The sequence below is a fragment of the Bidens hawaiensis genome, unplaced genomic scaffold (genome assembly GCF_021521415.1).
Source record: "Bidens hawaiensis isolate Kalapana, Puna unplaced genomic scaffold, B.hawaiensis_p1.1 tig00022235_1, whole genome shotgun sequence".
Taxonomy (NCBI): domain Eukaryota; kingdom Viridiplantae; phylum Streptophyta; class Magnoliopsida; order Asterales; family Asteraceae; genus Bidens; species Bidens hawaiensis.
The window spans coordinates 87,011-159,099 of record NW_027493451.1 but is presented as its reverse complement, the minus strand read 5'-3'; the positions used below and the strand labels follow the sequence as shown (position 1 = coordinate 159,099).

Below are 72,089 nucleotides of genomic sequence, written 5' to 3'. Positions count from 1 at the left end.
GCTGGCCGTAGTGGGGCGAGAAACTAAGGCGAGGTGGATGATTTTTTTGGCCCCCCCCCCCCGGCGATAATAAGGGCGATAGGTTTTTGTCGTCGTTTTTTATTATCATTTAAATATTTGATCGTTGTCTAGCGGTTGAAAAAACTAAAAATAAAATAAAACAAAACAATATATATATATATACATATGCATTTTTTCTCTAACTTCATATTCATTTCATACAAAAAATACAACATTATCTTCAACAAAACATACAAAAATGAATCATAGAAACAACCCGACCCAACTATTCCCTCCTTTCGGTCAATATCATGGTTCACAAAACCAACCCGAACCAACCATTCCCTCCTTTTTTTGTATTCTTTTTTAATTTTAAAGTATATTTATTTATTTGTATAATTTAATGGGTTTTTATTTGTTTTATTAATTATAAAAAGAAAATAATAGAAAAATGGTGACGTGGCAAGGAGGGGCTACAACACCATTACACCCTTAAAACAAAAGCCCATTATTTGCTGATTGAGCTTTACATGACACAAGTCGCCCCATTTTATAGCTCTTCTACAACACATAACCTTTACAGCCAGGGCAGACGAGGAGCACATGCACATGGTTTCCTTTTCAATTATTGAAGAGTTTTAAAGGATTTGTTTTAGGAATCAAATACAACTGTAGGTAAATCAAAGATTATGGAATAAAAATGTATTACCACATAAACGCCGCGATACATAATAGTTCGATAAAAATTAATTACTTATTGCCAGTATTGTAAAAATCGCTAGTCGGTAGTCGGGCGGTTGGGTGAGAGCTGGCGATTAATCGGGATTAATCGAGATTAACCAGGATTAACCGGATTAGACTTTAATGTATATTTTTCAGGTTTATATATACACGCACACATATTTATATGTAATTATAAGTTTTAGACATACGCAAATATATTTTAGCCGTAAATTGGCTGGAATCTCGCTGAAAACCGCTAATTTTTGCTAGAATCTCCCCGGAAACCACTTATTTTGGTTGAAATCTTATCGGAAACCGCTGATCTTGGTCAGAATCTCGCCAGAAACGTCGATTTTAGCCGGATTTGACCGTTGACCGATTAATTAGCGAAGTGGGGACTAGCGATTAATCATGGATTAATCAGTGCGTAGTCGGGATTTTTGCAACACTGCTCATTGCATGTCCACTCATTGATTCTCAATCTATATTTATCTTCACTAAAAAGAAATGAATCGTTGTAAATATATACAAAGATTACGTATGTTGTACTAGTAGGCTAGTAGCCACCCTTCACTTTCTTTCTTAACGGCAAACAAGTTATACTTCTTCCTAATATTCAACTTTGAATAATCTATAGGCATGTGTAGCGTTTTACAATATGTCATGTCTCAGTCACTAATAGGACGTTTTACAAAAAAAAAAAAAAAGTGAGGTGTTGGTAAAAATATAAATTAAAAGGAAAAAAACCTTGATTGGCTATTTGGCCAACTCTCAGTCTCCTCCGACCACCGAAAACGTTCAAACGCCCAAAAACACTCCGGAGATGGTGTTCCCAAGTGTTTTAACTTTTAACCCATTTTGCAAGTAAGAAACATCCACCAGTCCACCACAAATGGTCTAAATAATATTATGACTTGGAAATTTGGAATGAATAATCTTATTGCGTGATATAAGGAGCTACCATTCAATTTGACCCTTGGAAAGTATTGCCCAAATGATACACGTGGCATACATTCACAGGCAAAATATTGAAAACAAAAAGTCGTAAAATGCGCCAATAACACTATTTTACACTAACGCCAATCACGCTACCTTACACCTCATCTTCTTCCTTTTACCACCTCACCATTCACATAAATAAATCAATAATTATTTCCTCAAAATCACCTTCGCTCGTTCACCCAAATTTCACACTAATTGTTTAATTCGGCAGATGGAAAACAGAGCTTACGTATTCCAGCAATCTCACATTTGCTTAATAGCTTTAATATGTGCTTTCTTATCATTGTTCTTATTATACTTCAATAATAATATTTTCGAAAATAATAGGGTTGATAAAAACCGTAAAATCGATCCATGTGACGGAAGGTACGTATACGTGTACGACCTTCCGTCACGGTTCAACGAAGACATGATTACGGAATGTAACCGTAACCAAAAGTGGTTAAATATGTGTAAATATAAATACACCATCAACGGTGGATTCGGAAACCTATTGAACAACACGGGAGGCGTGTTTTCGGATCACGGATGGTACGACACTAACCAGTTTACGGTTAGTGTCGTATTTAATAACCGGATGAAACGGTATAAATGCGTGACTAAAGATGCATCCGTGGCTGCAGCATTTTATGTCCCGTATTATGCCGGGTATGATTTTGGGAGGTATATTAAGGGGTTTAATGTGAGTATTAGAGATGCTACTTCTATTGAATTATTAGAGTGGTTAGAAAGAAGAGATGAGTGGAAGATTAATAATGGGAAAGATCATTTTGTTGTTGCGGGTCGTATTACTTGGGATTTCAGACGGAAGACAGATGAGGATTCCGATTGGGGGAATAAGTTTTTAACATTACCCGCCGCTAGGAACTTGTCGGTTTTGTTAATCGAGTCGAGTCCGTCTAGTTTAAACGATTTCGCAATCCCGTACCCGACTTATTTTCATCCTTCTAAAGATTCGGAAGTTTTCGACTGGCAGGACCAGATGAGGAAAACGGAGCGAAAATGGTTGTTTTGCTTCGCGGGGGCCCCACGCCCCGATGATTTGAACTCGATTAGGAGTCGATTGATCAACCAGTGTAGGAATTCGAGTGTCGGGAAGGTTTTGGAATGCGGGGTTGATGATAAGAAGTGTCATTCGCCGAGTAATGTGATGAGAATGTTTCAAACCTCGGTTTTTTGCTTACAACCGGAAGGGGACTCGTTTACGCGAAGATCGGCTTTTGACTCGATTTTGGCGGGTTGTATCCCTGTGTTTTTTCATCCAGGTTCGTTTTACACGCAGTATACTTGGCATATACCTAAAAACTACATGAAATACTCGGTTTTTATACCTCATGATGATATTAGGAAGAATGTGAGTATAGAGCAACGGCTCGGTCAAATCGACACTAACACGGTAAAGATGATGAGGGAGGAGGTTATAAATATGATTCCTAGATTGATTTATGCTGATCCTGATTCTAAACTAGAGACTTTTGAAGATGCATTTGATATATCTTTGAATGCAATTATCCGCAGGGCGAGTAAGTTGAGACAAGATAAGATCGATGGGCGAACGAGTGAGGATTTAGTTGAAGAGTATGGTTGGAAGTACGCGTTGTTAGAACAAGGTAACGAGGCTGCTGTTCGCGAGTGGGAACCGTATTTCCCTAAACCAAAATTGAATAATGGTAGTGCAGATGGTTTAGTGAACAAGCAAGAGCCTCAAAGTTGATCAACTTCAATGGAGGTATGATTGATTATTGTTTTGATGAAGTTAGAACCAATTTTTGTAGTTGTTTTGTGCCAAAATATGTATCATTCTTAGTTTTTTGTATTTTAGTTGTTGATTAGCAATGAAAACTTTACCACAGCCATTAAGAATTGGGCCTAGGCCTTGTGAACTAAGTATTATGAGAGTTGGGCCTAGACCCGATCCATCATCTAACTACCTGTGCACAAATCGGGTTTTCCTAATACCCGGTTCAAGGTATTTTCTCCAAAAAACCATACCCTATGCACCGGGTTTGGTTCGGGTATAAAACTGTGTATTCTAAAACCGAGTATTTTATTACCGTATATCCGGGTATTGAAAATACCTTTTTTTCGGGTATAGATTGAGTTTTTTAAGGGGCTGCAATTTTTGGGGGTATTTTTCGGGTAACATCAGGTATTTGAAAATCCCAGTTTCGGGTTTTGAAAAAAACCCTATTTTGGGTATAGAACCTGTTCCGGTTTTCGGATATTATTGGGTAATCAGGTTCGGTTCCTGGTATGGTTTTGGTAGTGAAATGCATACACTATTTGTACCCTACATGTAGGGTCGGGTACGGGTTCGAGTAGTAAAAACCTGGGTTAAAAAAACCCGGATCCGGTTATTTTTCTGGGTCCAGCTTCGATTTTGGGTTTTTTGTGCACCTCTACCTCTTAGGCTCTTACCATTTTTGTACCTCTACATAATCGATGGTTAGATTAGAGGTGCGAAAAAATTGGTTTGTGGTTCGAAATTAGTTGGAAAACTGATTTGATCTACTCGCAAAACCGGTTTTGGAGTTAAAACCAATTTGTCGGTTCGAAAAATTAGCCGTATTCTCTAAAGGGTAATATATATGCGTTTATAACCCTTTTTTTTGTTCACATAACATTTTTTCCCTCATTTTGTTAGTACATAAGATATTAGACGTGTTAGTTTAATCACAATACTCAAAAACACTATCAAATAATAACATGATGTAGAGAATCGGAACTTAAAAACGCGCTTTAGTAAGAACTTAGAAACACGCTCTCCTGAAACTTGATAACACGCTCTAAATAACATGATGCAGATAATCGAAACTTAATTTATATTTGTAATCTCATTAGTTATGAAATGTACAAAACTTGGATCAAGTTCATAGTTTGCTTTTCACCCCAAGAAGCAATCGCACATGTAATGTAAGAAGCGATAGTCGGTTTGGAAGTTCATGACTCGAATCTCAATGGCATCACCGACATATGTGGATCCCAATTTTGGTTACTTCAAAACCATCAACTCAATTAAAGTATTTTATTCACTTTTGTGTTATTACCAAGTTAACAAAATTGTGAATATTATGCAATATATATTATTAGTTTTTATACCTCGTATTATGGGGTCGTTTTATATTATTTGTTTTTAGTATTTATTTATTTTTTAAATTTTTATCTTTTTTATTTTATAAAAGTTAATAATATACTTATTGTTTAATGATAAATTATTTCACAAATAAATGAGATGTTATAACCCGGTTAAAATCTATATAGGTTTGATGAGACCCAATACCCGTTTATTTTTTTTACTATAAAATTGGTTTTTTAATTATAAATAATACACATCTTTTTTTAAAACAAATCAGATATTAATTTTTAGTATATCTCTACTTTATAGGATTTTTATATTAAATATTTGGTGATATTAGTTTTTAATTTAATGAGATATTATAACCCGTTTAATAAATATCTGAGTTTAATAAGACTCATATCCGTAAATTCAGGTCAAATGCATGAGAAGCTTTCATTTAAAAATCAAGCAAATCTGGTGACTCCAAAAAAGGTGGAGCGACCACATCACGACATGTAAGATTTTTATGGTTTCGTTTATATATGTTAACTAGTTTTTATCCCCCGTATTACGGGGGTTGTTTTATATTATTTGTTTGTAATATTTATTTATTTTTTGAATTTTTATTATATGAAAGTTAATAATATACTTATGGTTTAATGATAAATTGTTTCACAAATAAACGAGATGTTATAAGCCGGTTTACAAGTTATATGGGTTTGATGAGACCCAATACGTCAATACCCGTTTATTTTTTTTACTATAATATTATTTTTTAATTATAAATAATATATATATATATATTAAATAAATCATATATTAATTTTTAGTATATCCCGTATTTTATATGGTTACACATAAAAGGAATATATCGGGTTAAATTTAAAAGAAAAAAAATCAAATCAAACGTATGTTTGTTAATCTTGAGTGTAAGAGTATATGTATGCCATTTGTCTTTGCTAGTGTTTGGTTTTATATATACAAATCAAATGTATATTTTTTTTAAATAAATCATATATTAATTTTTAGTATATTTTCTACTTTATAGGATTTTTATATCAAATATTTGGTGAGATTAGTTTTTTATTTAATGAGATGTTATAACCCATTTAAGAAATATCTGGGTTTGATAAGACTCATACCCATTAATTCGGGTCAAATGCATGAGAAGCCTTCATTTAAAAATCAAGCAAATCTGGTGACTCCAAAAAAAGGGGGAGCGACCATATCGCGACACATAGGATTTTTATGTTTTCGGTTATATATATTATTGATAGATTTCCCTTTTCATTATACTATATGATTATTGTATTTATTGAGAATGTAGTATGGTTGGTTCAGTTATAATATAGACGTGAATACATAATTGGTGTACAAAAATTAATAATACTCATTTTCTTTTAAATTATACATTTCACATAATGTCCAATTTATGACGATGGAATCAACCGTATCTAAAACGAGGAGTTTCTAATACATTAAGGGTGTTACTTTTAAGACAATTTTGATGAATCTTATACCAGACGATTAACGTGTTTCGTATGCATTGTTCAATAAGAAAGAAACTATAGAATTAGGTTTGTCGGATTGTGGACTATTATAGGAGGTTACCTTTTTTTAAAATGTTTTTATTCTATAAAACAAAATGACGTGTTATAAGTTTCGTATTGATAAAACAAACAATATTGATTAATATAGGTAGTTGGATATTAATGAAAAATAAACCACTACACTAATATAAACTGGATTGCTTAGGCCTTAATAGATGATTTTTTCCTAATATGAAAAGGTATACCGTATTAATTAAAAATGTGTCTATTTTTTTATAACACAATATGACGTAATTTAATATTATAAAAAACACATGATAATGAACTTTTTAGCGTATTACAAGGAAGGCACCATTAATTTGACCACGCCACAAGTATCCAACTTGGAATAATTTCAGGAGAAGATTACGTCATATTTCGCCACGTGGCATTCTTCTACAGGCTACCGACATAACTCTCAGAATAAGTCATAAAACAAACACACACCCACCCTATGCACCTGTCACATTAACTTACAACACTTGAGCTTATTCATTCCAATCCACCACTCTAATGTAATGTATATATAATAATAATAGGTCAACAACAAAATTTAAAGAGCAGTGTTTGAAGTAAGTCGAACGACTTGTGGCTAACCAATCTCCATAGATGGAAAAGGCTCGTATATGTATAGTAGCATTAGTATGTGCTCTATGTTGGATTAGCTTATTCTACTTCCATTTCCAAGGTACATCTTTCTGGACCACCAATATTCAAATTACTCCCAAATTAAATCAATCTAGAGTTTCCAAACCGAATGTCGAATCGGTTATTCCTAAACCCGAAAACGATAGCTTAAAGCTAAATTCTCCTAGGGAATTTCGGTTTATGAAGGCGATGAGAAATGTCGAAAACAAGAGTGATCCGTGCGGTGGGAGGTACGTTTACATTCATGATCTTCCGCCTCGGTTCAATGAGGAAATGATGAAGGAATGTTCGAGTATTAACAAATGGTTTGATATGTGCGAGTTTGTTAAAAATTTAGGGCTCGGGCCGCCTTTGAATAATTTTGAGGGTGTGTTTTCGGACGAGGGATGGTATGCGACGAATCAGTTTACGGTGGATGTTATATTTTATAACCGGATGAAACAGTATAAATGCGTTACTAAAGATGCATCCATGGCTGCAGCCTTTTTCGTCCCGTTTTATGCGGGGTTTGATGCTGCAAGATACCTTTGGGGGTATAATGTTTCGGTTAGAGATGCCGCGTCTCGTGATCTTGTTAATTGGTTACAAAATAGAGATGAATGGAAGATTATGAATGGTAAAGATCATTTTCTTGTTGGAGGAAGAATCACATGGGATTTTCGAAGATTAACCGATGAAGAAACCGATTGGGGGAACAAGTTTTTGTTATTACCGGCTGCACGAAACATGTCGGTTTTGTTAATCGAGTCGAGCCCTTGGGATTCAAACGACTTTGCGATTCCATACCCGACTTACTTTCACCCGTCTAAAGATTTACAAATTTTCGATTGGCAAAACCGGATGATGAAACTGGACCGGAAGTATTTGTTTTGTTTTGCGGGTGCTCCACGACCCGGTAACCCGAAGTCAATCCGGAGTCTTTTGATCGGTCAATGCAAGAACTCGAGTGTCGGGAGGCTTTTAGAATGCGGGTCGGGTGAAAGTAAGTGTCATTCGCCGAGTAATGTGATGAAAATGTTTCAAAGTTCGGTTTTTTGCTTACAACCGCAGGGTGATTCGTTTACCCGAAGATCGGCTTTTGATTCGATCTTGGCGGGTTGTATACCCGTGTTTTTTCATCCGGGTTCATTTTACACGCAGTACACGTGGCATTTACCAAAAAACTATACGAAATACTCGGTTTTTATCCCCGAGGATGATATTCGGATGAATATAAGTATAGAACAACGGCTTCGACAAATTGATCCTAATGATATTATTAAGATGAGGGAAGAGGTAATTAAGTTGATCCCGAGGTTGATCTATGCGGATCCTCGATCTAAACTGGAGACTACGAAAGACGCGTTTGATGTATCAGTGGACGCGATTATTAACAAAGTGACAAAGTTGAGACAAGATATGATTGACGGGCGTACGAATGATGATTTTATCGAAGAACTTAGTTGGAAATACGCGCTATTAGAAGAAGGCGAGTATATTGGCGTTCACGAGTGGGACCCGTTTTTCGCTAAACAAAAACCGGACGGTGGGAACTAAAACTCGGGTGGGTTTTCTGGAGATACAACAAAAAGTTCTTAGATGATACAGCTTGTGTTCATTTGATGTATGAAGCAAATTTGTTACTATTTTTGATTTTTTTTATAAAGAAAGTATTATTACAGGGCAAGGAATATAGATATGCAAAGGGTTAAGATAGAATATTGAACATATTAGATTTTCTAGTGTACTATAAAATATGGTACAAAGTCATGGACAATGTAAAGAGTAAGTACAATAAATGCAATGGCTTTTATAGTTTGTGGGGGTTCTAATGAGGAAAACAAAAGGTTTGTGCACATGTAGTGGTTGAATCATTTAAACTGAATCTAAGTTATGCTTTGAGATTTAAATTGTTTGATTTATGATTTGGTTTTCAAGGTTTGACGGTTTAAAGTTCGGCATGGTTTGAAATAGGGCCGTCCAAACTGCAGTGCTCGTGACTCGAACTCGCTCGTCGCTCACTCGTTTTTTGCTCGATTGTAAACGAGCCGCTATGCTCGGTTTGAAAACGAGCAGAGATCTGCTTAGTTCGGCTCGACTTAAATATATAGACAAGACACATAAAATATATGTATACAATTTTTAAAACCCTAAAATTTTTTCATATTCCGTCACTAGAGTGTCTGCCAACACAACACCATCACTAGCCGGCGTGCACTGCTGCTCGACTAGGCCCTATCATGTTGGCTAGGGTTGGAGGTTAATGAAACAAATAAATGAGGAACAAACTGTTAAAAATGTGTATTTATAGTTAAGGTTTGTTGGTGGTTATCGCGTGCACGAACCTGCTTGACATTTGGTAATTGGCATGAATGTGCTTTCGGGTCAAAATTAACATCATAGTCAAAGTTTGGTTAACCAAAAAGCATGTCGACGATAGTATGAATTTTGTTATTGTTTTTGGAATGATTGACTAAGGGCATCTCCAATGGGTTGTATTGAATCCCACATGGAGTTGTATCATATTTCAAACACTTAAAATTCACCATTGGAGATGGTTGTCAGTATTGGAACGCATCGGAAACACGGAGCGATGTTTGAAGCTTTCACACGGGGCCCAATAATAATGGAGATATAAAAGTTATTAAATTATTTATTTTTTAACCTAATCTACTATAACAAGGGCTGTAAGTTTTATATTTTTTACTAGCTTTTATCCCCGTATTACGGAGGTTTTTTTACGTAATTCAATTTTACTATTTATATTTTTTTTAAAATTTTAATTTTATTTATTATAAGAAAATTAATAATATACTTAGAGTTTTATGATGAAACGGGTTTCATAAATAAATGAGATGTTATAATCCGGTTTAAAAGTTATATAGGTTTGGTGAGATCCAGAACCCACTTATTTTTTTTACTATAAAATTGTTCATTTCATTATAAACTATGTATTTTCAAAAGAATCGGATATTAATTTTTAGTATAACGATATTTTATATGATTTCATATCAAATATTAGGTGAGATAACAAACAAAGAGCGTTTAAGGTTTCATTATATATATTTAAGATTTTTGGTGTTTTTTCTAAAACTGTAGTATGTTTTAAAATTATTTTTGAGCCTTGTTTATATCTAGTAACTGTTTTTTCTTTATTGATTTTTGTATTTTTTATTGTTTAAGTTATTTAATGTATATAGAATATAAAAATAACAAATTATAAAATATATAACTGATATAAATAAAATTAAAAGGAATAGTAGATGATGAGTTGGATGGTGAGCTGGCGGTTTGAAACAAGAACGGATAATGCCCACTGGAAGATAAAAAAAAGGTTTTTGAATGTTAGTTTGAAATCTGATGTGTCATGCTGAGGTGGCGGTTTGAAACATGAACAACAGTTTACCACTGGAGATGCTCCAAGTAAGATAATAACCTTGGTACTGAATTGAACAGTTTAAAAAACTCAAAAACCAAATTTTTGGTTTTTGGTTTGGTTTAAGCCCAAAACCGATTTGTGCTCCTCATTCTAATTACAACACTTAGTTAAATATTAATCCTAGTCTCTTAAATCGGTTTGTTGATCTATTTTTAATGCGTGATTTTGATCCACGAGTTTTCAGGTATGGTCGTATGGGTAATTAGGTTTTGGCTATTAAAATCCTATTTGGTGTTTTAGTTAGGCTCAATGAAAAACTTCTATTGGTTTAAATATTAACAGAACCTGTATTGGTTAAAGTATTGACAGTTTGCTTGATACAATGCTTAATCTAATCATATTTTTTTTTTGTTTTCAGCTCAATTTTCACAATTTGAGCTCTAATTTTGTAATTTTATATAAAACATAATATTTTTGATGAAGTGTTGGTGCAGGTCATTAAAACATATTAATATGATATATAACTATGTAAACTACAATTGTAACATGGAAGATGTCATAACGCTTTTCATTCTTTGTTTCTGGTCAGTTTGAAATTTTTTAATTGACCAGTTTTGATCCATACCCATTTAGCAATTTGAGCTCTAATTTTGTAATTTTATATAAAACATAATATTTTTGATGAAGTGTTGGTGCAGGTCATTAAAACATATTAATATGATATATAACTATGTAAACTACAATTGTAACATGGAAGATGTCATAACGCTTTTCATTCTTTGTTTCTGGTCGGTTTGAAATTTTTTAATCGACTAGTTTTGATCCATACCCATTTAATATATTGTACCTCTTCATCCAACAAGCTTATTATGACTTTGGAGTTTGGATCCATCAAAATCAACTACACACAATTTATATTGTTCTTGATATTTTTCACAAAATTACTACTAATTAAACTCACAAATATGATTTTGTTGTCCATTGAAAAAAAAATGATTAAGAGAAAGAGGAGGGGGGGGGGGGGCATATATAATGTTTGTAACATAAGGTTTTACAAGTTCGTAAAACATTGCAAATAATTTTATAAAACTTTGATTAGATAATCATATTTTGATTTAGTGTTTCATGGTCATTAACTTCACATCTTCCCCCTCTAACTTGTCATTTTCGGTCATCTTTATCGCTACACGTTAATACAATTAAAAATACATATCACATAAATGCATGTGGCTATATTTGTGAAATATTTCTCTTTGTTTCAAGGGAATCGATAAAGACCATTTACTAGTCGAAAAAAAAGGCATAGAGAAAGAAAACCACACAACGACATTTATGTCTTATTAACCCATTTTGGAAATCGTGTCATGTTAACATGTTTATAAAAAATGTTAATCCTGACTTGAACATACTTAAGATGTGTAAATTGTCATTTGAATATGATTAGTTATCTCATTTTATCAAATGTGTTAAAAAAGTGTTAACAGGTTGATAAGTAATAATCAAGTTGTAAACTTTAGATTAATTAATTGGTGAGTGGGTTGAATTTGTTAACAAAGGTCAAACGTGGGTAAGATTTCAAACCACTCCCCCCCCTCCAAAAAAAAAAAGAAAAAGAAAAAAAGAAATGAAAAACTACCACCTATCTTAAAAGTAGTTCTCTACATGCACATGGTTTAGTAATTTGTATATCTGATGATATAGTTTGATTCTAGTATATTTATAGATAATTTTTAATACATAAAATTCTCTTACCTTTAAGTAAAAAAAAGTTGATTTGCATTACCATTATCAGCACTTTCTTAAAAAACTCCACCCACTATTGTCTATGTCATTAATGAGATACATATTTGGGTAAAGTGGAAAACAGTTTTTTTTAAGAACAAATATATTAAAAAAGAAAAAAGAACAACACATAAGCATTATGAGAAAACCAAACATACAAGCAAACATACATTTGGAAACGAAACAAACAACCAGCAACCCATATTTGGGTTTTCACTTTCGTTTGGTATATCAAGCATATTAAAACAGAGAAAGTTTATGTTGGCTACAGCACGCGTGTTTGATCTAATTTGTAATCAGACAAGACAAAATACCTGGTGGTCATACAAGATAAAAATTTGATAGAAGTGACCAAAATTTCTAAGATAAGGTAGACTAAATAGACGTGACTTTCGTCCATTTGTACTAATTTGATTGCACCATTTTCTTAAAGATTTATTAATTATGACTTGAAAAGTTAATTTCAACCTCGTTTATATTTTAAGGATATTATACACGGTTCCATATTATCAAATCAATATTAATCATTTTATTGCTAGGCGCTTTCAAGTTAGCTGACCGGAGAGATGTGAGTAATTGGTTTAGATGGGAGGTACACAAAAATGCTAAATTAATGGTCAATTAAATTTTTAAAGATTTATACATGTCAAATATTATAAATTTACTAACATTTATATAAAGTGTGAAAATGAATAATTGCATCGATCCATTTCGAATCATAATCAAAATAAACCAATTTTAAGGTATAGCAGTGTTGGCCATGTGCGATCGCAAGGGATCGAATGGAATCAAGTTCGAGTGTATGTATGCGATTGCCAATAGAAAAAAAAAATAGGTTTTTTTTTTCTAAAAAAGGTTCGAACCCAGCCTCTGACTGACTTGACTAAGGAGGTCGAAGGGGCTGAGGATCATTGAGTTTGACCGCGTGGAACTAATGTTGACGAAATGGAGCAAACCCAAGGAGTGAGTACTCGACAATTCCAAGGGCGAGGATGTTAACTTTTCCAACACTGATTGTAGGATTGTATGAAGGTTACAAAATGGGTACCACCAAAGATCATTCGAAATGGCCTCAAACACCATCGATCAAACCGATCTCACAGATGAACATTACATGGGTTTCGAAATATTAATCCTACATCTAGTTAATGGAATATATTTCTCTTATCGAAAAATCATACTAACTTTTAGATCAAATATTCTAAAGAAAGTAATATCAAATCGTGTTGTTAAGAAAATGCCAAATAAAATGTATTTGTTACAAGAAAGAGTGTAGATGGAAGATCCAAACCGGCAACCATGTGATTATAACTTTCATTCAGCTCATGGAATAGACCAACACTTTTGAAATCACAAGTGCGTAATCATAATTGGTTATTACTTTTTCAGGACGAAAAGTGTCATAAAAGAGACAAGGAGTAATTAGAGCATGTGTAGTGGAGCGTGACACACAAATGTGACATCCCACCAACCTCTGCACACCAGTAAACATCTTAAAAATAAAATGGACGTTGCGTCGTCATCCACATATATATTTTTCTAATTTTATTTTCTTATTAAATTTAAGAACCCGATGGGCGACTGCTTCGTTCCCATCGAAGCTAGTTTGGTTTTGGATGAATCCCCTGCTCAAAAAGGGATATAAAACCCCGTTAAAAATCGACGATATCCCAATGTTTTCACTTGAACACTGAGCCGAAATAATGTCACAATGTTTTGAACAAAACCAGACGAAACCCAAAGTTAATTCAGAAAACCCCATTCAAACAACGATCACTTCGTGGTTTCTGGAAACACATTATGTTCACCAGGATCTTAGCGACTGCAAAGCTCCGTGACGGGTATGTCAGGCCGTTGTTAATCCAACGATTCGTTGATTTCACTTCGGGGAAGGCGAGTTCACCTCACGAAGGATATTATTTAGTACTAATACTCCTGGTGTGGTTGCATTGACTGAAGTTGTGACATCACATATTGGGATGTTGATTCGATTGACAACGCGTTTATACAAAAAAGGTTTAAAAATCTCGCATTCGGCTCGACAATCTCACGGTGTGGGTAAATCGTGAACTACATGGCGGTAGATGCTCAACAGTTGTCGGATATAGTGCCCTAAGTGCACGTGATCTGTCTCATGCCGGTTCAAGTCACAGGAGCATTAGTAATTCTTCATTTTACACTCTGGCTAGCCTATGTGTTCTGTCACACCCCGACCAAAGGCGGCGGAACATGCCGGGGTGCAACGATTGCTCATAAGCGCATGACACTATTTAAAGCGACAATATTTAACAAACTCATTTCATTTCACAACATCGAAAATGTCACATAATCAAATATTCATAACTCAAATACAACAAAATATAACGAAATATAACAAATCAAATATTGTTCATTTTTGCTAATATCCTAACGGTATTTGTGACGTTTTCTTCACCGAACTCCATAATCAACCTAGATGCAAACCTATAACATTTCATAAAATAAAGTTTGTCAACACAAAGGTTGGTGAGCAATTCATAAGTTTGAACAATAGATATATAGTATGAAAAGCCACAAAACTAGTATACAAAACAATAAATAAGAGCTATAAACCTGGATAAAATAGTTATCGCTAAACAAGTTAGCGACACCCAACTATAAGGGGTTGCCAAATAGTTTAGGATTTTATAGTTATCGTTAATTGCATTACGTTAACGACACCTTGCCATGAGGGGTTGCCAAATGGTCTAGGATTTATAGTTCCACCATCCAAAAGCGATAAACACATAGTCAAATAAGCATAGAACACCAAATCGAGCAATTATTCAAGTAAGGTATACAACAACGTTTGTGGTTTAAGACCCAAGTATAAAACATTTAGTTTAGATAAGTTGAAATGTCACCCCCAAAATAAAATATAGAAAACAGGGTATGAAGTTACTCACGTTCAAGTAATAAACTTGAAAGATTGATTATTTGGAGATTTGCCGGAACGACGAGTTTAACGTATGAAGCCTAAATAAAAGAAAGTCTTGGATTTAGAAAGGTTGTCTTGAAGATCTTTAAATAAAATAATTGTTGCAAAAACTAATCAATTAAAGTTCAAGGTTTAAAATGTAACTATTTAAGAATTTGTAATAATAACCCTTTTAAAAAATGTAAGTTTGCTCAAAACCGGGTTAAAGTATCTAACCTTAATATTTACTTAACCAATGTTAAGTAATAAGGTGGGGAAAATGCTAAAATGCAAGTTCCATTAGGCTAAAGATACTAAAGCGGGTTTTTAACGAGTGTTCGGGTTGTCGGTTCGGGTCTTGACCAATGGTCGAACCCAAAGTCAACTTTCCAAAATATTAATTGTTATGAGATAACTCATTAAAACATACTAACACTTAACCAAGTACGTAGATCTATTCTTTAGAACTAACAACGCACGTTAAGCGAGTGTTCGGTTTTGTCGGTCCAAACTATGTTATGAGATCAAGTTGGATCCAACTATTCCAAGTACTTAAGAAAATAATTAAAATCAGTTTGTAAACTATTTTTTTAAAGAAATATACAAGTCTTGATAGCTAAAAACACACTTGTGTGTCTTAAGCGAGTAAAAGTCGGTATAGTTAGGTTTGGTTCGGTCTCCATCTCACAAATAGTTCATAGATGGTTTCTACATGCCCAAATATCATAGAACTTGTATATTGGTTTATAAATGAAGGAAACTTAAATTTTACAACAAAAAAAGTTAACTACAAGTCTTTTAAGCAAAAGTTTCGGTTTAGTTCGGTTACCATCTCCCAACGAGTTCATAGATGGATTCCATATGCTTAATATCAAAGAACTTGTAAAAATGATTTTTGAGACTCAAATCTAGCAATAAACATGTTTAAACAACTATTTTAACAAAACTAGTAAACAAAAGTTCGGTTTCCGGTTTGGACTAGTTTCGGTTAAACCGAGGTTAGTCTTATACAAACCCACACCATGGAACTTGTAAATAAGATGAACAAACTAAAGGGTTAGAAGTTAGTCATAAGTGATATGTATAATAAGTTATGTGTGTGTAAATATATATCAAGAACACGAAGTCCTCCATGAAGCCTTGCCTTATGACATTCGAAACTTAACCAACCAGAGTCGGTGAAGTAACAAATAAAGGAAACAAGGGGTGTGTATTATATATATGTTGTACCACCATATTCAAGAGTTAGTAATGTTAGATGAACAAGTTAGAATGAAAGACTATAGTTAGTTTGACTTGAGAAGTCAAAACTTCAAGAATACATAAGAAATAACAACCTTGAATCTATGGAGTTTTGAGAGAGTTTTTGGAAATGTAGCAAGAGTAAAATGAAGAAGATTGGTGTGTATATATAGGGAAGGAGTGAAGGGTTGGGTATAAAGATTCTTTTATGGTTTGCATAAAAATGGGTATGTTTAAATGGTCAAACAATGCATAATATATAAAAACCAATATTTTATATATTTTATATATTTTAAATGACAAGATCCAATATTTTATATATCTGAAATGTTCGGGTTACAAACGGGTCGGGTTTACATAACAAAAGTGACCCGAAATTGACGAATGTCACAGTATTCCCTACTTTAGGAAATTTCGTCCCGAAATTAAGATGAAGACGACGATGCAAACAAATGTGGATACTTCTCTTTCATTGCGTCTTCTCGCTCCCAAGTAAACTCCGCGCCACGCCGTGATTCCCAACGAACTTTTACTAATCGAATACGACTACGCTTGGTTTTCTTCTCGTTGCGATCCATAATCTCAACGGGTCGTTCAACCATAATCATAGACTCATCAACATGAACTTCATCGAGGGGTATATGAAGATTACCCTCGGCTAGGCACTTTTTGAGATTCGAAACATGAAATGTCGGATGAACACCGGCAAGTTCTTGCGGTAGTTCAAGTCGATACGCTACTTTCCCAAGACGCTTAAGAATTTTAAAAGGACCAACGAAACGAGGAGCTAGTTTACCCTTCTTTCCAAAACGGACTACCCCCCTCCAAGGAGATACTTTTAGAAGGACAAGATCGTCAACATTAAATTCGATCGGTTTTCGCCGTTTGTCGGCGTAACTCTTTTAACGATTTCTAGTGGTTAGGAGATTTTACGGATTTGATCAATGACGTCGGTGGCTTCTTGGACCATTTCGGGTCCCGTGATTTGAGCTTCACCGATTTCGTTCCAACAAATCGGGGAACGACATTTACGACCGTAAAGAGCTTGAAAAGGAGCCACATCAATACTAGAGTGGTAGCTATTGCTGTAGGAGAACTCGATGAACGGAAGATGAGAATCCCAATTCCCACCGAAATCAAGAACACATGCTCGTAGCATATCCTCGAGTGTTTGGATTGTACGTTCGGATTGACCGTCCGTTTGAGGATGATAAGCGGTGCTAAGATCGAGACGTGTTCCCAAAGCTTCTTGAAGTGAACGCCAAAAATGAGAGGTAAAACGGGCATCGCGGTCGGAGATGATAGACAATGGCAAACCGTGTCGGCACACGATTTCCCGAACATAGATTTGAGCAAGCTGCTCGACAGAATACTTCTCGCAGATCGGAATGAAATGAGCAGATTTGGTTAATCGATCGATGATCACCCAAATGCTATCGTTGCCTTTTTGGGTTTTGGGTAATTTGGTGATAAAGTCCATAGCAATGTCTTCCCATTTCCAAACGGGAATCGGTGGTTGCTCGAGTAGACCAAAAGGTCTTTGATGTTCGGCTTTGACTTTCGAGCAAGTAAGACATTTAGATACAAACAACGCTACGTCCTTTTTCATACCCGGCCACCAAAAGGTAGCACGAAGATCGAAGTACATCTTATCCGCACCTGGATGAACGGAATAGTGCGAATTATAAGCTTCGTCGAGAATACAAGTACGATGGTCATCGCGATCGGGCACCCACAAATGATTGAGAAAATACAAAAGACCATCGGGTTTGGTTTCGAGTTGAAGTTCGGCTCCACATGACATTTCATCATACATGTTACCTTCTTCAACGGAGGTGCGTTAAGCTTGAAAGATACGAATTTGAAGATCGGTTTGAACAATGACGCTTAGAAGCAAAACGGATTTAACATTAACCTTTCGACTTAGGGCGCCAGCGACAACATTCGCTTTACCGGGGTGGTAGCGAATCTCGCAGTCGTAATCACTATGTAATTCGGCCCATCGTCGTTGTCTCATGTTGAGATCTTTTTGGTCAAAAATGTGTTGAAGGCTTTTATGATCGGTAAAAACCACACATTTTGTTCCATAAAGGTAATGTCTCCATATTTTAAGAGCGAAAACGACGGCACCAAGTTCGAGATCGTGAGTCGTATAGTTCTTCTCGTTGACCTTAAGTTGCCTTGATGCGTATGCGATGACTTGACCTCGTTGCATGAGAACACAACCAAGTCCTTGATGGGATGCATCACAAAATACAACAAAATCGTCGTTTCCATCGGGAAGAGTTAGAATAGGAGCATTGCAAAGCATGTCCTTGAGAGTACAAAAGGCTTCCTCTTGCTTCGAACCCCAATCGAAGGGTTGTCCCTTATGGGTGAGAGAGGTAAGAGGCAAATAGATCTTGGAAAAATTCCAAATGCAACGCCGACAATATCCGGCCAAACCGAGGAAGGATCGAATTTCCGTGGGAGTCGTTGGAGTTTTCCAATCCTTAACAGCCTCAATTTTAGCGGGATCAACATGAATACCTTTGTCGTTTACGATATGTCCCAAAAATTGAACTTCCTCGAGCCAAAATTCACATTTGGAGAATTTGGCATTGAGTTGTTTGTTTATAAGGAGCTCGAGAATGGAACGCAAATGATGTTCATGTTCGGTTTTGGATTTAGAGAAGATAAGGATGTCATCAATAAAGACAATAACGAATTTATTAAGGAATGGTTTACAAACGCGGTTCATGAGGTCCATAAACACCGCGGGTGCATTTGTTAACCCGAAGGGCATAACCAAAAATTCGAAATGTCCATATCGAGTACGGAAAGCGGTTTTTGGAATGTCTTCTTCGCGAACACGCAATTGATGATAACCCGATCGAAGATCAATTTTGGAGAAACAAGTTGCGCCTTGAAGTTGGTCGAATAAGTCGTCGATACGTGGAAATGGATAACGATTTTTTAATAGTAAGTTTGTTGAGTTCTCGATAGTCGATGCACATACGAAACGAACCATCCTTCTTTTTCACGAAGAGAACAGGAGCGCCCCAAGGAGAAGAGCTTGGACGAATGAAGCCTTTATCGAAAAGTTCTTCGAGTTGGTTTGATAGTTCTTGCATTTCCGATGGGGCTAGACGATAAGGAGCCTTGGCCACGGGCATCGTGCCGGGCACAAGATCGATTTGGAATTCAATCGGACGAACGGGAGGAAGACCGGTAACATCATCGGGAAAGACATCAAGGAAATCACGAACAATAGGAATATCTTGGATCTTCCTTTCCTTTTTGTCTTTTGTCACCGAGAGAGCTAAAAACGGAACGTACTTTTGGCGTAAGTACTTTTGCGATTGAGCACACGACATGAGATTTAGCCTTCGAGACGTTGTGTTTCCAAAGACCTTAAGAACCTTGCCGTTGACAAGCGGAATGCGAATGAATTTATCAAAACAAACGACTTCGGCACGGTGCAAAGACAACCAATCCATGCCTACTATGACATCGAAGCTACCTATTTGCATCGGGATGAGATCGATGGAGAATTTATGCTTAGAAAGAATAAGAGAGCAATCGCGGACGACGGAATTGATGGTAATAGAATTGCCATTGGCGACTTCAACAGAGAACGGTCGGGAAAGCTTAGTTCGAGGCATCGCAAGTTTCGACTCAAATTTCAAAGAAATAAAACTTCTATCGGCACCGGTATCAAATAAAATAGAAGCCAAATGATAGTTCACCAAAAACATACCGTTCACAACATTGTTTGCCACTTGAGCTTGATTTGCATTCATCATAAACGCCCTCCCTTGATTACCATGGTTGACTTGATGTGCTTGTTGTGGAGGTGGAGGTGGAGGTGGTGCTTGGATTGTTTGGATGGGTTGAATGAGTGGTGCATTGAGTTGGGGAATTTGGGGTTGGTAAGTTTGAACTTGGTAAGCTTGTGTTTGGTAGTATGGTATGGTTACGGTTTGAGCTTGGTTGGCAAAAGCTAAACGTGGGCAATTTTGACGGAAATGGTTGGGATCACCACAATTAAAGCAAGCTCGGGGTTGTTGGGGTTGGTTTGATGGGTATGGTGCATAGCGGTTTTGGGCATTTTGGGGAAAGTTTCTAGGTTGGGCTGGTGGGTTAGGTTGGTTGGGTTGGTTTCGTTGGGTGGATCGGCATTTGTTGGGGAAGTGACCAAATCGGTTACAAATTGTACAATGGCGACACGGCGAGTTCGTTGGGTGGTGAAGTTGGCAAGTGTTTGGGCTTGTTGTGGTGGTTGAGGTTGGGTGACGGCAAAGTTTCGGTAATTAGTCTTGGGTTTCTTCTTGTTGTTGTTGTTGTGTCGGGAGGAGTTGGAGTAGTTTATAGCTTGTGGTGCGGGTTCAATCTTGGCTTGGGGAGCGGGCTCGGTTTTGGCTTTCCCGATTGTTTTCTTGAGGGTTAGGGTACCCTCCTTCACGTGATTTTCCGATAGCCAACCGGCTAACGTGATGGCTTCCTCAAGGTTCGCGGGTTTGCTACTCATGACTGAGTCCCGGATTTTCATCGGTAAACCCCCAATATATTTGTCAATTTCACGTTCGGTTGGGGTGACCAAGTGAGGTACAAGAACGCTTAGCTCGTGGAAACGGAGCGAGTAAGCGGCGTTATCACTACCTTCTTGTTTTAAGTCCCAAAATTCTACCTCAAGCTTTTGGAGCTCGTGTTTAGGACAAAATTTCTTCTTCATCAGCGCCTTGAGCTCGGCCCATGGAAGAGCCATGGCCACATCCGTACCTTGGAGGTGCATGACACTACCCCACCTGTTAGGGCGGTTCCCCTAAACATGCTTGAAGCGAAGTTTGTCTTTTTTGCTTCGGGGCATTCGCTGTGTAAAAACACATTCTCCACAGATTCGAACCACTGCAACAACGTAGTCGCACAGTTGGTTCCATAGAATTCGAACGGGTTGGCACTAGTAAATTGTTTAAGCAGGTAGGATGCGGGTTTGGGCTCAATAGGTGCAACAACGGGTGCGGGTTGGTTTGCTTGTATTTGGGTTATTAGTTCGGGAATCACAGCGGCCATTTGCTTGGCGATGATGGCGGCCATACGTCGAGTGGAGTTCTTGCGCGGTTGGCGTCTTAGCGGAGGCATGCTAAAAAATTATAAAGAAAATGGGATAAGTTTTTGGGTAAAAAGGAAATGAATATAAAGGTGTATAAAATAAAATAAGATTTCGATTTTTGATTTGTGAATCCTAGAGTTAGTATGGAGAAGATGTTAGTGTTAGATAAAATATAAAACTTTGTTTATAAATAACAAAACCGAAAACAATAGTAAATGGTTTTTTTTTTTTTTTTGAGGATTAAAAGCTTAAAAATTGAGATTTATAGAGTTGGAAAAATCGTGCATGAACCACCATGACTTGATATTCCAACACTAAAAAGTTTTATAAAACAACATATTGGAGTCTAAACATGTGTACGAACCACCGAAACTTTTTCATGTTTTCGACTCAAATAACGATAATAACACAATAAATCGATATACAACGTCATGTCAAAACACTAGTCCACGAAATCACCGTAGTTCTATTGTTTTAACACCGAAAATTAGGATGGCGATCGGAACGCTCGCATTCGACTACTTAAAGTATTGACATTTATAACACGATTTATGGCTTAGAAAACGAGCATTATAACTCAACCATCCCAGGTAAGTAAATCACCTTTGATTCTTGGAATCTTTTTGTCAAATGGTCATTTTATAATTTCTCCTTTCCTATGATGGCTACAAACCCGAAATAAACGCAACCTATAAGGGATTTGAAACAACGGGATCCAAGTTAATCGTGTAATCCATAAAACACAATGAAAATCTACTTTTTGCGTTTTAAGGTAAGGATACCTTGGAAATACTATGAAAGTGTGTGTATGTGATCATTTAGGATATTGATGAATTTTAAACAAGTTAATAAATAAACATGCGATATGAACAATTAGATAGAGTAAACACGTATGAACACACGTATAGGACCCTAAACATAACAATTATAGGTCGTTACGTCTAACCACCTATCTTAATTGTCATGGCTCTGATACCAATCTGTCACACCCCGACCAAAGGCGGCGGAACATGCCGGGGTGCAACGATTGCTCATAAGCGCATGACACTATTTAAAGCGACAATATTTAACAAACTCATTTCATTTCACAACATCGAAAATGTCACATAACCAAATATTCATAACTCAAATACAACAAAATATAACGAAATATAACAAATCAAATAATGTTCATTTTTGCTAATATCCTAACGGTATTTGTGAGGTTTTCTTCACCGAACTCCATAATCAACCTAGATGCAAACCTGTAACATTTCATAAAATAAAGTTTGTCAACACAAAGGTTGGTGAGCAATTCATAAGTTTGAACAATAGATATTAGTATGAAAAGCCACAAAACTAGTATAATAAACAATAAATAAGAGCTGTAAACCTGGATAAAATAGTTATCGCTAAACAAGTTAGCGACACCCAACTATAAGGGGTTGCCAAATAGTTTAGGATTTTATAGTTATCGTTAATTGCATTACGTTAACGACACCTTGCCATGAGGGGTTGCCAAATGATCTAGAATTTATAGTTCCACCATCCAAAAGCGATAAACACATAGTCAAATAAGCATAGAACACCAAATCTAGCAATTATTCAAGTAAGGTATACAACAACGTTTGTGGTTTAAGACCCAAGAATAAAACACTTAGTTTATATAAGTTGAAATGTCACCCCCAAAATAAAATATAGAAAACGGGGTATGAAGTTACTCACGTTCAAGTAATAAACTTGAAAGATTGATTATTTGGAGATTTGCCGGAACGACGAGTTTAACGTATGAAGCCTAAATAAAAGAAAGTCTTGGATTTAGAAAGGTTGTCTTGAAGATCTTTAAATAAAATAATTGTTGCAAAAACTAATCAATTAAAGTTCAAGGTTTAAAATGTAACTATTTAAGAATTTGTAATAATAACCCTTTTAAAAAATGTAAGTTTGCTCAAAACCGGGTTAAAGTATCTAACCTTAATATTTACTTAACCAATGTTAAGTAATAAGGTGGGGAAAATGCTAAAATGCAAGTTCCATTAGGCTAAAGATACTAAAGCGGGTTTTTAACGAGTGTTCGGGTTGTCGGTTCGGGTCTTGACCAATGGTCGAACCCAAAGTCAACTTTCCAAAATATTAATTGTTATGAGATAACTCATTAAAACATACTAACACTTAACCAAGTACGTAGATCTATTCTTTAGAACTAACAACGCACGTTAAGCGAGTGTTCGGTTTTGTCGGTCCAAACTATGTTATGAGATCAAGTTGGATCCAACTATTCCAAGTACTTAAGAAAATAATTAAAATCAGTTTGTAAACTATTTTTTTAAAGAAATATACAAGTCTTGATAGCTAAAAACACACTTGTGTGTCTTAAGCGAGTAAAAGTCGGTATAGTTCGGTTTGGTTCGGTCTCCATCTCACAAATAGTTCATAGATGGTTTCTACATGCCCAAATATCATAGAACTTGTATATTGGTTTATAAATGAAGGAAACTTAAATTTTACAACAAAAAAAGTTAACTACAAGTCTTTTAAGCAAAAGTTTCGGTTTAGTTCGGTTTCCATCTCCCAACGAGTTCATTGATGGATTCCATATGCTTAATATCAAAGAACTTGTAAAAATGATTTTTGAGACTCAAATCTAGCAATAAACATGTTTAAACAACTATTTTAACAAAACTAGTAAACAAAAGTTCGGTTTCCGGTTTGGACTAGTTTCGGTTAAACCGAGGTTAGTCTTATACAAACCCACACCATGGAACTTGTAAATAAGATGAACAAACTAAAGGGTTAGAAGTTAGTCATAAGTGATATGTATAATAAGTTATGTGTGTGTAAATATATATCAAGAACACGAAGTCCTCCATGAAGCCTTGCCTTATGACATTCGAAACTTAACCAACCAGAGTCGGTGAAGTAACAAATAAAGGAAACAAGGGGTGTGTATTATATATATGTTGTACCACCATATTCAAGAGTTAGTAATGTTAGATGAACAAGTTAGAATGAAAGACTATAGTTAGTTTGACTTGAGAAGTCAAAACTTCAAGAATACATAAGAAATAACAACCTTGAATCTATGGAGTTTTGAGAGAGTTTTTGGAAATGTAGCAAAGGTAAAATGAAGAAGATTGGTGTGTATATATAGGGAAGGAGTGAAGGGTTGGGTATAAAGATTCTTTTATGGTTTGCATAAAAATGGGTATGTTTAAATGGTCAAACAATGCATAATATAAAAAAAACCAATATTTTATATATTTTATATATTTTAAATGACAAGATCCAATATTTTATATATCTGAAATGTTCGGGTTACAAACGGTCGGGTTTACATAACAAAAGTGACCCGAAATTGACGAATGTCACAAGTTCACATTGGTCGCGGTGTTGGTGATCTTGTTCGTCGCGTTTTACGGGACGAAACGAAACAATCAGTTCCGGTTTAATATCACAACGACCCGTGATTCGAGGTTAAATGTGACGAGTGAGATGTTGATTTATATGCGGGTATAAGTGTCATGCATGAAAAGAACTTTAGTGCATTCACTCGTTTCGTGATTCAGAGTACAGTTGGCTTTGTAAGTTTTTGTATTCGTTTGGAACGAATATGATTACATTATGGAGTTTGCCTTTGGTTATCTCAATGGTTACGTTCAGGAGTGGGATATTGTTCGCGGTGTGGCTAGATGTGGGGATAGTTTTCACAGCCACGTCGTTGTTTAAAATCTTGCAAGAATCGATACGAAACCTTCCCGAGTCGATGCTCTCGGTTTCTCAAGCGATGGTCTCGTTAGGACGGTTGGATGAGTATATGCCGAGAAATGAACTCGAAACACGTTTGGTGGAAAGACATGTCAACGATTAAAGTAACAGTAATACTAATACTATGAGTGATAGTAATAGTGTTGTTGCTATTGAGGTGGAAAACAAGTCGTTAAGCTGGCATGACGACCCGTTATAAGGTAAAATGATCAACAATCTAAACTTTGAAATAAAGAAAAGGTGAGCTCGCGGTCATTGTTGGAACCGTGGGCGCAGGGAAATCGTCTCTACTTGCTTCGATTATCGGTGAGATGCAAAATAAATACCAAAATACTTATATTGGTATTATTTTCGAAACTACTCATTCGTTTAAGTACCAAATTAAGTATATTGGTACTTATTTTACATCTCACCGATAACCGAAGCAAGTAGAGACGATTTCCCTGAGCCCACAGTCCCAACAATGATCACGAGCTCATCTTTTTTTATTTCAAAGTTTAAATTTTTTCTTGTTTCACCTTCTGACGGGTCGTCTTGCTAGCTGAACTACCCGTTTTCCACCTCAACAACAACAGTACTATTACTATCACTATCAGTATTACTATTACTTGTATTGTCGACATGTCTTCCCACCAAACTTGTTACCGTTTGCAGTTCATTGCTAGCATATACTTATCCAACCGTCCCAACGATACCATCGCTTGAGAAAGCTAGACCATCAACTCGAGAAATTTCAAATTGATTCTTGCAAGATTTAATCAACGACGTGGTCGTGAAAAGCTTCACCCCGAACAATATCCCACTCCTGAACGTTATCGTCGAGATAACCAAAGGCGTGCTTCATAATATAATCATATCCGCACCAAACGAACACATAACTTACAAAGCCAACCATACTCCGAATCACGAAACGCCTAAATCCTCTTGTTGAAATGTTCTTCCCATACTTGAAACTTAATCACCCGCATATAACTCAACATCTCATTCGTCGCCTTCAACCTCGAATCACGCCCCGCCATGATGCTAAACTGGAACGTATTATTTCATTTTGTCCCCAAATAAACGACAAAAAAGATAACCAAACCCGTGACCAATGTGACCACCGTGGCTAGCCTAAGGGTAAAATATATAATAACTAACTAATGCACCATAACTTGAACCAGCATTAGCCAGATCGCATACACTTGGACCATCATATCAGATAACTGTTATCTACCGCCATGTAGTTCACTATCTTACCCACACCATGAGCCTGTCGACCAGTAGGCTAGAGTGTCAAACCTTTCTTGTATAAACTTGTTATTAATGTCAATCGAATTAACACCCCGAGCTTCTGCGAGTGCAAAATGAAGTGACGTGATGCCAAAACTTCAGTAAATCTAGCTACCAGGAGGATAGTACAAGATAATATCCTTTGTAAGGCGAATTCGCCATCCCAAGCGAGTCGTTGGATTAACAATGGCCCGACATACCCGACAAGGAACTACGCAATAGCTAAGAACCCGGTGAACACAATGTGTTCCCAGAAACAACGAATTAGCGTCGTTCGAACAGGGTTTTTCGAATTCTCTTCAGGTTTTGGCCAGTTTTGTTCAAAAAATCGTGACAAATTTTCAACTCGATGTTTTGGCAAAAGCGTTGGGATATCGTTTATTTTTATCGGGGTTTTGTATCCCTTTTGAGCAGAGGATTCATCCTAAACCAAACTAGTTTCGACGCGAACGAAGCAGACGCCCATCCGCTTACATTATCCGAATTCTCGACTTCATAGGATTGTTGTAAAACAAACGCGCATTGACACCCTTAGTTAACTCATGAACCAATAGTTTTTTCGTTTCTAACTCTACACGTTAAGAAAAAGGCGTCTTATGTGGTTTCCTAAGGGGACAAATACAACAATGTGGCTCTCTAACTCCTAAGAAGAAGCTAATACAACAATGGGTCGGAACAAGTCAATTAAAAAAGAGTTGTTTTTGTTTGAGTCGGAACAAATCCATAAACCTGATCTAGAGCTAGAACTGTGAAAAGGGAAGAAACAACATATTAAAGGTTATATTTTTTTGGTTAATCATAGCTTGTAACAGTTATGGAATGGTAGATCAGGCCACAAAACTTCATAAAGCTCAAATTTTGGCATTGAATAAGTGTTAGAATCCCAGATAAGGCATTAGTGGCTTAGAAAAATGATTAAAAGAAAGGTTAGTTAAATAAGTTCGGTTTGGCCTTAAAAGTTGTAGAACCATAGATCGGGTCACAAGGAACCATAATGTTGTAACTTTGACCTAAATCTAAGGTAGAAATAGAAAACCCAAATGAACCCTCTCGGTTCTTATGAAAATCGCAATAAGGAACAAAAACGGTTCATTCTCTAAAATATTAGAACATAGATCTAGAACGCTTGGAATGGAACCTAGGAAGTTCATGTCCAAATTAAATAATTAAAAAATGAGCTCTTTTTTCTTATACCCCCTCCCTCTTTTTTCGGTCTCCATAAGAAACAAAAAGGTTTATTTAGGATTTCAATTTCTAACTTAGATCTAGGGGCAAGTTTACCACTTTATGGTTCCTTAACCTGATCCATGATTCTACAACTTTTAAGGTCAAACTGAACTCATTTAGCCTACCTTTTAAACATTTTTCTAAGCCACTAATGCGAGATCAAGGATTCTAACACTAAATCAAAGCCAAGATTCGCTTTATGGAGTCTTGTGGCTTCAACTACCATTCCATGACTATTACAAGTCATGATTAACCCAAATATGCAACATTTAATCCGTTTCTTACCTTTGCACACTTGTAGATCTAGATCCTGTTTATGGGTCTGTAACCTAATATTCTTAATGATGATTTTGTACAAAGATGTTGTAATAGTCTCTTGAATATTGAAAGAGTACTCTTGAGTGTGTGTATTTTAAGATGAAGGTTATGGAGTAACGAATGATAAAAAAAAATGTTTAAAGTTTATGACCAAGGTATTATACCCATAAAATTCCAATAGGTCAATAGCCCATAATTCTCAACCAAATTACTAATTTTTCATGATTCTTTCTTGTAACTTCGATATAATAAATAATCCTTTAACTGCTTGTAAAACGGAATCATACATTTTCACTTATAAGGCTTTACCTAGTGATAAGACAATTTGTAGTTCTTACGATGTACAATGGTACACTCTTTTTATATATTTACCCAACCGGTGTCTATTTTATGAATAAGTTCCATCAAAGTCATAGCAATTATCACACGAGTATTCCAGTAGCACCTTTGGAAGCTTCAAATGGACGTAAGTGTAGAACGCCAGTATGTTAATCGCACGTAGGAGAGAATCAGTTGTCAGAGATAGTTCAGGAGATAGCTGATAAAGTACCGCAAATAGAGAACACTTGAAAACAGCAAAAGATAGACAAAAGAGTTATGCAAATGTTCATAGAAAATCGTTAGAATTTCAAGTTGATGACAAGGTTTTGCTTAAGGTTTCAACTTGGAAATGTGTGGTCTGATTTGGCAGGAAAGACAATTCGAGTTCACGCTTTGTTGGACCAATTGAAATTAAGGAAAGAATTGCATCCGTAGCTTATCGGCTACGACTGTCAGAAGAAATGAGCAGATATCAGGTGATTTAATGTACATTAATGTTTATGTTAAGTAGTTTGATATGTTAATATTTGTTTGTCCATTAAACATGCATTGGAGTCCATTAGTGTCCGTTTACAATACTAACGAACGGACACAAACAGACATGGCAAACTCAATTCCTTAATGAACAGACAAGAACTTTCGTTCAATAGGGTGTTCGTGAAACGTCCGTTTGTCCGACAAAAGTTTAACAGATGAACACAGACAATATCTCATCCGATTTGATTCGAAGTAGTTACATATTCAAAAACCCAACGTGATTATTGGCAATTGAAATTTACCTTTGTCTAATGTTTTAAAAACAAGTTTTTTTAGTCATACAGGATTAGATTAAAAAATGATACAACCGGTTAAACTGGATTGCACTGGAAAATTTAATCGAGTTACATGTTTACCCTGTAAATTCATATAAACGTAACTTTAACTAAAAAAATAACATAAAAATAGTAATATACATTATTTCATTAAAAAAAATTAATTCAAAAGCTAATCAATAATAAAAAAATAATATAAAAGCACTTGATTTTCAAACAAAGTTTCTTTAAAAATAAAACTCTGCAATATGTTTATGACATCGTTTACCGGTTTGCTCGTTTATCTTTTAGGTTAAAAGTCATTTTTTAAAAATATGCTCCGCAAAAATCATAAAAAATCTATTGGGCATGAAACATGTTTGCTGGTTTAAAATTATATTTTTGAAAAAAACCGTTGGTTCGATATTAAATTGGTTCGTTAAAGCTCAGGTTGACCCACACGTGCTTGGAATTAAATTAGAAATAAATATTTCAATAACTTAGGCGCACGTTTATACCTTTACACTCGTGTTAACTGTTATCCTTCAGGTTTGACCGAGTTGACCAGGGTCCCCCATGAGCTGACCAGTTTGCTATCTTTGACCAGAGTTGACTAAGTTTGACTGGATGATCCAACAACCAAAACTTGTAACCAAACACTACTAAACCATATTTTGTAAATTGTAACCCAAGAACCACCATTATTGTTCAAAAACGTGTTTTTTCGGACAAGCAAACGGCAAACCGGGCCATGCTAGACCGTCCTAGGTCCATCACGTGAGAGGTAAATCAGTCTCACTCAATAGCGATTGGTACTTAGGATCGGTTTCAAACCCACACCTCTAGGTTATTGTTCAAAGTCTTACGCCCTTTTAACCAACTGAGGGGACAAGAACCACCATTAACTGCCGCTAGTCACAATGTGCAGCAGATCTGAGTCTCCCACTCGTAGATACAACCACCACAGCCACCATGCCGTTCTAAACATGGAAACAATTTTATTTGCTTTTTGTATTCGTGTTTGTGTTCAATTTGTGTGAGCGCTTAATCCCTAACAAAATTAAATTGCATTAGGCGTCCTTACCAATTTAATCACAAGTTACAAAATTTAAAACTATTGTCTTAATGACATATTGTTACACTTTTAATTTTTAAAAGGGTCGCAAGTGTCTTTGAACAACCATTTAGAGACCAAAGATCACTTTTAAATATTATTAAACTTATTCATCTATGTCATCATAACCACTACCATCACCTTCTTCACAACCAAAAAATGTTTGCTTCATTCATAAGAGTAATGACTAACACTCTCATTAGATACACTCATTAAAACTATTTTATAATAACTTTAGACATACACAAATGTTACTCAATGTAAGGAATAAAAATTGCTGTTAATACATTCTTGAAAACAAACCAACACTATAAGTTACTATATATATGTGTATCTATATGAAAACTCACTGCCCACATTAAGAGGTGTATGCGTACAAATATAATGTTTGTAACATAATGTTTTATAATAAGTTCATAAAACATTGCAAAGAATTTTATAAAACATTGATTACATCATATCTTGTTTTAGTGTTTCATGGTCATTAACTTCACATCTTTCCACTCTAACTTGTCATTTTCGGTCATCTTTATCGCTACACGTTTTTACAATTAAAGATACATATCACATAAATGCATGTAGTTATATTGGAGAAATATTTGTCTTTGTTTAAAGGGAATTGAAAAAGACCATTTACTAGTCGATAGAAAATGGCAAAGAGAAACAAAACCATACAACAACATTTATGTCTTATTAACCTATTTTGGAAATCATGTCATGTTAACATGTGTATGAAAAAACATTAATCCTAACATGAACATACTTAAGACGTGTAATTTGAATATGATTCGTTATCTCATTTTATCAAACGTGTTAAAATAGTGTTGACAAGTTAACGAGTAATAATCAAGTTATAAACATTAGATTAATTGGTGATTTGGTGAGTGGGTTGAATTTCTCTACATGTACAAATTACTAAACAGTCTCCATCCACTAATGTTTATGTCATTAATGAGAAACATATTTGGGAAAAGTGGAAAACAGTTTTTTTCTAAAGAACAAATATATTAAAAAAGAAAAAAGAACAATTCACAAGCATTGCGAGAAATCCAAACATACAAGCAATATGGTAATGAAACAAACAACCAACAGCCAATTTTTGGGTTTTCACTTTCGTTTGGTATATCAAGCATATCAAAACAAAGAAAGTTTATGTTGGCTACAACACGCGTGTTTGATCTAACTTGTAATCATACAAGACAAAATACCTAGTGATCATATTTGATAGACGTGACCAAAATTTGTAAGACGAGGTAGACTAGATAGACGTGACTATCATTCATCAATACTAATTTGATTGCACTATTTTCCTGAAGTTAATTAACCATGACTCGGAAAGTTAATTTCAACCTCGTACTCCTGGTACCAAGGATAACTAGTCAAACCAATTATTTTTTGATTGTGAACCCCTGTTATATTATACGAATATTATATATGGTTCTGTTTTATCAAATCAATATTAATCATTGAACTGCTATGCGTTTTCAAGTTAGATGACCGGGGAGATGTGAGCAATTGGTTTAGATAGGAAGGACGCGAAAATGATATCCAACCATGAGACTAAATGTTAAATAATTGCATCCAACTATGAGAGTAAAATGAATATTTACTAGAAGGGTTGTAGTAAACAAATTCCCATATTTTATTATGTAAACAAACCATAATTAAAATCAACCAATTTTAGGTAATCGGGTAAATAAGTCAATGCTATTAAGTAAATGGGTCAATGACCACGTAGAACCGATGTTGACTAAATGGAGCAAACCCAAGGAGCAAGTGCCGAGAAGGCGACAATTCCAAGGGCGAGGAGTTTAACTTTCCCAACATTGCTTGTAGGATTGCGTGAAGGTTACAAAATGGGTACCACCAAAGATCACTCGAAATGGTCTCGACCACCATAAATCATACTGATAAAACTGATCTCACAAATGACACGTGTTTCGAAATATTGATCATACATCTCGATTAATTGAATATATTTCGACTTATCGTAAAACCCTACTTAATTTAAATCGATTAGTCTAAAGAAAGTAATATCAAATCGGGTTGTTAAGAAAATGCCAAATAAAATGTATATGCTCCAAGAAAGAGTGTAGATGGAAGATCCAAACTGGCAACCATGTGATTATAACTTCCATTCGGCTCATGGAATAGACCAACACATTTGAAATCACAATGTGGAATCTTAATTGGTTATTACTTATTTAGGACGAAATGTGCATGACTCATGAAAAAGACAAAGTGTAATTAGAGCATGTGTAATGGGACGTGACCAACAAATGTTACATCCCATCAACCTCTGCGCACCACTACACATCTCCAGAATATAATGGATTTTGCGTCATCCACATATATATTTAGTTAATATTATTTTATTATTAAATTTAAACGTTATTTATATTTTTCGGTCCATGTCAGGTTGGGTCACATAGTAATTAACTATCTTTTTTTAACGATCAATTTTATTAAAGAAACACAACTACACTAACTAGAAGCTAGATAAAATACACGAAGATACCTTAAATATAAATATCACCTACAAGTTATCAATTTATCATAACTGTTAGGTAATCATCAATTTATGATAAATTGATGAGTGTTAGGTGGTCTTTGTTTTATTGAAAAAAAATTAGTGAGTGTTACATGGTCTTTGCTTTATTGAAATAAATTGATGAGTGTTATGTGGTCATCAATTTATGATCAAATGTACTTGAAGAGGTATGTACCCGCCTCAACAAAGAACGAGGCGGGTTAACCCACAAGATATAGACAAGAGGCTTGAAAGCAAGACATTATGAAGGCACAAAGCCAAAACCTACGCGCATGGCGCATATCACACATGCTCAGGCACCATATGCCCAGGCACCACACATGCTCAGGCACCATATGCCCAGGCACCACAGATGCCCAGGCATCACATATGCTCACGCATATCACATATGCGCGCGGCGCATCAGCGCGCGGCGCATATCACATGCTCGTGCATATCACATCTGTGCATGAAACATCTGCGCGTGAGAATAAAGAGAAGACCTCGCGCATCCTCAGGATTGGCGCGTATCACACATGCACATAATCAACCTCATCCTTATCCAAATCAGGATTAGGGCAACCCTGATTGTGCACGTCAGACAACCTTCCAGAAGGTATCTTTTTAAGGAATAAGAATATGCTGATGTTGACAGCTGCCGAATGAAAGGTGGACAACTCAGCATGACACATGTGCTACCACGTGATTACAACCAATGAGAAAGCACCAGGTGTCCCAGAGGACACGTGGCGCAGAGCAATTGGAGGAGGCCAACAAGGCTGAGCCCAATCAGTGGAAACCCTAGCACTATAAATACAGCATCAACTCCACAAGGAGGGACATTCATTCACATTCAATCATATTCAATTACATTCACTCACAGACAGTTACAGCCAGTAACACACAATCACAGAGTATTCAGCTGTTAAGCCATACTCTCCAGAATTCCTTACTCTCTGATATTATTATCTTCTCCCACAAATACTTATTCTCACACCGGAGGGTTACCCCAAAGAGGACCCCTCTGTCCCTTTCTGAGGGGTAAGTTGACGGTGCTGTTCATTTTGTAGGTGGAAGAACCCAGATCCAAGAAAACCATCGGTGAAATAGTATAATCATACCCGAGGAAAGTAGATCGTCTACCAGTGAGTCGATCCACGCTTCTTCATTGGCGCCATCCACTGTTACAATGGCAATCAGATCTCATCAGATCTATATATAAAAAAACAAATTTTCACCATGGTTTCTGGTGCTCGTAACGTCGATCAAGTTCTGGAGGATATTGAACGTGAGGATGTTAATGAGGGACAGCAGGTTCTGAGGGGGCCGCGTGATTCTACGCGCACCACCAGTAACCGTCCCTTCATCACAACTCCTCACGGCCAGACTGAAACTCCTCCAGACGATCTCACGTTACAAAATCTAGCCGGCGCGAAACAAAAAGGACCAATGGGTCCAGAAGATGAAACTAATGATCCTAAAGAATGGCTCATAAACGAGCAGCGGCGTCTAATGGACAAGTACAATGAGATGGTCAAACAGAAAAAGCTAGCCGACTTAACACAAAGGCAAGCGTTTGATAAGCAAACTGTTCATGGAACAAAAAGGCCGCGCGCGCCGGAAGAAGGACATTCTGTTCACACTGCACACACTGAGTTCAGTGATGAAGAAGTGCACAGCATGAGGAAGACGCGAGACACTCATGCAGGAGGCTCACAGCTCCGCGCACCTGTGAACATGGCGCCTGGAGCCAGAGCCGATCTGGATCTGCACATGCCGTACAGCCCACCAGTTAGAGGGCAAGTGGACGTAACCACACCGTATAGACCAGCCATCTTGGTGAAACATTCAAAGTTCACTGAGCGCATCGCGAAGGCCCCCATCCAGCACAAAACCAAGATGCCAAGTGGTTTGGGCAAATATGACGGCACAACAGATCCAGACGATTTCTTGCAAGGTTTTTACAACACGGGAAACCTAGAGAGCTGGACGATGCCAACATGGTGTCACATGTTTGCTCGCTGCCTCACGGGCGCGGCGCGCGTCTGGTTCGAGAGCTTGCCGACTGGGCAAATTGATGGGTTCGAGGAACTATTGGAAAAGTTCCAAGCCCACTTCGTACAGCAGCGCAGACACACGCGCGACCCTGATGACATCATGCACTGCGTGCGCAGGAATGATGAAACGATTGAAGACTACATCACTCGTTTCAATCAGGAGTCTCTGGCAATCGGAGGTATCACTGAGCAACTATTGCGCGTGGCCTTTATACAAGGTGCGCGCAGTGATCAACTCCGCCGAGCTCTCGTAAGCAGAGATGGCATGCCCACCACGTGGGCCAAGTTAATCGAAGCATCGCGAGTTTTCGCGAGAAATGAAAAACAAATTGCCCAAGATAGGGCAAGAGAAAGAGCGCATCAAGCTGAGTCACCGCGCAGCAAAGAAAAAAGGGCAAACAAAACTCTGTATGGTCCAGGTTGCAACCAACCAGTTTTTCTTCCGCAGAAAAGCAGGCGCAACCAAGCTCACCCCAGCCCCAAAAAGATGTTCGTAATCGCGGGGAGGGTGACAAGAGGGAGGGCGGCAGAGATCCTAGCAGACCTCTGCCAAGAATATGGACTCCCCTCACTAAAACGCCTTCACAGGTGTTAAGCACTGAGAATGTCCAATTCAAAAGCCCCAAGCCACTACACTACAAGGGACCATCAGACAGTGGCAAGTACTGTGAATTTCACAAATCCACAGGACACAACACTGATGCATGCCACCACTTGAAGGATGCAATTGAAAAGGACGTGAAATCAGGTAAGCTGGCTCACCTGGTGAAAAACTCAAGACCAGACAATGAACAATCAGAAGCCTCAGCCAACAAAAAGTACAAAAGAATCTGTGTAGCTGAGGGAGGAAGGCAAGGGCAAATATCAAGAAAGAGAAGCGCGCAAATCCAAGGAGATTGGCGCGAGCAACAAGTCATCTTCCCAAGAATCAGGGGAGGCCCTTCCATCAGCAGTCCTCTTGTCATCACTACACACATTGCTCATTATGAGGTGTCGAAAGTCCTGGTGGACACTGGCAGCGAGTCAGACATCATGTATGAGCAATGTTTCAGGAAACTGGATCCGGCAGACCAAGCAAGGCTTGAAATTGTGAATGCACCAATCTCTGGTGTTTCAAATGAAATCATTCATCCCCTAGGTCAAATACAATTTGAGCTAACTATGGGGGATGAGAAACACAAGCGTTAACTTCTTGGTCTTGCCCACCACTTCTTGCCACAATATGATCTTGGGTAGGGGAACGATTGCCCAATTCAACGCCATACCGTCGCCAGCGCACGGCGCGTTAGGGTTCCCAACACCAACAGGTGTAACTTTCGTATACCGGGATCATTTGTGCGCAGTGACAAGTACTCCGCGGGAGGGGAGAAGGAAAACTCCAATGGCAGAAAACGCGCCAGAGGAATGGATTCTCAACCCGAAATTCCCGGAGCAAAAAATCACAATTGGCGCTACGATATCAGATGACACGAGATTGAGAATGAAAAGGTTGCTCACAGCATATATGTCGGTCTTCGCGTGGCAACACTCTGATATGACTGGGGTTCCGCGAGACCTGGCACAACATTCTCTCAACACGTTCAAGTCTGTAGAGCCAATTGCTCAAAAGAAGAGAGTCATGGGGGATGAAAAGGCGAGGGCCATGAATGAACAGGTTGAGGATCTATTGCGCACAAACATCATCCGCCCGATACGATACCAGACATGGGTAGCCAATCCTGTGATGGTAAAGAAAAGTAACGGGTCGTGGAGGATGTGCATTGACTTCAAAGACCTCAACAAAGCATGCCCAAAGGATTGTTACCCCCTCCCAAACATCGACGCAAAGGTGGACTCCGTGGCGCCATTCAAGCTAAAATGTTTCCTGGATGCCTACAAAGGCTATCACCAGATTCAAATGGCACCACAAGATGAGGACAAGACCGCCTTCAGAACCGACAAGGGTGTTTTTTGCTACACAAAAATGCCCTTTGGTTTGAAGAATGTGGGCGCCACCTACCAAAGACTTATGGATGCCGTTTTCAGCGAGCAGATCGGGAGAAACCTAGAAGTCTATGTGGATGATCTGGTGATCAAGAGCAGGGAGGAAAAGCAAATGCTCAAAGACATCGAAGAAACCCTTGGGCGCCTAAAGGAAGTTAACATGAAGCTCAATCCGAGCAAATGCACTTTCGGCGTACTAGAGGGAAAATTTCTAGGTGTAATGGTCACCAAGGATGGTTTCAAGGTGAACCCTGAGAAGGTGGAGGCCATCCTTGACATGCCCTCGCCATCCACCATGAAAGAAGTTCAGAAGCTGAATGGTAGATTGGTATCAATCAACAGGTTCCTAGCGAACCATGCAACCAAATCTACCCCATTTGTCAATACATTGAGAAACTGCTTAAAGAAAAGTCAGTTCAAATGGACTCCTGAGGCCGAGCAAGCTTTCAGTGAGATTAAAGAATGTTTGATAAATCTGCCCGCGCTCACAGCTCCACTTCCTGGTGAAACTTTGACATTATACCTATCAGCAGGAGAGCGCGCCATCGGCGCAGTATTATTGGTGGATCGCAAGGGAATCCAAACGCCAATATACTATGTGAGTCGGGTGCTGACAGATCCTGAGACGCGCTACTCCATCATGGAGAAGTTAGTTTTATCACTAACACACGCGTCGCGCAAGCTTCATAGATATTTCAATGGTCATCCCATTGAAGTTCTGACTGGTTACAACATCCAGCAAGTCTTGCGGCGTCCCGCGCTCTCAGGAAGGCTGACAAAGTGGGCGCTGGAATTAGGTGAACACACGATCGCCTATAAGCCCCGTCCAGCAATAAAGGGACAAATCTTGGCTGATTTCATTGCTGAGGTCCCCGAAGGAAAAATTGAAGAGGCTCAGCGCGAGGTAGACCCTCCGCGAGCCAGCAATGAAGAAAGTGTTTGGAGATTGTTCACTGACGGAGCTTCAAATAACGAAGGGTCCGGCGCAGGCCTAAAACTGGTGGATCCAGAGAATCATGAATATACTTACGCCATCAGGTTGGACTTCAAAAGCACCAACAATGAGGCTAAGTATGAAGCCCTGCTGGCTGGCCTGCGCATCGCGCACAAATTCGGGGTTAAAAAGCTAGAGGCCCATGTTGATTCATACTTGGTAGCAGCACAGGTCAATGGCCTTTATGATGCCAAGGAGAACACCATGCCTCTATATCTAGAGCAGGCGAAAAAGCTCATCGAGCAATTTGACAGCTTCAGAATCATACATATTCCGCGCAGTGAAAACAAATCTGCAGACGCGCTGAGTAAGATGGCATCAACCAGTTTTGATCACTTTGGCAAAGATGTCAGGGTAGAAGTAATGAGCAACCCGTCGGTGGTAGCGAAGTCTGTCCTGGTAACTCATACAACCCCTTCATCATGGATAACTCCAATAATGGAATTCTTGAAGGAGGGAAAGGTACCAGATGATCGCGCACAAGCGAGGAAGATAAGACACAAGGCGCAGAACTATGAACTGCTTGATGGTACATTATATCGACGCTCTTATCTTGGGCCGCTCATGAAATGCCTAGATGCTGGGGAAGCAAGCTATGTGATCAGAGAGATACACGAAGGAATCTGTGGAATTCATGCTGGCCCGCGCATGGTGGTTGCCAAGGCAATGAGCGCAGGCTACTATTGGCCAGGCATGTACTTGGACGCTTTAAAAGAGATCCAAAAATGCAAAGCATGTCAGAGCTATGCGCCAAACACCATACGGCCAAAGAACAACTTGATTCCAGTGACCTCTGCATGGCCTTTCCACAAATGGGCAATTGACATTGTGGGTCCTCTTCCGCAAGCGCAAGGGCGAGTAAAATTCTTGGTAGTGGCAGTAGACTATTTCACAAAATGGGTTGAAGCCAAGCCACTAGCAAAAATCACAGCCGAAGCGATGAAGCAGTTTATATGGAGCCACATCATATGCCGTTTTGGCTTGCCCATGGAAATTGTGAGCGATAATGGCAAGCAATTCACTGACAAGAAGATATCCAGCTGGCTCAAGGAATTGCGCATCAACCAAATTTTCACTTCAGTTTATCACCCTCAGGGGAATGGACAAGTTGAACGCGCGAATCAAAGCTTGTTAAATGGGCTGAAGAAAAGGTTGGAGGGAGAGTCCCATTCTTGGGTCGAAGAGCTACCTAATGTCCTGTGGGCACACAGGACATTAAGCAAAACCAGCAACGGCGAATCCCCGTTCAGCCTAACCTATGGAACAGAGGCAATGATTCCAGCAGAAATTGGATGCCCATCCCATAGAGTGCTCATGATGAGCAAGATTGATAACGAGCGCGAAAGAAGGTTGGATCTCAACTTACTTGAAGGGCGCAGAGAGGCAGCTATCATCAGTGAAGCCAGATACAAGAAAAAACTGGAAAAATATTACAACCAGCGTGTGAAAGAATGCCACTTCAAGAAAAATGATTTTGTCCTTCGAAACAATGAAGCAAGCCGCGCGATACCCCCGGGAAAAATGTCCCCCATTAGGGAGGGACCTTATCAAGTCTTGGAAGAATTGGGAAAAGGCGCATACGCCTTAAAAGATTTGAATGGAAAGAAGATCCCGCGCGCATGGAACGCGGCGCAGCTTAGAAAATGTTTCATGTAAAAAAAAAATGTCAAGTTTGTAATCAAAGCTTTTTAAGCCATTATGAATAATGATACGCGCAAGTTTCTCTTAAAGTGGATTCTATTACCTTTTGCATACATGTTTCACACTTCCCTTTACTAGTTTTGAGCAATATGACAACATTGTATTGACATCAAAACGAAATAAAAACGAAGTAAAGCATACATGCGCGAGCTTCAAGCTCAAACGCGTTAACGAGTTTTAACTCTAAAACGTCAGGGCCTTAGCCCAATTCTACTACCTTTTGCATACATGTTACACACTTCCCTTTATTAATTTTGAGCAATATGACAACATTGTATTGACATCAAAACAAAATAAAACGAAGTAAAACATACATGCGCAAACGCGTTAAAGAGTCTTAACTCTAAAACGTCAGGGCCTTAGCCCAATAATGTGAGCCTTAGCTCAAACAACTCACAACATCCGTCCTGCATGCTGCGCAGCCTGACCATAAAATACCTAAACAAAACTAAGGCAAAGCGAATGCCAAAACATAGTTGTTAAGGTCTCAGGTCGAGGTCGGGCATAAAATTGTAATGGATATCTGAGTAACACATTGACGCGTAAGGCTAAAAAACTCATAATTCCATAAACGCGCGATAACGTCGCGCAAAAGAGGAATAATGAAAACGCCAACACACGTGTCAACATAATCAAGATATGGCAAAATCACTTACAATATGACAAGGGTTAAGTATAATAAATTCCTTACAACCTTGTTCTTATTCCAACGTGCAAGCATATCTTATATTCAACAAGCAAACATGCGATATAAAGAGATGAATGGGAATGCGCAAGATGCGAAGAAGGAAAAACAAAATTTCATTCCAAAGCGTTGAAATTTACAAGTTTACAAGATGAGATACAAACTACAAATAAAAATAAAAAACATGAAGGGCTTCTCAAGTCTCCACGTTGACATCAGCCTCTTCATCATCCTCATCATCGCCCACAGCATCTGGCGCAGCCTGCTCCTCATCATCTCCAAACTGACCGTAGTCAAGTTGTTCATCTTGAATGGAGTCTTCTACCATGACAGTGTCAGGAGCGGATCCTTTGGCCACGCCAGAGCCGCTAGCAACGCCAGCATTCCCCGCATTACCCGCGCCATCATCGCCGCCACCAGCCCCTTCGCACTCGTCAAGTAATTTCTTTAGCGCGGCGAGATCGGGCTGGTCAGCAAGCGCGGATATCTGCAAATCATAAGCAAAAATATGAGTACAAAAAGACTTAGAAAATAAGTCAAGGTAATCTCATTAAGGTTAAAATACCTGCGCAAGGATGGGAATGGGAGTATTCATATACTTCTCCCCCATAGCGGCCATTTCCGCGCAGGCAGCGTCGCTCTGATAAGGGTACTCGGATGGGTTCTTCTTCAACATGCCATATTCGTAACCATCCGTGAACCCTTCAGCTCGGCCCACCAAGCGCGCGGCAGCGTTGCAATCCATCACCAGGGCCTGAAACTCGTTTGAGTATTTCATCGCGTAAGCGCAACGAGTCATGCCCTGTGAGATCAGCCATTGGCGATCCTGCGCGAGGCCAGCAACAGACGTCTCGAGGGCAGGAACCTGAGAGTTTAATAACTCAACAGTTTCCTTAGTCTTTTTTAGCTCCTCTTTGTCGGACGCTGCTGCCGCCAGGATTTCTTCTTTTTCCACCCGCGCAGCATCAAGTGCTTCCTGGCTAGACGCTGCCGTCGCCAGGGCTTCATCTTTATCGGCCTGCGCGGCCGCCAGCTCCCTCTTCAGGCGCGCAACCTCACTCTCCAGTGATGATTTTTCAGTTATAGACTGGACAAGAGCTTGGTCACGCGCCTCCGCCTCAAGCTCCAACTCGCGCGCTCGGCGCGAGTACTTGGCCGCGTCCGCCTCCGCCGCCTGCAGCTTCTCCCGCGCAGCCTGAAGCTCATGACCGCGCTTCACGAAGGCGCTGTTGGCACTGGCTCTGTTCTCACTGAGCTCGGCTTGGAGCTTCTCAGCTCTCTCGCGAGCATCAGAAAGATGCCAAGCAGACACCTTAGCCTCTTGCTTGGCTTCCGCAAGAGCATCACTTACTTTTACGTAATCAGAGCGAAGCTCTTGGGAGGCAGCAAAGAAGGCCGACCCAGCAAACATATGGTCGTTGAGCAGGTCGTCGCGAGCGCGGTCCTCCTGGAACCTCCTTTCAGATGGAGGCACAGCATGAGCCCAGAATTCCGCACACACACCCATGGACTGAAAGGTGCTGTCTTCAGTAATATTCCATCTCGGGCGGTAAATGTGATCGGATTCCTGCAAAAGCAAAGTGATTATCTAAGTTATCAAAACACTAAGATGGAAGTCCGCGCAGCGGAACAAAAAATAACCTATACCTGCGGGGATGAAGCAGAAAAGTCAGCGCCGGCCCCACGAGAAGGCTCCGCCGCGAAACCTCGTGGCGCTGCAGGGCTGGCGCGGGCGCCAGCGGAGTCTTCAACTTCAAACTCCTCATCCTCCTCTGAAATAGGCCTCTTCTCCTGCGACCTAGAATCAAAATCGGTCTCGCAGGGAGGGCTGTGCGCAGGAGGAGGTGAAGGAGGTCTCGACGCCGCCAGGTCGGCGCGCAAAGCGGCCTCCTGCTCCTTAGTAATCCCGATGAGGGGAGATTCATCGCTTGCAGGAGCAGGAGCAGAGCCAACGGCGCTGGCACCGGCGCCAGAAGTGCCACCAGAAGCTTGTACGCCAGCTACGGCTTCTATGAAAAAATCAACAAAAAGAAATGGTTCATGAATAGATCTAAAAGAAAGTCAGAAAATAAGAGCGCAATACGTACCTTGGCGCAACTCCGTTCGCGCAGCAAACATCTCCATGAAGTCCATTCTACCCTTCTTTGAGGGTAAAACGGGGGACTTCGAAGCAACCTCCGGCGCAGCCTCGGCATCTTGTTGCGCTGTCGCCGGCTCTACAAACATTTGAGTGAGCAAAGATTCATTAGTAATTCAATCAGAATCGCGCTCATAGAACCATAAAAGAAGCGAAGGATAAGCAAAGTATACCTGTCGAAGGCGCAACACCGCTTCCCTTTTCCGCCGCGCGAAGGGAGGAGGTAGTGGCACCATGCCTCAGGTGGACAGGAGGTCTGCCCACCTTTTTAGGCAGGGAAGACAAGGAAACCTTGGTGGTAAACTCCTGGGTTTTCCCAAATCCCCCCGCCTGAGTAGGAGGGTCCTGAACAACAGGGGCAACATCTTTTTTCCGTTTCTTACTGGCCCCTGCGCCAGTTTTCTCCTTAGCTTTACGCTTTAGTTGGGGCGCCTCCTCCTCCTCCTCCTCTTCCGCGAGCTCCAGCTCGTAGTTTTCGAGCGCATCTACAATACATGCAACAGAAGTGTTAGCAAAATTTGGTATTATAAAGAAAAACGCATAAGTACAAAGGCTTACCAGGCGCATCGCTGTCGAAGACAAATCCCAGATCAACAGGGATGAACATGTCATCAAAGGGATCCGGGAAACCAACCTCCCCAGCGCCGAGCGCGACGGAGCCACCCTCCATATGCTCATCATATGCGGCATGGATGTACTCCTTGGTGACTGCACAAAACAAGTCAAATGATATCAGCAAAAACAATTATATTCGCGCAGAAGTAAAGCAATGAGATAAACTTACACAACCCGTCGACTTGGATAACGGGCTCAAGCGCGCTGTCCGCCCACCTCCTGCTCATACCAACCCCCACCAGCGCCTCCTCACAAATGTTCTTGGCGGGGGATGGTTCAGCGGTCAACTTATTAACCCAGGCGCCAGTTGGGTTCTTGAGGACACCCACATCCGCAGGCGCAGAAGAAATCGAGCGCATGGTCATACGGATGGGGATCACACCAGCCCTTATATAGAAAAACCTCTCAGACCAGTCATGAAGGCTCTTGAATGAAACAGTGGAGCACTTCACCTTCTGACTGCGAGGAATAAAAGAGAACCAAGAGTCTTGGATCTTGGGCTTGTAAAAAAACTGAAAGCGCCGAGGGGTGGGCTCCTCGCGCTGGGATTTGCACATGAACTCAAAGTGAGTCATGCGCACAAGTCCAAACGGATGGACTTGGGATATATGAATCCCATAAAACTGAAGCAGTGCACCCACAAACCTTGTCATCGGGAGACGAAGGTTGCAGTGGGTGAAAAAATGGCTATACAAGGATATATAGCCGGCAGGCGGGTCCGCCGCCGTTTGCCCGGCCCCAGGCAACATGCAGCCAAACAGGGGGGGGAAACCCTGAGAGGCGATAAGGCTGTCAAGGTCAGCCTGCCTCAATTTGCAGGGGATTTCATTCCACCTCTTCACGGCCTTGGCCCTCCCTACCTCCTCCGATGAGACCTCAGCAGCCTTCTTCCCCTTGCCGGTCTTCTTCAATGTAGACATTACTAACGATTTTCTACGGCAATGTATGGGGGAGATTGTGTTGTCTGAGCTATCAGACATACAACGGTGACAAAGAACAAACGATGCCTCTGAACAACAGATATTTGGGAAGCAGAACAAAGATAATCAGAAGACAAAGAAAGAAAAGCTCTGAATAATAAACAAGAAGATGAAGGATAAAAAACTCTAAGGGCTGGCTTTTATAGGCCCAGGAGAGAGAAAAATTCGTGCTGATCGGACTCCACGCGCCCCCACTCGCAGGTGTAAGCCAACGGAAGCGCGACACGTGTCAATCACACTGTGTGAGGGGACACGAAAAGAAATAATACAGCTGTTGCCAGAGTTCACGCGCCACCACTCGCAGGAACGGACCAATGCGAGCGCGACACGTGTTCCTGACACTGTGAGGGGACACGAAAGGCAACTGTAGCACCTCGAGCACACGAAAGGTCTGACACGTCTCCATCACGTACATAGACGATTCGTTTTCAACCAAAAGGATAGAATTTCGCGCAATGACTAATAATAAGAAGAAAAGATAAACCCCTACTAAAAAAGCAAACTGTTGAGTCTAATATCTATCTTGCCTAGCTCGCGCGAGACAAGACACACATTAGACTGGGGGGGCTTGAAGAGGTATGTACCCGCCTCAACAAAGAACGAGGCGGGTCAACCCACAAGATATAGACAAGAGGCTTGAAAGCAAGACATTATGAAGGCACAAAGCCAAAACCTACGCGCATGGCGCATATCACACATGCTCAGGCACCATATGCCCAGGCACCACACATGCTCAGGCACCATATGCCCAGGCACCACACATGCTCAGGCATCATATGCCCAGGCACCACAGATGCCCAGGCATCACATATGCTCACGCATATCACATATGCGCGCGGCGCATCAGCGCGCGGCGCATATCACATGCTCGTGCATATCACATCTGCGCATGAAACATCTGCGCGTGAGAATAAAGAGAAGACCTCGCGCATCCTCAGGATTGGCGCGTATCACACATGCACATAATCAACCTCATCCTTATCCAAATCAGGATTAGGGCAACCCTGATTGTGCACGTCAGACAACCTTCCAGAAGGTATCTTTTTAAGGAATAAGAATATGCTGATGTTGACAGCTGCCGAATGAAAGGTGGACAACTCAGCATGACACATGTGCTACCACGTGATTACAACCAATGAGAAAGCACCAGGTGTCCCAGAGGACACGTGGCGCAGAGCAATTGGAGGAGGCCAACAAGGCTGAGCCCAATCAGTGGAAACCCTAGCACTATAAATACAGCATCAACTCCACAAGGAGGGACATTCATTCACATTCAATCATATTCAATTACATTCACTCACAGACAGTTACAGCAGTAACACACAATCACAGAGTATTCAGCTGTTAAGCCATACTCTCCAGAATTCCTTACTCTCTGATATTATTATCTTCTCCCACAAATACTTATTCTTACACCGGAGGGTTACCCCAAAGAGGACCCCTCTGTCCCTTTCTGAGGGGTAAGTTGACGGTGCTGTTCATTTTGTAGGTGGAAGAACCCAGATCCAAGAAAACCATCGGTGAAATAGTATAATCATACCCGAGGAAAGTAGATCGTCTACCAGTGAGTCGATCCACGCTTCTTCAGTACTAAGATGAGACACCCAACAAAACAAACATAACATTCGCCAACACACCTAAACTCCTAAAATTTCATTAGCAGCCAAATGAGGAAACTAACCACACCAACCAACTCTATAAACCAAGAGAAATGCATTTTGCAACCCTATGACACGCTTTAGCAAACTGCCTGACCCAACCCCTTTAACTCTAAGCCAACTCCTCTTTTATTTAAAGACACAATTTATCCTGAACTATTTATCTTCCTTTCTCTAACAATAATCTCTTTAACTGATTTTCAAATACAGCCATTTGACCACCCCCCCCCCCTCCCCCCTCCAAAATTTTTTTTTTTTTTAAATAATAATAACTCTTCTAACAAGCATAAGAAATCCAAATGGATGATACAAACCTTGATTGGATGCCCCCCCCCCCCCCACCCCAAGAAATCCAATCAATAAACAATTATTACATTTTAAATTTTTTTATGCGTTAAGAGACCCTCCTGGCTCAACCCTAGACACTCTAAGATCCTTTTTCAAACATGCTCCCATTTCGAGTCTAAGAGATAGATAAATAGACACATCCCATTTGATTTCAGCTTTCTCCAGACCTCGGGGAAAAGCATGAAAAAAAAGGCTCGAATGGTATGATCCCTCCGTCACCCCAGAATGAAAGGGGTGATCTCGTAGTTCTTGGTCTGTGAATATGCGTTGTTAGGTGCTCCATTTTCTTTTCCCATTGAGGCCGAACCTTAACTTGTGCTCGAGAGATAGCTGTCCATACACTGATAAGAGATGTATGGATTCTCGAGAAGAGAGAAGCCATGGTGGTCCCCCCCCCCCCGGACCGCCCGGATCCCACGAGTGAATCGAAAGTTGGATCTACATTGGATCTCACCTGAATCGCCCCATCTATCCTCCTGAGGAGAAGTTTGGTTTCAAACCCCGGTTCGAAAAATATAAATCAAAATTGAAACAACATTGATTAGATAGCTCCCCCCCCCCCAAAAAAAAAAAAAAAAAAAAAAAAAAAAAAAAAAAAAAACCCACATCTTTGTTGTGTACACAACGGACTAGCCCTAAACAAGCACGAAAACGAGGGGGCGTGGTGTGCTCTTCGTTTTGCCCCACAACGTACTCCGGTATGTATATATGTATGGTCTAATTACGTTATGCACGTTCACCTTCAATCGAATAGACCTCTCATCTTACATTTATTTACATACCCATCAACAAAGCAAATAATGAACAGTATAAAATGCAATGTCGTAAAAGGAGTTGCAACAAGTCAGTCGATATTTAATTTTCTTAGATAACTAAGGCATATTTTGTTTTTTAAAACGTTAAATGTCTGCCGACTGCGGATCACAGCTATAGACCTCTATAGAAGAAAATGTGGACCAAAGGTATGCAGTATGTAGTAAGAATGTTGTTTAAACCTAGGTCTCTTCAATATGTGTTCTCAAATGCTATATACATTGATTTCAACTTTCAAATACACGAAAACATAATGACTAATTTCAATCTCATCACGAAACAATTTTAGCAACTAAAAAATTCGAAGGCTGTTAATTTTGATTACAGTCAACGTCAAAGTTTAAAAGAGATAACAGGCGGTGGCATTAGCAGAGAGTATCGGGGACGAGAGATAGCGAAGCAGGGTAGAGTAGGTTCACAAGTTAATTGCGGATGTCAGTGCGTGTTTGTAGAGCTAGCAATAATCTTGTTTTCAGCCTTTGACTAATATTAATTGGGTCGTTAAGAAAGAGGCACCGAGGTAGTTACTTAGTGAAGAAGAATGGGCCGGAACACCAATATAAAAATAACCCGATCCAATAACGAATAGCCTAGATAACATATAATAAAAATAATCTTATGTGGTCTCTTATGGGGACAAAGAGAGTACTTATGATCAACCAATGGGATAAAAAAAAGGTTGTTATCACAACTCATTAGGGGCGTTGCCCATAACGGAGGGTCTTATAAATTCAAAAAAATCCAAAAGAGTATTGATCGGTCGATCAATCCTGTTTACCCTGACATGCACTAGAAATTTATAGTTTGACCCGAACCTATATGAACCATGAATATCCAACTCATTTGCCACATGAATAACTTGTCTAGCGCGTTGTCCCGAATACCGGGAGGAAAGGCTTAAAAACCGAGAGAATAGAAAGGATCCGCCAAACAAAGGAACACTGGGAATGGGAATCACAGTGTGCTTGGAAATTTAGATATATTTGTATAACATAAAGGTTTTACAATCAAGTAAAAAGATTAAATAATTTGTAATATGCTTGTTATCATCACATATTTGATAATGGTTCATTTGTTATTAAGTGACACAGAACGAAAGCAAACACAATGTGTACACACGCTTTAGATAGAAAATTTGGTATTAGCTTTAGACAAGAAACATTTAGTGAACGCCTGGAGTTAATCATAGTCCTTATATGTGACCATTCTAGTTTTAACATGAACCGAATTTGGCCTTCTTGTGAAACAATATGATAATAACTTATATAAAAACACCCCTTGATTACAGGAGTATATATGACATCTAATAACATGTTCATAAACCAGATGATCGGTTTGCGTATTCCTGCACCAACGCCCCAAAAAGCGAGGGCCTCTGAATCAAACGCGAAGGTTCATCAAATTCTTCCGCGTGTCCTGTTAAACACATGGGATAAGTTGTGAGAGTGATTAACCCGACTCGACACAACTGTTTTGGCTACATTGGCATGTTACCAATAAATAAGAAATTACCTGCATCAATGACTAGAACCCAATCACAATCCATGACAGTCGGTATCCTGTGAGCAATGCTAATGATAGTACATTCAGCAAAATCTTCTCTTATAATCTTCTGAATCACAGCATCCGTTTGCGAATCAACCGAAGCGGTTGCTTCATCCAAGAACAATAATCTGCTGTGTTTCAGCAACACCCGACCCAAACAAAAAAGTTGGCGTTGTCCCACACTCCAGTTATCACCATTTTCACAACTAAATATTAAACACGCGTACCACATAAGTGAATACTATTTATTTTTATTTTTAATTTTATTTTACCACGAACGGATTATTTTAGTTACCTGGGGAATCAAGCTTTCCGTGTTTAGCAGCTACTACATCACTGAGCTGGCAGCGTTCGAGACTCTACATAATGGGTTCAGATGAGAACAGTTTATATTTTTTTGTGCTTATTGTGTTAAATAATTAAATCTGTGTTTATTTACTTGATTAAATTTATAGACTTTTTAGAACTTAAGATAAGAAAAATGATTGTTAAGTCTCTAAACTTTATTAAAAGAACTAGTTTTGTTAAGTTTTTAAAATCCAAGGATTTAATCATGCAAAACTAAAGTTCACGTCCTAAATGTGTAAATTTAGCGAAAAGCTATAGGCTTATTCATAGAACATTACACTTCGGTTAAGTTTTGACCCGTTTAGCCCGTTTATAAAAAAATTCCAAAGTAACATGTATTAAAGAAAAGTAAAACAAACCTGAGTTGACTCGTGAAAACACAAACTCATTTTTACCTTCCAAATCTCATCATCAGAATATTGACCGATCGGGTCAATGTTGCTTCTCACAGTTCCTTCAAAAAGGATCGGTTCTTGGGGAATGATGCCAAATCGGGACCGAAGATCATGAAGCCCAAGTGTCGAGATATCAATGCCATCAATGATAATACTTGCTGCAGCGGGCTCAACCAACCGAAACATAACTTGAATCAAGGTTGATTTCCCGCCACCTGTTCTACCAACAACACCAATCTTTTGGCCCCCTTCAATGTCTAGAGTAATCCCTTTAAGCACAAGTGGCGTGTTCGGACGATATCTAACCTGCTCAGAAATTTAGTGAAGATGAAAACGGGTCAGGTTGGGTTGACCCGAAAATATTTTTTGAGACGTACGTGTTAACCAAAAACTGGTTAAAGTTAGGGGTGCTAAACGGGTCGTGTTTGTGGGTTGGCGGATCCAACCTAACACGAACCCAAAAATTTGAGACGAACATGACCTGTTTAACCTGATTTTTCTTTTTGCATATTAATACTTTATATTACAATTTTACAAACCAAAAATGCACGTGTATACAAAATAACTACATTCTATTTATAAAATCTTATGTCAGTTTTACTTAAAGTTTTAAGTTTTGTCATAAAATACTCAAATCAATTTAATATATGACATAAAGCACACTTAAAAAAAATATATATATAGTTAAAATAAATTGTTTAAAAAGGTCAACCCGTGAACTCTCTCAGGGTTGACATCACGACCCGTTTAGCTAAAGAAGTTCATGTGTTACACCTGAAACTAACCCGAACCCATTTGTGCTAAACCCAAACCTGTGAATTTCGTGTTTGGTTCGTGCTGGGCCAGAATTTTTGGTTTACCTGCAAGTTTCTGAGCTCCAAACTGCCATGAGTCGGCCAATTTGGAGGAGGGGGTTCATCTTTCTTGACCCATTCGGCTTCTGATGGTATGTTGGTAAACTGTTTAATCCTCTCAACCGAAACCATTCGATTTTCAACAAAGCAACTAGTGAACAATGCCCAAAATAGAAGCCCGTTGAGCGATAATCCGTAAGAAAGCGACAATCCAACGGCCTCTGTGATCATATAAGCGGGTTCGTTAGTTAAAAGTAAATGGGCTGAAACTCACCCGTGTTAAGGAAGTGAGATAGTACCGGGTTTAACGACATTGCTTGGTAAGATGATCATGAATAAAGTTGAAACACAAAGAAACAAGCTTCCAAGAAACTCCATGCGAAATCCTAACCATCCTTGTGAAGCATTGTTGTGGAAATCCATGCGTAGATTTCCGTCCACACGATCAGTGCTTTCTTGAATAAACCAGTCTTGTTTTCCAAAACACCGGATGGTCATAACCCCGGATATGCTCTCTGAGAAGTGGTGAATAACGGGTGCTTTTGTAATCGAGTCAAATCGTGTTATTTCACGCGATGTTGCAAGGTAATACCCCTGAAAATGTTCATTAGTTTTGAGATAGTTATTTAAAGTCATATATGTATGTTCAAACATTAAGTTAAACATTCTCGTGTGCACATACCCGATACCAGAAATTGAGCCAACCGAGTATAATCAGTAGGAAGACAGCCTGCCAAACGTTTTGACATGTTATGATGATAACGCCGAGCACCGACATGTACAAAGCAATGCTAATATTCATCACGAGTGGAAGGAGAATATCGATGTTGGTTTGATCACTTGATGCCTGAAAAATGTAAAAATATACAATTAAAAGTCTACTACTTTTTTTGTCATAAATAGTTATGGGAAGATCACAAGAACAGCCATTTAGTTAAACAAAAGATTACCCGACTAAGAATTCTCCCCGAAGGGGTGGTGTCGAAAAACGACATTGGAGCATGAAGGATGCTATAAAGAATTTGTTTAAAAAACTTTTGTGCGGTCTCCAACCCAAGATACATAGAGAAAGCAGTTCTTCCAATAAGCAAAACAAAAGCAACCAATGCTAAAATCCCATAAACTCCAATAAACATAAAAGGACTGAAAGACGCGACACGGTCCTTTGAAGTTCCATAAGCCAACCAGTAATCGCCAGCCATTTGTGACGCTTGCCACAAAATTGAAAACAACACTACTAGAACTGTGCCTAACCACCCGAAGGCCTCGGTTGCATACACGTTGTAAACATGTAGGCTCACTCGTCTTGTTTCTCGCTCTTCATCATCAATTAGTTTTGATGTTCCTGTAATGGAACTGGACTGGGATTGCTCTAGAGTTTTTTGATTCTCGTTGCTGTGTTGGATGGAGTCACTGGAATAAGACTTTGTTAAGGCTTTTGGTATCGTTGATTCCGATTGTACTAACCGCATCGAGCTCTCGTGAGCAGATACTAATGCTGTGAAATCGAGTTCAGATTGAACTAGTTCGTCATACTTTCCTGATTGAACGATCATCCCATCCCGCATTACCTGTGCATAAAACGAGATTACATACGAGCATAAGTGGCAATCATGACTCATTTTTAAAGAAAGAGTAGATTTTGATAGAAAAAAATAACTCCACTAGCACACCAACAGCAGTCAGCTCTACCGTCATCACAAGCCACCATAAAAAAATAAAAAATAAAAAAATATAGCGGATGGATCTAATTTGGTACTTATTTTCAAAACAACTCATTTCAACCCGACTCCAAATTGATAGTTTTTTATTTTAACAAACCGTTTTGACCCAAAGTAATGTTGCTCGAAGCCCCATATTAACCCGAACCTGTTTTAACCAGTTTGTCAAGCGTACTTACGAGTATAAGATTAACATCATGAAGGAAATCAACTTGATGAGTAACAAGTAAGATTGTCTTGTCCTTGAGGATTCCCCTAACACATTCCTGCAATTAAATTTGTAAAAGATCAATGTACAAAGAAACTAATTAAGAATCTGTTTACATATAAATTTTGGCCCAACTGATTACCTTGAATATTTGTGAACCGGTATGCGCATCAACAGCACTGAACACATCATCAAGCAGATAGATATCTGAATCTTGATAAACCGCACGAGCGAGCTGAATCCGCTGCTTCTGGCCACCGCTGAGATTGATACCTCGCTCCCCTATCTCGGTTTGATCTCCAAACTCCATCATTTCAAGATCCTTTTCCAAACAACAAGTTCTTATCACATCCCTGTACTTGTCCCGGTCCATTGGTGAACCAAACAAAATGTTTTCTTGAACCGTCTTGTTTTGAATCCAAGCCGTTTGTGCAACATACGCAGTGCTCCCTAAATCCTTTACCTTCCCGGATGTTTTATGCATCTACCCAATAACTGAAGCCAGCAGGGAAGATTTCCCTGAGCCCACGGTCCCAACAATGACCGTGAGCTCACCTCTTTTTATTTGAAAGTTCAAATCTTTTATCGTGTCACCTTCTGACGGGTTGTTCAGCCAGCTGAACGACCCATTATCCACCTCAACAGCCACATCAGTACTACAACCATCACCAGTGTTCGCATATCTTTCCACTAAACCTGCTTCCAGCTCATGACTCTGCATATAGTCGTCTAACCGCCGTAACGATACCATCGCTTGAGAAAGCGATAGCATTGACTCAGGAAAATTTTGTATTGAATCTTGCAAGATTTTGAACAAAGAAGCGGCTGTGAAAACCGTCCCGGCGTCTAGTCTCACCCCCAATAGCATCCCACTTCTGAAAGTTACAATCGATATTATTAACGGCGCACTCCACAATATTACCATATTCGCTCCAAATGAGCACATGAACTTGCACAGCCAGCTGTACTCCGAGTCACGAAATGACTGGATCCTCTCGTTGAAATGCTCTTCCCTTGCTTGATACTTAATCACCCGCATATAACTCATCATTTCATTAATCGCCTTTAATCTAGAATCTTTAGCTGTCATGATGTTCAACTGGAACTTGTTGCTTCTTTTCGTCCCGGAAAACACTGCTAACAATATCAGCAACACAGCGATCAGCGTGCACACCGAGGCTAGCCCAAGTGTGACATAAAGAATAGCTAACACTCCAGTCACTTGAATCGGCATGACCCAGACCGCGTGCACTTGAGGCACCGCATGCTGAGCATCTACAGACATATAGTTCACAATCTTGCCCATACCGTGAGCTTGTCGAGCCGAATGTGAGATTCTCAAGCCTTTCTTGTATAAACTTGTGATCAAAGTTGATCGAATCAACATCCCGAGCTTCTGGGAATGGAAATTGAAGTGGTTTGATGTCAACACTTCGGTCAATTTCGCCACCAAGAGAATTAGAACTAAACAGTATCCTTCCAGAGGTGATCCCGCCTTCCCGGAAGTGAAATCAATGAACCTCCGGATTAGCAATGGCCCGACATACCCAACACAAAGCTTCCCAGTAGCTAGGAACCCGGTAAACATGATATGTTTCCAGAAACAACGAATAAGCGTTGTTCTAACTGGGTGTTTAAGGTGCATGGTCCTACTATTAACCCTGTTGTCACCTTACTTGTTGGATCCTGGTACAAACGATCTAGCCAAATTACCTGTACTCTAGAAGAGTAGCCCCCCGTCATTATCAATGAATTCCCATTTTCCGCTGATGCAGGCAAAGGGATAAAAAACCTACTTTGTTTGTGAAACGTCAAGTCCCGCCTGCTTATGCGTACCTTCGTTAACTGCAAGGGTTGTCGTAGGCTCACTAAAATCTTTTTGAGTGCATGTTTCTCATCTGATCGCCTGCCAGGTTAGCGAATCCCTTCGTTTGAATTCTACGAATTGGCGTGGTGGATTCTCTCTTTGGATTCTCAGAATGTGTGAAAGGAACTCTATTCTTGGCCCTAACGATAAGAGATCGGCCAGTTTTCTTCGAAAAACTGGGACATTGCTTCTGCTCTGTGTTCGGGTGAAAGCGTTGGGATGTCGTCTGTTGTTAACGGGGTTTTGTAACCCTTTTCAATCAGAGGGTTCATCCAAAACCAAACTAGCTTAGAAGCAAACGAAGCAGACGCCCATCCGCTTACATTACTCGGATTCTGGAGTTCATCGGATTGTTGGTTTACTGTGGTTGAAGATAATAAGGCGGACGTCATTGACGTGTTATTCTCCATGGTTGAGTTTGGTTGAGTTTGAATGAAATTTTGACACCGACCAGTGTGGGATCAATGAGAATGTAAGATGAAAAGGAAAGATTAAACTCGGGCTCGCCGGAAATTTTGACACTGACCCGTGTGCAGAATTAAAATTTTGAGTATGAAAAGGTAGGAGAGTTATTTTGGGGGGTTAAAATGGATGGATTTGAAAATCAGTTAAGAGATATTATCATTGGAGAAAGGAAGGTAAATGGTTTAGAAATGAATTATGTGTCTTTAAATAGCAGAGGAGCCGGGTTAGAGTTAAACGGGTCGGGTTAGGCAGTTTGCTAAAAGAGTGTCATTGGGTTGTAAAATGCATTTCTCTTAGTTTATGGAGTAACTGTTATGTTTGTTATGGTGGGTGTCTTAGCCTAGTGCATTTGATCATAAATTGATGACCACTGACACTTTTCAAATTCTTTGTATAACACAAACATCACCTTAACACTAATCAATTTATTATAAATTGATGGTTGGTAGGTGATCTTTGTATACAGGATGTATTCGTGTATTTGATCTAGCTTCTAGTTAGCGTGGTTCTGTTTCTTTAATAAAATTGGTCGTTAATAAAAAGATAATAATGACTATGTGACCCGACCTAACTGGACTGAAAAATATAAATAACGTTTAAATTTAGTAAGAATATAAAATTAGAAAATATATATGTGGATGATGACGCAACATCCATTATATTATATTCTGGAGATGTGTAGTGATGTGTAGAGGTTGGTGGGATGTAACATAGGTGAGTCACATCTCACTACACATGCTTTAATTTCTCTATGTCTCTTTTATGACACGTTTCGTCCTGAAGTAATAACCAGTTAAGATTGCACACTTGTGATTTCAAAAGTGTTGGTCTTTTCCATGAGCTAAATAGAAGTTATAATCACATGAAAAGGCAACCTAACCTGATATTAGATAAAAAACACACGTACTTGTGACTTTGGTTGTCATATAATTGGATAATGGAATGGTTGCCGGTTTTGATCTTCCATCTACACTCTTTCTTGTAACATGTACATTTTATTTAACAATTTGATTTCATATTACTTTCTTTAGAATATTCGATTTAAATTAAGTTGGGTTTTTTCGGTAAGTCGAAATATATTCCATTAATCTAGATGTAGGATCAATATTTCGAAACCCATGTAATTTTCATTTATGAGATCAGTTTTATCAGTTTGGTTTATGGTGTTCGATACCATTTCGAATGATCTTTGGTGGTACCCATTTTGTAGCCTTCATGCATTCCTACAAGCAGTGTTGGAAAAGTTAACGGCATCGCCCTTGGAATCTCTGAGTACTCGATCCTTGGGTTTGCTCCATTTAGTCAACATTCTACGTGGTCAAACTCAGTGCTCCTCGGCCAATTCGACCTCTTTAGTCAAGTCGGTCAGAGGCTGAGTTTGAACCATTTTCAAAGAAAAAAAAACCTAATTTCCTTTTTCCATTGGCAATCGCATACATACACTCAAACTTGATTACATTCGATCCTTTGCGATCGCTCATGGCCAACACGGCTATACCTTAAAAATTGGTTTATTTTGATTATGGTTTGCTTACATAAAAAATACGGGGATTTGTTTACATACAACCCTTCTAGTAAACATTTATTTTTACTCTCATTGTTGGATGCAATTATTTAACATTTTATGAATTTTGTTCAATATTAGTAAATTTATAATATTTAAGATGTTAAAAATCTCTCAAAATTTAATTTATTATTAATTTACCATTTCGAGGCATAATGTCATGTATAACCACTAGGTATTTTATCTTGTATGATTACTAGTTAGAACAACCATTGTGTTGTAATAAACGTAAACTCTCTATTTCGATATGCTTGATATACCAAACGAAAGTGAAAACCCCAAAAATATAGTTGCAAATTTTTTTCATTATCTCACAATGAAACATTTCATCGTGTATGTCATTCTTGCATACCAAAGACACCTAATTGTTTGTTGTGATGCTCGGGTTTATCTCTTGCGAGTTGGGGGGGGGGGAGGTTGTTTGTTTGTTTCGTTTCCAATCTAATAACGTTTCCTTGTACGTTTGGGTTTCTCGAATGCTTGTGAGTTTCCTTGTCTTTTTCTTTTCAATTTATTAGGTCTTTCAAGATAAAAAAAAAACTATTTTCCACTTTTCCCAAAATAGTAGTGTTTCTCATAAATCACATTGGTGGATGGAGTCTTTTTGAGTTTTTAAGAAAATTGATGGTAATGCAAAGGGTAAGAGAATTTCTTTTTAGATCTTTTTGAGTTTTTATTAGGTCTTTTTGAGTTTGAAGTAACTTGCATCAACTAGCGCTAGTTTCAACTTTTCTTTTAATTTAGGTAAGAGAATTATATGTATTAAAAATATCTATAAATATACTAGAATCAAATATATAATCAGATATACAAATTACTAAACCATGTACATGTAGAGGACTACTTTTAAGATCAGGTTTAGTGGGGGTAACACACCCACCTTTGTTAACGAACAATATTCAGATTACACATCTTAAGTATGCTCAAGTTAGAATTAATGTTTTTTCATAAACCTGTTAACATGACACGATTTCCAAAATGGGTTAATAAGACATAAATGTTGTGTGGTTTTGTTTCTCTTTGCCATTTTCTTTCGACTAGTAAATAGTCTTTTAGAGTTTTATCAATTCCCTTCGAACAACGAGAAATATTTCAGTACTAATATAGTCACATGCATTTATGTGACATGTCTCTTTTATTGTAAAACGTGTAGCAATAAGGCTATGTGCAGTGGATGATCTACAAAATGAGACGTTTTTCGCCATATGACGCCCAGTCAGCAAATGATGAGTTTTTGTTTTAAAAGTGTAATGGTGTTGTAGTCCATACATATATATGTGTATATATATCACACACACATACTCAAGTATTATAATAATAAACTCAACTCACAAGCACGCGAGAAACTGTCCTCGCCCCCACCATTGCCGCCATTTTGTCGCCCAGGGGGCGGTGTTCTCGCTCCCTTTCGCCCCTTGTCGTCCTTATATGTCGCCCATTACACATAGCCTAAGGATGATCGAAAATGACGAGTTACAGGGGAAAGATGTGAAGTTAGGCTATGTGTAGTTGAGGGGCTACTATTGGGGGCGAATTGTGACACGTTGCGCCCAGTCAGCATGGAGTGTAAATTTGTTTTTGGGGTGTAATGGTGTAGGGGATACAAGTTGGGCCCACAGTGTGTTATTTTATTATTTTCTTTTTATAACTAAACTAATTAAATAAAAACCAATTTATTTAAATAATTAAATAAAAATGCATTAAAACTAAAAGAAATACAAAAAAAACATACCTAAAAAAAATACATAACTAAAAATATTAAAAAACATAACTAAAGAAAAAAATAAAAAAAAAACATAACTAAAAAAATAAACTAATATTTGTAATATTCGCGCATTTTTTCACGTCGGCGTTGAAACAATAATGCAGCATTCTCGTGAAACCCCTCTGCTTTGAGGGATTCGTAGTCGTCTTTCATTTGTTTTAATTCGAACGTCTGGTTCAGCTTTTCTTGTTGTTTGTTGGGTGCTCGAAGGTCGGCTCCAATTACGGTGGCATTTGTTTCCAAACGACCGACCAACTCGTTTATTTCAACGGGCTCCGTATTGAATCGTGTTGACGACGAACCTTCCACTTTATTTTTCCTCGATCTCCCGCGTGATCGAGGCAACTCCTCTACCTCATCGTCGTCGTCGGGTATATTAAAATCTTCGGCCAAATTAACCGTGTCGTCTAGGAAGAAGCTACGAGTATCGGAGGGTGTGTTTGGTGTGCTCGGATTTGTCGACGACGATGCCTTCGACCTTTTTGAAGGCCGAGATGAGCCGGCTCGTCGGGCGGCCGGAACGGTTGGTACCACCGTCCATTTCGAGCAACGACGTAGCTTTTCCCAACAACTCAAATACTTGAACGGTTTCCCGGCCGCTCAACAGTGTGACCCTGAGCTCGAAAGTCGCTCAAGGCTTGACTTATAATGTCGACGTCGTTATGCCCGCTACGCCAGCCGGACCCCTAAAACCGGTTAATTATCCCGGCAAATTTTTGACAATCGGCGTTAAGCCCCTTCCAGTGGGCTTGAACCGCTTCTTTTCCCCGGTAGTCTTCGGGTTTTTTGGTTATATCGAGCAAAGTTTCAAATACTTTCTTCCAAAACACCCTGGTGGCTTGAAAGTTAGCAACAAATTAAAATTATTTGTCACAATTAGTATACATTTTAATAAACACTAAATACATTTTTAATAAATACTTAATATTAAAAAAACTTACCGACGTCGGGATCCTCCGAAATGACGATCCAAGCCCTTGCAAGGGCCACCTCCTCCTCGCTCCAATGATTGTATGGATCACGTTGCGCCATCGACTCCCCCGGTTGTTTTTTTTTTATGTTTACGGGTCGGCTTTTTACTTGAACCGGAGGCCCGTGACGTTTGCGTATCCGGTACCGTCACCGGCTCCGACTCTGGTCGTGTAGAACCGAACGCCGGCATTGTGTTTTGGGGGCTGAGAAATGTAACATCCCGAAATTTCTAAAGTAATATTTAATATATTATTTTGTCGGGTGAAATAAACGAGTTAGTGGAATGATAATAATAATAGCAAAATATGAAGACTTAGTAGGATAATTAGATGGAATTAGATATGGACCAAAAGGAAATATGGGCCTTCGGTCCATGGGCTTAAGGGAGTATAAATACCCCCTTAAACCCCAATCCTTTCCATTCCATCCATTTATCCATCCTAATCTCTACACACTCCAAATCACACACAACCCGAACCAAGATCCAAAGGCAAGGACCCGAGCTCGTTGGTGCTAGATCGTCGTGACGAACCAAAGCAACAAGACCAGCTCGTGTTCGTAGTTCGACTCATTTACGGTACGTTTATATCGAGAACATGTTCGTTTAGGTTTGGATTAGTATAGAAATGATAGATCGGTGTTTGTATGGTAAAAACGAATCCTACAAAGCTAAACTTACTGAAAATGGTTAAGATTTGATGGGTTAATTGATTGATAAAAGAACCCGTAACCTATATGCCTAAATCGCACCCTTAAACATCGATGTTAGGCCGATTTGATGGTTGGGGTTTGTTGGCGCTGGTCAGACGATTCCGTGGATACCTAAATCGAGTTATTTGGTTAAGAAACGAAGATGATTAAGGACGAACAGTAGCTGCAGCCGACAACTTCGCCTGCAAGCTAAGTTCGCCTGATGAACTTCGCCTGCAAAGCTAAGTTCGCCTGATGACAACTTCGCCTGAAAGCTAAGTTCGCCTGATGACAACTTCGCCTGAAAGCTAAGTTCGCCTGATGACAACTTCGCCTAAAGCTAAGTTCGCCTAAGGTTTAACTTCGCCTAGAGTCAAGTTCGATTAGAAAATAAATTAAAACGATAAGTAAAAGTAATCTAATACTAGGCCACCAGATAAAATCAGGCAAGTATTGATACGTGTAACCTATACAGTCAGCCAAGCTCAGTTAAAGAAGGGATTTACAACTATCGGAGGAAGAAGCAGAGTTCAGGTGAGTTTCTAGCCCCATTTCCCTGTTATGTTTTCGGGGTTGTGTGCATACTCGATGTGAAGTGTGAATACACTTACCTTAAGTGGTAAGTGTATGCTATAGATGTTATACGAGGTAGCTATTATATAATACTTGTTGGTGCGTGAACGATCTTCGGATATTGCACGCATCGCCAAGGATAATGATTGCCAAGTGGTTATTAGTGTGTATGAATGCTATGATGTGACTTGCTTATTATGTAAATGATATGTAACATGTTGTAGACAAGTAGAGGTAGAGCGTGTTAGAAGTGGCAAGAGTGTAGTAAGAGTGTTAGTGGCACGACGATAGTACGTGGTAGGGTAAGCCTATACGTGACTACGTTATTAAAGCGGCAAAGTGGCATAACGTTATACGTTATTAAAGTGGCAAAGTGGCATAACGTTATACGTTATTAAAGTGGCAAAGTGGCAATGTGGTAGGTGTAAATAAGAGGCTAAGTGGTAAGGTAAGCAGGTTAGATAGTGGACTACGTGTCTGCGGATACGTATATGATGCATGTAGTGGTTGTATGATAAGTTGCTTGATTAACTAGAACTCACTCAGCGTAGCTGACTTTTAGTATGCACGCAGGTGATCAGACCAAAGAACTAGCATGAGGATGGCACATGGCATGGGTTGAACGGCTGGCATCTTAAGGTAGAAGAAAAGATGTTTTAAATATAATGATTTGTTTTATAGTATCAGAGAAGAGATTGAATGTTTTGTAACGAATACTTCAAGTAAACGTTTCCGCGAAAGTTTTAATTAACTCTGATTGCAAGAACTGTGTTTATGAGTAAATCCGACGCTAAAGTAGGGCTACCGGTTTGGGGCCTTACAAGAAAGTTGGCGTACATGTTTAGGTTCGGGTCGGAAAATTGATATAGATAGCTCGGTTGGTTCAGGTTCCTCGGGTTCCATTGTAAGTTCGGTTGGTACGGTTGGCTCGATTGCGAACCATACGTTTGACCAAAACCAGGGAATTGGTAGTTCGGTTGGTTCGGTTGGCTCGATTGTGAACCATACGCTTGACCGAAATCAGGGAGTTGGTAGTTCGGTTGGTTCGGGTTGTTTCTAGGATTCATTTTGTTTATTTTTTGTAAGAAATTGGGTATGATTTGTGTATAAAATGAATATAAAATGGAGAAGAAGGGTGTATGTTTATATATATATATATATATATATATATATATATATATATATATATATATATATATATTGTTTAATTTTTTTTTAAAGTTGACCGTCGTCAAACGGTCATTTTATTAAAATATTATTATTTAACTTCTTGAACGGGCGACAAGATTACCCCGCCCCGCCCCTTTTCGCCCAATTATCGCCGGGGGGGGGGGGGTGTTCCACCATATTATCGCCCCTTTTCGTCCCATATTACCGCCCATTACATATAGTCTTAATGACAATGAAACACTAGAACAAAATATAAAACATTATGTTACAAACATTATATATGTACACGTACGCCTCTTAATATGGGCAGTGAGTTTAATATGAAAATTAAAAGGACCAGTGGAGTTTGTAAGCATTCTTAATCATTGGGTTTTTCGATGAACAAGAAAATCAAATTTGTGGGTTTAGTGGTAATATTTTTGTAAAAAAAAATATATCAAGAACACTAGAAAGTGTTTGTAGTTGATTTTGAGGGATCCAAAGTCATTATAAGTAAAGTTTTGTACCCTAAATTCATTGTTTTATTGTTTTCTTTGTAACTCAATATATATTTTACTCTCTTTACAGGCCTTTTTGCTAGTTTTGTTATTTTCTTTTATTGCTGTTTGTTAAAAGGAAAGTAATAAAGGAATATATAATGTATCATTCTCATGTAAATTTAAAATACTTTTATATAAAAAATGCGTAAGGCAGTTTTTCTTTCTACAATTTAAATATATTCATACAAGTATATACGTTATCTTTGTGTGCATGGAGCCATGGACTATATATAGTTTTTGGTGTATACTAAACACAAAAATGTGTGAGTAAAAAATAAAATAGACGTGCATTTATTTTTGGGTGCATGGACTATGTAGTAGGTAGGGATGAGATCGGGACCGTATCCGTACCTATACCCGAAAGTACCCGTACCTAAAATCAGTAAATCTTGGTACCCATACCCGTACCCGAATTATATGGTACAGGTACAGGTACAGGTACAGGTACGGGTAAAGGTACTTTGAGTACGGTACTCGCTTTGGTACCTCTTTGTTCTTTTTTTTAAAAAAAATCTCCACTAACTAGGTATCGGTAACGGTACGATACCGACAATCAATTATCTATAATACCAAAACCTTAATACCATAACGAAAACATAATACCAAAATTAAACATGAAACAAATCAACCATAATATAAAATCAGCCTCTTTAGAGTAGTTCACTAATGAGAAGAGCACCTCCGTCTACTTACGGTACCTTAGTTGGGTAGTGCAACATGGTACTAATACCTGATAATTAGTGAGTCTTCAGTATTTACCTACCCAGTCATCCATTATCTTTATAGTTATTTTTGGTTTTAAAGTAGTCGAGATAAGTGTTACATATGATTAAGATGTTTTAGAGTAGTTAAAAGTGTAAATGATACGGCAGTACATAATTGGTAAAACTTGACGTACATCACATGAGAGAAGCATCCCTTCCTCTAATACTTTCTACGAGCAAACTAAATAAATATGACGGATTAACAATATCATTAAATTATTAATTATTGACTATAAGTTATCTAACTATAACCACTATGAACATGGTTAATACCATAAATTATAGACAGTTTTTATCTTTATCAGTTAAATAAATTTTAATAAAGTTGTTATATTAAAATCAATATACATGTTTAAAATACTCTTATATTTTAAATTCAATTAATAATAAACATCGAATGATCGAATACTATCGCAATTTACATTTGTGCATGTATGATTATTGACGTAGAGTTTTTAGATACACACTTTTTAATTTGTGTCCTAGCTAAGTCAATTAAATAAATCTCAATAAAGTTATGTTATATTAATTTGACCTGACACATACTTTTTGTGAACTTTTTAAAACAGTATAACCATCAGAAAAGAAATCTGCTATTTGACTCCCTGGAAAATAACGTCGCGAGATGGGTTAACCACTGAAAAAGTTTTTGCGAACTTTGACTCCCTGTGTTACTCCGGCGGGTTCTTCTGACTCCTACCGTTAGTTGACCGTAGGTATTTTAGTAATAATACCAACATATTAAGGGTATTTTAGTAATCTTCTAATAAATAATAAATAATAAACATAATAATAATAATTATTATATTAATAGCAGCAACATCGTACATCATCATCGATCTCATCTTCATAATCATCAACTCTCATCTTCATCATCATCAACCTCAAATCCTCAAACCCACCACCAATTAATCCTTCTTAATCTCATCATCTTCATCATCAGTTTCATAACAATTAATCAAATCCTCAAACCCTAGATTTCATCACTCAAACCCTCAAATCTCTCAAATCCCACCACCAATCGCTTCAATAATTCAACCACCGCACCCATAAATCATTCCGATCAAAACCCTAACCTCCGGCACCACGGCAGCCACCGCCGCCATGGATGCCGGTAACGGACAATGCCGGAAAACCAGGAAGTGGAAGAAGAAGAAAAAGATGCAGGTGGAGAAGAAGATGAAGATGAGTTGTCTAGATTCAATTCGGTGTTTACAGCTTCTAATTGGTTGCTAATTGCTACTAATTGTTGCTAATTGTTGTGAATTAGAACTGAATTTGTGATCGTTGGGGTTAGGGTTTGATGGTGACAAAGCCGTGGCTACAACCGGCACCAACGTATCATCCATTAGAGACGTATTGGGACACGGTGCATTCGTATGATGTTATAACCAGGAAGTGGACTAGGTGAATTTGAGTTATGATTTGTTGTTTATTAATGTTTGTTGATTTGATGATGAAGATGGGAAGAAGATGATGATGATGATGATGATGATGATGATGATGATGATGATGATGATGAGAAAGTCCTTAATCAAGTGAGAATATATATTTCATGCTGTATAGATATAACAAACATTAGTTTAGTTCAAATGGTTTGTTTTGTTTGTTGTTAACCGAGACGTCACCTGTTCGAACCCCACACTCTACACGATTTGGATTATTAGTTTTAGAATTAATTAAAGGCTCAGGGGTAAAATAGTCATTTCAACCTTTTTTGGTCAGTCAATGATGGGTCAACTGACGGCAGGAGTCAGAAGAACCCGCCGGAGTAACACAGGGAGTCAAAGCTCGCAAAATCTTTTTCAGTGGTTAACCCATCTCGCGACGTTATTTTTCAGGGAGTCAAATAGCATATTTCTCCTATCAGAATAATGGATTAAAAACAACATATGTTCAAAACCAATTACTTGCGTCACACACATTAAATCTCGTAAACTCACATGTTGACATGTATGCTTAAAACATGGGATCCATGTATTTGATAATCTTCTTTGAACCGAAGATCATGAATTCAACCGACCGATAATCAATTGAGCACATCCTCCGCCACTGCCATCTTGTAGAACTTGGTTGTGGCAGTTGTTAGACCATGCGTAGTCGGAGCATTATGCCGGCGTTATGAGCTATAACGCCGGGGACACCCCCCCCCCCCGGGCGTTTGGGTATTTTTTTTTTCCGGCGTTTTCTATATAACGCGAGAATGGCTCAAAAATAAAAAAAAAATCCGTTATATTATCATTGGAGAGATTGAACAGAAGCTTCATCGCCGCAGGAGAAGTTAACGGAGATGATGACATCAGATGCTTGCTGAACCTGAGGATCCATCGCCGGAGAAGTTAACGGTTGCCGGTGATGGTGGGATTGACGGTGGTGGTTTGTGTTTGTGCTTCATCGTCGCTAAACCTGCTTCTCGATCTTCCGATTTGCTTCTGATCTCGTTCGTTGAGGCAGATGAGGATCGGTGGGAGTGTTTATGTTTTGTGATTGAGATCTGGGTGGGATTGACGGTGGTTGACGGTGGGATTGTTTTGTGATTGTGATTGAGGGTTAAAAGTATTTTATATAAAAAAGCTTTTTGTTAAATTGTATTGTAAAAAAACAAAAAAAGTGTATAAGTGACTGGACGACACATGGCGCATAATGCCTGGGGTGGGGCTTTATGACTACACCTTGTTTTTGTATAAATCCATAACTCTGACTGGGCGCCACGTGTCGCATAATGCCTGGTAATGGAACTTTATGACTACACATGGTCTTATATTCAAAGTTGTCTAAAAGTGGTGGATTGGGTTTTGGGTTGAAAATTATAAACTCAAAATATAAGTGATATGAAAATCAATGCTATCATAAAAAATGTGGATTTAAATTATATCAATATTTTAAAATATGTTGGGTTTCAGGTTGAAAATTAACGAATGTTACACCGAAAATCAATGCTTTCATAAAAAAAAAAAATATGGATTCAAATTATATTAGTTTTTTAAAACAGGCCGGGTTTCGGGTTAAAATTAACAAAGGTTACACGCAACACCTCTCCCAGTTTTTGGTGGCATTTTCTTTTTTTACCAAAGAGATAATTGCAGTGGTTATAGTGATCATATATAAAAGAAATATATTCATCATAATTGTAACCATAAGACCATCCGTAGTCCCGACGTTTTTTCGGCGTTTTAGGGTATAACGCCGGGGGCACATCCCCCCCCCCCCCCCGGTTTTAGCCAAGCCTTTTTTTCCGGTGTTTTCTACAAAACGCTTGGTTATGGCTCACATTTTGATAAAGAACAGTTGGCAGTCTCTTCTTGCACCACCGTGGTGGTCAAAATTGGATCTTCATGGTCAAAATTGAATTAAAACGGATCAAAATTAGACCAAATCAGTCAAGGGCAACTGGTTCTTACCTTATTATAAACCAAAATCGAATCGAATTAAGAAAAATCGCACGAAGGTTGGGGCTTGGTTGTTTGGTCTTCATCCGTTAGGGAGTTTGGAAGAAAGAAGAAGAAGAAATGGTAGGTAGGTTAAAGGGGTAGGGTTTTATAATTAAGTTTGGAAACAAACATTTTAGATATTCACTTGTTTATAATTGGCCCCCAAAGCTTTAAGTTATACATAAAAACATAAAAATAATTGGCATAAAATTATCCTCATGTAACATTGAAAATTGACGGAGTTAACAAGTTGGACGTAATGAGCTAGAAGTGAGAATATGTAATGAACTATTATTTAAAAAAATGTATAAGTGACTACGCGCCACGTGGCGCATAACGCCTGGGGGTGGAGCATTATAACTACACCATCTTTTAGCAAAAAACTATAACTCTGACTGGGCGCCACATGACGCATAACGCCTGGGGCACATGCTTTATGACTACTCATGGTCTAACATTAACGATAACATTTCTAGGTGGAAAATTGCACGAGTTCCAAAAAGACACAAAATTTGGTGTAATAATACACACTACACCTAAATATTTAAATTTTCCAACCTAAAATACTTAAAAGGTCAAGAGTGGCTACCATATGCATAAACAAAATACAACTACAACCCAAACATAGCACGCAAATTTTCCACTAACTGGTTAAATCGGGCATCGGTCTCTATCAACCTCTCTATCATATGATTCATAAGTATGCGTCTCGCTATCCCCTACTTTCCAAATCTTGAAAATGTACCTCCAAGTTTTCTAAAACACCGGCATTATGAGCCATCCTTTGCTCAAGATAAGTTAGTACATCCTGGTAACTAATGTTACGAGTAGAAGGTGAGTCAGATGACTTGGTCTCGGGCGTGACTGGTTGTTTCCTTTTGCGGTTGTTCACTTGAGCTGGTTCGTGCATACCCTGAGTCATGGTAGTGGGTGTAGTAGTAGTAGTAGTAGTAATAGTCGTGGTGGGCTGAAGGGGTGTGATGACGGGTGCGGGTACTTCACTGACTTCGTTATCTGAGTCGGTCGGGTCAATAATAGCCTTGGGTGGAGTCATCTGTGACAAGTAACTTAGTTAGTGCTTGGTAATGTAACTTATAAAATTATAAAGGAAAATGTATACTAATGCAATTTTCGAATTGTACCTCAGCAATTTTACTTTTTATCTTTTTTGCTTCGTGAGGTTGTGAAAAACATGTGTTTGAAAATTCTGTTATAGTTTATAAATTCTTAAAAATTTCTAATTCACTATAGCGATTGATTTTGATAAGTATTGTTACACCCCGAAAACCTTAATTAAGCAGCATGAGACTTTGACAAAGTCTTTGGGTGGTGATAGATGTCGTTTCAGTCAATCATATTAAAATTTACATTTCAAACATCTAAACTCACTATACTATTTTTACAACTTAAGAACATCAAATCTTATCAAATAATTCATATAAGTAAAATTTATTCAACAAAACACACATGCATGTACTCTAATAATGCACGTTCATCATCAAGAATCTAAGAATCAATGATCAAAGAGTTCACACATATGTGTCTGCATGTATGCATACATATGGGTGTTCGACACTCCCCACACACATACATTTATACATACATACGGCTCACACACACATGCAAACATTCATTATTTTCCATTTTTGAATCCAAATCCTTGATTCTTTTGCACATAAAATTTACCTTAGAAAGAGAGCAAGAGAGAGTGATGAGTTTGTGTGTGTTTAGAGAGTGAAAATGATATGGGAGGTGTGGTTGTGGCAGTCGATATTTAAAGGGATATGTTATTCATGCACCCTTTATAGGGTGTATATAAAATATAGATGTGTGTTAAAAAGGTGTATGAATAACATAAAAGTGTGTTTGAATAGCCAACGCCTATTTAAAGGCTTAAAGCAAGAAGAAGTAGAGTGGTGAAGTGGGTGTGTAGGTTATCAAGGTGAAAGATTTAGGATATCTAGGCAAAGTGATAGCTTATACCACACACTACATAGCTATCATGAGTTTGCATGCAACACTCTAGGACAATGGGGGTGGGTGTAAAGTTTTGGTTGGTTTAAATGTTAATGAAAGGTTTTGAAAGTTGTTATTATATTTTTTTGGCAAAAATGTGGGTTTTAAACAAGTCTTTAAGTATCCGGTTTAACGTTTAGCGGATTTTAACTAGTCAAACTTGTTTGTGAGTTATGGGAATTGGATATTTGGAAGCGATTTTAAATTTCCTATAACACGAGCTAAAGTAGTTGAATTTGGTGAAAGTTAGTTTCAGGCTCGTACGGTATCCTACACTGACTTGTACTCACCTACTTTTCTATTTTTTGCAAATCAAAAATTTTAAAATAAGTTTGTAACTTATTACTAATATTTTTATAAATATTATAATTTTTCGGGTCGTTCCCTGCACGTGGTCGTTATGCGCAATGCGCAGTGTCTACTATGGGACGAATTTGAACTTTTCAAACTTGATAAAATATAGCTCGTATATTTTTGAAGCTTTTGAACTAAAATAATGTCATTTTATTTATTATGTTGTTTTATTTACATAAGCGCGGTTTACATTTTCACGAGTTTAGGCTTAAATTTGGCGGTTGTCACATCCCACCATTTTTACAATCAAACAACTTCTTTGATGAAAAACGTACTTGTTTTTTTTTTCTCTTTTAATAATGCAATAATAGACAACAAAATAAAGTGAACTACTCGTTTTCAATTTTAATCTAAAACGTTAGTTTTCAATTTTAAACGATAAAAATAATTTTATTAAGATAAAAACAAACTAGTAGCTAGAGACTAAAATACATCAAAAGATATCCTAGACAACCAAGAGACCGATGCTGAAATTATGTCATATAGACGAATCTAAACTATTAATTATCTGTTTCACTTATAAGACGAATAGGCATTAGCATCCTTAATTAACTTGTGAATTAGGGATGAGCTCGGGACAGTACCGATCATGAAATTTGAAAAATATTTGGTACCGGTACCAGTACCGAAAGGTTTGATACGGTACGGTACCGATATTTCATGCAAAATTTTGGAAATATCGCAGAACCATATATGTACCGAAAACTCAAAACTCGATACCGATTCGGTAATCGGTATCAACGGTACCAAATCGGTACCGAATTAACCGGTACTTATCGATACCAGTACCAAATATGTTCATCCGTGTTGAGAACCAATAGTTTTTTCTTTTCTAGTTGTACAAAACCTGGCATGTGAAACAAAATCATCTCGTGCTAACCTCATGTGTTCAACCTTTGACTATTATTAACTAGGTCGTTAAGAAAGAGGTACCGAGGATGTTTTTTCTTCTTTTTTCTTAACATCAATCTTTCATTAAGAAGAAAAAACCAAAGACCTCCTAAGCAAGAAACTAGCAAAGGTAGTTACTTAGTGAAGAATAATGGGTCGAAATACCCACGTTAAAATAAGACAAAATGGCAAAAGACGTCTTTTATGTTTGCACGATTTTTCGTTGGACGTCATTTGGTAAACTTAATGACAGAAAACATCCTTTACGTTCAAAAAACGTTGCATGGTTCGTCCTTTTTACTAACGAGGGTTAGTTTTTCTCGTTAAATCCAGTCATGTGCATCTCATATGAGGGCAATTTAGGCCATGTTTGGGATTCCTTATTTACACTTCATTTTCACTTATTTAAGGAGTTTTTGATAAGTTACAATATCCTAACTTATCAAAACTCTTTTTTCTCTTCTTTAAAACTTTAAAAATGTCACATTATCCAAACACTCTTTTAACTTACAAAAAACAATAAGTTATAAGGAGATAAAAAAATAAGGAATCCCAAACACCCATTTAGTCTTTTTACCCCTTTAGGGGTTATTTGTATAATTGACTTAAAATTTTTGGGCTTTAAATAAATAAAAGTTTTTTTTATTTTTAATCATCATCTTCTTCCCCAAATATTCTTAACCCACCATCAACACCACAACCAACCACCAACCACCACCCATCGTTATCATCATCATCATCATTTCAGATCCGACCCGATTTCATCATATGCATCAGTTGATGAAGACACCACAGCCACTGCAACACTGGCAAATGTTTGAATTTTAAAACCCCAGTCACCATGTTAACCCATAATTGGGCGCACAGAAGTTAGTCGCCGTCACAATAATCGAAGTCACCGGAATACACCACCGGAGATCATCACCTCGAAACACGCGCCACAGATCTGTCCTTTCACAAACAACACCGTGCTCAGCCCCGCCGTCGCCTTCCCGTACACGCACGCGCCGCCGACGTTGTCGCTTGGGTTGGCTACCGCGTAGTATGTGGCTCTGGCGGATCTCCACTCGGATGACGGTGGTGTGGATGTGGAAGAGGAGTAGTGGGCTCACAAAACGTGGAACCGTATGCTAGCGGCGGTGGAGGTCCATAAAAAGCTCGTTTAGGCTCACAAGTCAGCTTGAGCTTGACATCATGACATGTGTAGCTTAGGCTCAAGCTCATTTGTTAACTGAGCTTAATAAAAGGTCAAGCTCGTTTACACCCTCGTTAATCTTATCGTTACTTGTTCAAGCATGCATCTGATTACTATGAGATTTTTGAACTTTAGGTTTGAGATGGCAGAAGAATGCTCAGATGATGATGATGACAAGGCTGTGATAAGAAAGATTAGAAAAAGAGTATTAAAAAAGATGACTATGTTTAAATCAATTGTCCAAGTATGATCCCAAATTTATTTTTCTAAATTACAAAAGATATATTTATATGTATATAATTTGAGTTTTAAATTTTAATCACATAGGAATGGGGATTTGAGCTTCCAGCAGGGAACATTTCGGACCGTGCAATGATCAAATACACAGACTTATTGATGGCTGCAGCCTCGGGTGAGTCGGTTAGAGAAAAGTTTCCCGGGAAATTTGAGACCCCGTTTGAAAAAACTAAGCTTTCTGCATATGCACTTGCTGCAATGTTCAATCTTTTTTGAGTAAGGAGATACAAGCGGTTCTTGAACCGGATGAAAATAATCATCATTACAAAAAATGGATCGATAGTCTCGCTTCTAAAAAATTCGAGGTTTGTTTCATTATTATTAATATTATTAATGTGGTTCAGCGAACGGGTCATAGGGAGTTGCATAAATAAAAAAAGTACTTGGCCCGTTTAAATTTTTCTGGCCTTTTTATTTGACCCGTTTGAGATAAAATAGTAAAACACAACCAAAGTCAAACACCTTTTGATTTTTTAAAACTTTGTATAAAAATAATAAATGAGATTCTTATTGTTCAAAAAACTATAGTCACTACTGCGAGCCACCCGAGATCAGCTCTATAAAAGCTCGAATCGAGCCCGAGGCTATAGTTAGCTTGTTTAGTAAACGAGCCCAGTTCTGAGTTTTACTTAGCAAGCTCAAACTGGCTCGCAAGCCTAAACGAGCCTATTATATATATATAATTGTTATGTATAAATTTATGATATATTCAATGGTTTCATAACCGGATCGGACATCGAACCGGACGGCCAACCGGTTCACCAGTTCAACCGGTCGGACCAGCCGAACAACTTTGGTCAAAAAATGACGATTCGGGCTGGAAAAATGATTATTCAAGAAAAAAAAATAATTTTTTTCATAGAAAACCGGTTCAACCGGTCCGGTTTTCGGTTTGGACCGGCCGGTTCTCTGGTAGCCGAGCGAACTATATAGAACCAGACCGGTCGGTGGACCGAATCCCGGTCGGACCCGTCTGAATGATCGTGTTTTGACCAAATGATCATGTTTTGATTTGACCCGTTTGAATTAAAAACAACCCCGTTTAACCCATTCATAAGTAAACGGGTCAAAATAGCCACCTCTAAATTTTTTTATCATGAACCATTTAAGACAACTAGTATCTTATGCTACATTTCCTCTATTTTTAGGACTCTGCATACCAAATCGAAGAACTTTTAGACAAGTTGACCGTTGTCGTTGACCAGCGAAGAGCTTCAGTTTGTAGAAACAATCTACCACAAAGCAATGAAGCTTCAAGTAGATTTTTTCTCATCACAACCAATCATCCAAAACACTGTTGTACCCTTGTATCAAGCTCACGGAAACGATGGACACAATGTTTTAATATGCAGTGGTTTTGACATGACATGCAGTGCTGTTGATTCAGGTGCACTTCTTGCTGATGTGGCAATTAATTAAATCATCAAAAACTGTAAAGTCGAGCGGGTATGAATCCGGTGGTGATGGACCGTCGTTGGATAATCTTCGGGATGTTTGGAGTGGTCTTCATAGTCAGTATGTTGAAAAATATGAAAAGTGTATTGACAACATCATGCTTAGTGAAAGGTATCATGTATTTTAAATAATATTTGCAGAGTCGTGTTCGCGGGTTGAGCCCGAAAATATTAAACGAGCCTAAAAATCGTGTCACGCCCATGAACCTAAACACGACACACGTATTCCTGGTTGACATGAACACGGTCTGTTTAACCTGGGAAAGAATTTTGTTTAATTATTTTCTTGCATAT

At 38.6% G+C, this 72,089-nt stretch overlaps 3 protein-coding genes and 1 pseudogene across 4 annotated transcripts in view; 3 read left to right on the top strand and 1 right to left on the bottom strand.

The window, feature by feature from the left end:
* Window positions 1-1,936: 1,936 nt before the first annotated feature.
* LOC143565006 (xyloglucan galactosyltransferase MUR3-like) lies at window positions 1,937-3,549 on the top strand. Its single transcript, XM_077052118.1, has one exon. It carries the CDS (start codon window positions 1,937-1,939, stop codon window positions 3,437-3,439), a length of 1,503 nt encoding a protein of 500 aa, XP_076908233.1. The 3' UTR covers window positions 3,440-3,549.
* A 3,639-nt stretch (window positions 3,550-7,188) lies between these two features.
* LOC143565007 (xyloglucan galactosyltransferase MUR3-like) lies at window positions 7,189-8,640 on the top strand. Its single transcript, XM_077052119.1, has one exon. It carries the CDS (start codon window positions 7,201-7,203, stop codon window positions 8,554-8,556), a length of 1,356 nt encoding a protein of 451 aa, XP_076908234.1. The 5' UTR covers window positions 7,189-7,200; the 3' UTR covers window positions 8,557-8,640.
* Window positions 8,641-48,017: 39,377 nt separating this feature from the next.
* Window positions 48,018-54,371, bottom strand: LOC143565021 (ABC transporter C family member 14-like; annotated as a pseudogene). Its single transcript, XR_013140985.1, has 11 exons — window positions 53,811-54,371; window positions 51,931-53,451; window positions 51,760-51,846; window positions 50,810-51,430; window positions 50,542-50,706; window positions 50,159-50,453; window positions 49,866-50,080; window positions 49,006-49,311; window positions 48,542-48,621; window positions 48,230-48,468; window positions 48,018-48,133 (listed from the first exon to the last, which is right to left on the bottom strand). The product of XR_013140985.1 is annotated as an ABC transporter C family member 14-like (transcript).
* Window positions 54,372-70,186: 15,815 nt separating this feature from the next.
* Window positions 70,187-72,089, top strand: part of LOC143565027 (bifunctional TH2 protein, mitochondrial-like) — a 2,404-nt gene continuing 501 nt past the window's right edge. Inside the window, exons 1-5 of the mRNA XM_077052132.1 lie at window positions 70,187-70,288; window positions 70,372-70,464; window positions 70,563-70,646; window positions 71,490-71,598; window positions 71,715-71,852. Coding sequence (XP_076908247.1) covers window positions 70,187-70,288; window positions 70,372-70,464; window positions 70,563-70,646; window positions 71,490-71,598; window positions 71,715-71,852 — 526 coding nt within the window. The remainder of the gene's footprint in view (window positions 70,289-70,371; window positions 70,465-70,562; window positions 70,647-71,489; window positions 71,599-71,714; window positions 71,853-72,089) is intronic.

Coding starts and splice junctions, on each gene's coding strand:
- LOC143565006 (XM_077052118.1), top strand. CDS start 1,937: ATGGAAAACAGAGCTTACGTATTCCAGCAATCTCACATTTGCTTAATA.
- LOC143565007 (XM_077052119.1), top strand. CDS start 7,201: ATGAAGGCGATGAGAAATGTCGAAAACAAGAGTGATCCGTGCGGTGGG.